Source organism: Helianthus annuus, chromosome 1, assembly GCF_002127325.2.
Source record: "Helianthus annuus cultivar XRQ/B chromosome 1, HanXRQr2.0-SUNRISE, whole genome shotgun sequence".
In the NCBI taxonomy this organism is placed as follows: domain Eukaryota; kingdom Viridiplantae; phylum Streptophyta; class Magnoliopsida; order Asterales; family Asteraceae; genus Helianthus; species Helianthus annuus.
The window spans coordinates 143,352,634-143,424,722 of NC_035433.2; the positions used below are offsets into that span (position 1 = coordinate 143,352,634).

The 72,089-nt window shown below is 38.5% G+C and overlaps 5 protein-coding genes and 2 long non-coding RNA genes across 9 annotated transcripts in view; 2 read left to right on the forward strand and 5 right to left on the reverse strand.

The window, feature by feature from the left end:
• Positions 1-3,573: 3,573 nt before the first annotated feature.
• On the reverse strand, positions 3,574-7,165 carry LOC110886608 (putative disease resistance protein RGA4). 2 transcript variants are annotated; one of them, XM_035975953.1, is made up of 3 exons: positions 6,799-6,939; positions 4,184-6,662; positions 3,574-3,790 (listed from the first exon to the last, which is right to left on the reverse strand). In XM_035975953.1, exons 2-3 carry the CDS (start codon positions 6,640-6,642, stop codon positions 3,766-3,768), a joined length of 2,484 nt encoding a protein of 827 aa, XP_035831846.1. In that variant the 5' UTR covers positions 6,643-6,662; positions 6,799-6,939; the 3' UTR covers positions 3,574-3,765. The 2 variants fall into 2 exon arrangements, with proteins under 2 accessions (XP_035831846.1, XP_021990114.1); XM_022134422.2 differs by having other exon boundaries at positions 3,580-3,790; positions 4,184-7,165.
• A 15,798-nt stretch (positions 7,166-22,963) lies between these two features.
• On the forward strand, positions 22,964-23,748 carry LOC110883535. Its single transcript, XR_002560503.2, has 4 exons — positions 22,964-23,032; positions 23,160-23,204; positions 23,291-23,427; positions 23,492-23,748. It is a non-coding gene; the product is annotated as an uncharacterized LOC110883535 (long non-coding RNA).
• Positions 23,749-24,528: 780 nt separating this feature from the next.
• LOC118480942 lies at positions 24,529-40,758 on the reverse strand. Its single transcript, XM_035975957.1, has 2 exons — positions 40,592-40,758; positions 24,529-25,173 (listed from the first exon to the last, which is right to left on the reverse strand). Exons 1-2 carry the CDS (start codon positions 40,697-40,699, stop codon positions 24,547-24,549), a joined length of 735 nt encoding a protein of 244 aa, XP_035831850.1. The 5' UTR covers positions 40,700-40,758; the 3' UTR covers positions 24,529-24,546.
• A 2,079-nt stretch (positions 40,759-42,837) lies between these two features.
• On the forward strand, positions 42,838-44,339 carry LOC118491661. Its single transcript, XM_035989611.1, has 3 exons — positions 42,838-42,958; positions 43,050-43,132; positions 44,046-44,339. The coding sequence occupies exons 1-3, from the start codon at positions 42,838-42,840 to the stop codon at positions 44,337-44,339; spliced, it is 498 nt and encodes a 165-aa protein (XP_035845504.1).
• A 565-nt stretch (positions 44,340-44,904) lies between these two features.
• LOC118480944 lies at positions 44,905-45,745 on the reverse strand. Its single transcript, XR_004864250.1, has 2 exons — positions 45,362-45,745; positions 44,905-45,080 (listed from the first exon to the last, which is right to left on the reverse strand). It is a non-coding gene; the product is annotated as an uncharacterized LOC118480944 (long non-coding RNA).
• Positions 45,746-58,035: 12,290 nt separating this feature from the next.
• On the reverse strand, positions 58,036-61,095 carry LOC110886603 (putative disease resistance protein RGA3). Its single transcript, XM_022134417.2, has one exon. It carries the CDS (start codon positions 60,159-60,161, stop codon positions 58,056-58,058), a length of 2,106 nt encoding a protein of 701 aa, XP_021990109.1. The 5' UTR covers positions 60,162-61,095; the 3' UTR covers positions 58,036-58,055.
• A 439-nt stretch (positions 61,096-61,534) lies between these two features.
• The window catches only part of LOC110886601 (CAAX prenyl protease 2), an 11,007-nt gene continuing 452 nt past the window's right edge, over positions 61,535-72,089 (reverse strand). Inside the window, exons 2-9 of one of the 2 annotated variants that reach the window (XM_022134414.2) lie at positions 65,884-65,943; positions 65,527-65,739; positions 65,333-65,444; positions 62,586-62,657; positions 62,306-62,368; positions 62,120-62,197; positions 61,855-62,023; positions 61,535-61,767 (exon numbers count right to left, since the gene is read on the reverse strand). In XM_022134414.2, coding sequence (XP_021990106.1) covers positions 61,890-62,023; positions 62,120-62,197; positions 62,306-62,368; positions 62,586-62,657; positions 65,333-65,444; positions 65,527-65,739; positions 65,884-65,943 — 732 coding nt within the window. In that variant the 3' untranslated portion in view covers positions 61,535-61,767; positions 61,855-61,889. Of the gene's footprint in view, positions 61,768-61,854; positions 62,024-62,119; positions 62,198-62,305; positions 62,369-62,585; positions 62,658-65,332; positions 65,445-65,526; positions 65,804-65,883; positions 65,944-72,089 lie in introns of both variants that reach the window. The other variant, XM_022134415.2, reaches the window with a different exon arrangement.

Here is a 72,089-nt window from a genome sequence, read left to right on the forward strand (position 1 = left end):
GTCGACGACTCATGCGGAAACGACGTCGAAAAATCTCGGCTGGGTACACGGGTTCGTCGGCAAAATAATCGGCTACTAGTTTATCGTGGCCGGCTATAAATTTAGAACAAAACAAAAATGAAATTAATTAAAACATACATTTTAAAATCTATATAAAAAAAACATACATTTTAAAATCTATATAAAAAAAACATACATTTTAAAACATACAAAAAAAATTAAAATACCTTCTTGGTCTCGATTATATTTTGCTCGTCTGGTTAGCGGTTGGGACGACCCTTCAGCGGCCGACATGAACACTTGAGCCGCGTTCATAATCATGTTGTGCATAATAACATCCTCTTCCGAAGATGATGAATACCACTCGGACGAAGACGATGAAGACATTGATGAAATTGAGGAAATTGAAGAAACGGGTGAAGCCATGATATTTTTTTAGCGAGAAATGGTGTGGAAGCGGGTAAAAAATGATGCAAAATATGAAGACTTTTTATAAAAAGAGATGAGTGGTTTATAAAATGTGAGAGAGATGGGGTGGTATTGGGTGAAAAGTGGTGAAAAAAGGGGTTAAGGGTGTGAGTATTTATAAAAATGGTATTGAAATGGGTGTTTATTTGAAAAGTAGCCGTTAGTTTTTTTTTTTTTTTTATTAATATTCAAACGGTCATATGGGGGGCCCACATCTTTTTGCTTCGTCGAGAACGTCCGAAAAGGGACGGAGAGGACGGCGACGTATGGGGGCGGCACGGTGTTTGGACCGTCGCCGACCCGCGACGGGCCGGGGCCGACCCCCATACCGTATAGCCTGATCATCGTCCTCTTCAATGGAAGAATCATTCATCTTATCATCCACCTGATTAAATTCCTTTACGACACTACCAATCGATCTCCTAGCCAGTGAAATATCATGTATCTTCTCTGAAATCAACTCAGATCTCATGTGTTCTTCTTTCGGTTGAGTAACCGATTCAGATATAATCACTGGTTGCGTAACAGATTCCGATTTAATCTCCGGCTGATGATACCTGTGCGCACAGGGAACAGAGATCCGGTGAGCCAGAGATCTCCCATCGTGTACGGTCGTCGGAGCAACCAGATCTAAAACCTGCAGAAACCCTTTTGCCACTAGTAACACCTGCTCAAAATCTCCTCGTTTGGCTTCCAGGTGCTCTGTAAATGTTGTTCAGTCTAGGGCATAGGTCGGGTTGAAGGATAAGGGGGTTTTGTTCACTCTAGGGCATGGGTCGGGTTGAAGGATAGAGGGGTTTTGTACTGTGATAATTTCTGCTGCTACTTTTTGTGTTTGTGTAAATAGAGGGGTTTTGTACTGATAAGGGGGTTTCAGTTTCTGCTATGAGTTCTCAATCTAATAGTGATGGTGTTGATGAGAAACCTGTGAAGTTGAGCAGGAGAAACAGGGGTTCTGTGGGTAGTGGTCAAAGGTGATGGCGTTGATGATGGGGGTTTATGATTGTGGCGGTTGGTGGTGGCGTTGATGGTACGGGTGGTGGCTGATATTGGTGATGGCGGCGGTTGTGGTGGCTAGTGCGGTGGTGGTGGTGGTAGTGTTGTGTGGTTAAGGCGAAGAGAAAGAAACAGAGGTTTATTGCCACTATTCGATTATCAAGAATTCGAATTCGATTCAATTCAAATTTGAGTCCAGTAAATCAAATACAAATTGAATACGAATTTTAAATTTGATTCAAAATTCAAGTTCGAATTCAAATTTTACATATTTATTTATTATAATCATATATAATACACATATAACTTAAATTTGGGCTATAGTATAAACTAATCTATAAATTTAATATTTTAAATGAATTTGAATCAAAAAAGAGTTTATCCGAATTCGATTCGAATTTTTAACTGAAGACGAATTGTTTTCGAATTGAAGTTTTAATCCGAATACGAATTCGAATCAAATTGACCTGCTTTTAATCGAATTTGAATTACAGGAAAAAAAATTATTCGAACAATTCGATTTGAGTAATTTAAAATTCGTTATTCAATTCGATGAATACCCCTATGTGTAACCAAGGGGGCGCCAAACCAGATTTTCTTCAAAAAATTAATTTTCATACAAAATTTGGTATCAGATATAATAATTATATTTTTTGATTATCTAACTCAAATAAAGATGATTTTTGAGGTCTTAGTCTTTAAAAATACATCATTGGCCACTTTTGACCCGTTTAACATGGTAGAGATAAAATAAATAATTACAATTGATCCATTTGTACGTTAATGGGTTGAGTTTGGCATGTCTACTATCTTTTTTGTAACGGATCAAAATGGGTACTTGTGTGTGCACGCGCCAAATATGAATGCATTAACTATATTACTTCAGTAAGAAAAATGTTTACGCGCTGTACGTTATTACTTCTGTTATTTTTTTGTTTGACCCGTTTGACCTACTGTTTGAAAAATGTGAATCTATTGTTTCTCTTTTCGTGTTTATGAAGGAACAAGACAACAAGGAGAATATAAATTTCTCCACCGTGACTTAAATATTGGATTCGGTACATGGGAATTTGATCCAACAGAAATTGAGAACCCGTTTACAGAAAACGAAGGGTCCGTTCATATATGGCAGGGTGATGAAGATATTCTTGTGCCCGTGACACTGCAACGGTATATAGCCAAACAACTTCCATGGATAAAGTATCACGAGCTCACGGGTGCGGGTCACATGTTCCCTTATGCTGAAGGGAAGAGTGATGCAAAAGCACTTCTTGGCCAAAGTTAGTTAAAACATTGTTAAGATAATACAATAGAACTGTTATATTTAGCATTAACCTTTAGGGTTTGAAATTAATAGTTAAAACATATGGTAACGCGTTCATGTTATTTATCGTGTTACTTGTGTTTCATTATTTCTTAACCATGGTTAGTGATTTATGAAACACGTCCTCTCATTCCTGTTATTGAATCACTTATATTTAAGCCTATTAAATGTGTCGTGTAATTCGTGCTATTGAACTCGTCACATTTAATTGTGTTCAATGTTACATGTCATGTGATCCTCTTAGCAAACATGTATGTGTTAGTCTTTAAGAAATTGACATGTTAAACTATATGTGTCTCATTCATGTTCAATACCCGTGTTAACATGGCATGTTTTACCATCTTCGTGGGGATGGGGGTCACATCTTCCCCATGAATTTGCGAAATGAGGGTGGCAAGCAGTGTTCCGCGTGACCCTGCTCCACGTCAGCACTCCGCAATGCCTCACCGCATGTTAATGACATACTGTTATTAAGATCGGAGAATTTTTTTTGGACACTTATATCCCCAGAAAGTAACAAAGAGATCATATTCAAAGACAACTCCAAATTAAAGTCTAAATAACGTTTCATAACACAATTCAACAACATCCAACATTTTAAAAATAAACAACAATATACAAATTAATGTCTAAATACTTTTAGATGATAAAAAATGAGGTAAAATACTAACGTCCGAAATTGCATACAGATACTACGTCTTCAATCCATTGTATTGATCAACAAATCACATCATCCATATTTTTGATCCTGAAATGATAAGTAATAAATTTAAATGAATATGTTGACAAACATAAACAAACACATAAATTGTGTACGCAAATGGACAAACACAACAAAAGTTCACAAACAAACGAGACACATGTTCATGTTGCAAGAAACGTAAACAAAAACATTCGGTACATGCACCAAGGTTGCCTTGTGTATAGAGTGCCAAGTTAAGTCACTAACCATCATTCGTCAATCTCTTCAACCTTCATCACCACCATCGCCAAGTTTTGTAACTAAATTGGAGAAAAAAACACGATTCACGAACTTTGTTTTGCTAAATTCAAACATAATTTAGTTTGCCAACAAATTGCACGCATAATGAAAAAAAAAACGTAGTGAAGTTATGTATGCATGTCAGATGAAACTAAGGTTAATAATATTTCTATAATTTTTATATATCTTTTCAAAATGTTATATGGAACGGAGCAGAGGTCATTGTATTTTTTAACATTTTCTTCCATTGTAACGATATTTCAAAAAAAAAAAAGAAAAGAAAATACTGAAATCAAAAGCAACGTCCAAGCAAAATCAAATACTTTAATTTCTTGTTTGCTAAATAAGAAAACTTCACTATTGTTTTTTTTAAAAGGTTAGAAAATAAAAAGAATAAAGGAGATAAATCTTACAATAGATCTTCATCATCACTTAGATCGGGAACATCATTACTTAGATCAGGAATGTGAGAAATTTTATGCCAATCTTCACCCGTGTTTCTTTTACACCTTTTACCAAGATGTTTACAACCTCTTATCACAAGTTGGTTTAGATCCTTGAAACTCTGAATCTCATCCGGTAGAGAAAGTAATCCATGACAATATTCAATGTTCATCTTTCTGATGCTTGGAAGATTACACGGTAAAGAAATCAATTTGTCACAATTTTCTAATTCTAAATCCTCCAGTTTTGGAAGATTATCTGGTAAAGAAATTAATTCCCTACACCTGTAGATCTCTAATCTTTGTAAACAAATAAACATATCGGTGTTATCTATTGACATGTTTATATCATCATCGTGAAAATACTTCAAAGAACGCATATCCGCCAACTGAATAACCCTAAGACAGGGAAGTCTCCCAAGTGGTGGAATACGCTCACAGTTCTTACACCCAGAGAAAACAATTTCAACCAAATTCCTTAAATTGTCCATCCAACTTGGAGAAATGGTCTTTCCCATGTAATTATTGATTGACAAAAACTCTAAAGATGGATTTGGCTCTAATCCCTCAAGAACCTCTTCTGGAAACATTTCTGGTGTAATTTCTTCCCAGGTATAGGTACCCTTGTCCGACCAGTTTAACACCAAACTCGACAGATTTGTTTTGCATATGAGATTGGCACTCTTGGCCTCACTTAAACCTCCAACATTCTTAAGTCCTTCTATGCACAACTCCCCCTCAAGAAGATTTAAATCCCCCAATTCACTTATTTTGGCCCCTCTCTCCTTACCGACAGGAAATCGTGGAAGCATTCGAAGACTAGTTAGTTTCCCGATTCCAAACGGCAAATGTCGGAGTGAATCACAACCATTGATGTCCAAACGTTGAAGGCTAATCATGTCTTTTAGGCCGTCAGGTAAAACTTCTATTCCCGAGCCTAGTAAGGTCAAGTATTTCAGATATCTGAGCTTGCAAATCGATTCAGGCAATTTACGCAATTCGCTACAATGACATAAAATCAACACTTGCAGGTTTTGGAGATACATAATCGACTCAGGTAAAGCTTCTATCCATGAATTTGATAGATTCAAGTATCTCAGATGTTTGAGTTTATAAATTGATTCAGGTAATGTCCATAAGTTGGTAAGAGCCAAGTGTAATACCCTTACATACATGTGGTTGAAAAGTTGACTAATGCAATCTTCATCCCCCTGCCCGAACATGAATATTGACCTTAATGATGTTAACTTTCCTAAATCCTCAGATGATAAAATTAACTTTTCATCCGGACATGACAAGCTCAAATGAAGCACCTCATCTGGGATTTTAACCTCGTTACAAGCAGGCTCTATAACTAAACAATCATGTTTCATTACATGCCGTGCCATGTCATGCACTAGATCATGCATTTTACATCTGCCATAATCATCCACCTGGAAGAGGGATTTCCAAACCAAACAATTAAAACTTTCTTCTCCAATCACATACAAGTTGTCTGTTTCTTCTCTGGGCGGAATGAAACCGTTTGCTACCCACAACAAGATCAGTTCATCTTTTTTTAGTTCATAGCCTTTAGGAAACAAACAAAAATAAGAAAAACATCTCTTTAAATGTGGAACCAAGTTATCATAACTTAACTTTAAAGCAGGCAAGACATTATTTTCTTGTAAGTTCCATATGTTACTGTCTTTCACACGTTGCCAGTCTTTGCTACTACTTTTTGACCACATTAAGCTGCCCAAAGTCTTCACCGCCAAAGGCAGCCCCTTACATTTCACAACTATTTCCCTTCCAATAGGCTCTAGCTTACGTTCGTCATCCCCCACTCTTCCTTGTGCAAATGCATGCTTCTTGAATAATAACCACGAGTCCTCTTCTGATAAACATCCCAGTTCATGTTGTAACTCACCAACCTTAGCCATCATTCGACAAGTTCTCTCTGACCGTGTTGTCATCACAACAATACTTCCTTCTTCCCCACAACTTAATGTTCCACTTAATGTTTTCCATTTTCCCTCTTCGTTCTCTTCAGCCCAAACATCATCTAGTACAATTAAGAATTTTCTTCCCATTAACTTGTTTTGGAGGGAAGCTTGCAACGTATCGAGCTGTGTAAGCGTACACCCAGATTTATCTACGGACTCGATGATTTTTTTCATTATCTCATTAACTTGGAAGTTTTCAGAGACATACACCCAACATTTTAAGTCGAAATATTGATCAACTCTCTTATGGTTATAGACTAATTGAGCTAGAGTAGTCTTTCCTAGACCTCCCATACCCCAAATACCATACACCCGAATATCACCATTGTCATATTTTCCTATATCTTTGTTGCATACCGTTCTTATAACCATCTCCACCTCGTCATCTCTTCCTAAAATTTTTGAAGAATCAAGTATAAGCGAGCTCGTTTCCCTATTAGGCATCTCACCTTCAACTCCCACATCTTCATGACTTGTGTCACTAGAGATCAAGTTTAACTCAAATCTCCTGGATGCTATGTCATCCAGTTTTGTTCTTATGGCTTTAACTTTGTGAGCAGCCCTGACACGAAACTTAAATTTGGAGAATGAGGCTCGTACCTTGTATTTGATGCCTATTTTGATTCCTCTTTCGATGTCTATCTCTTTGTGTAGACTTCGTAGCAAAGCTTCAGTTGAGATATCGTCCAGCACATTTTCAACCTTGAACGATGCAGATCTAAGACGCTGAAGCCATAACTCTACAGCCTTTTCCTTGATGTGTTTCTCTTCTGCATCTTCAAGAACAGCTTGGATCTGCTCGAAATCTTCCTTGAGACGCATAATATCACCCTTGAACCCCCAAAGCAGAGCAAACTCTTTGATAAGTTCAGAAGTCAGTCTCCCTATCACATCCCTCACAAGAGCTGAAACAGCTGCATCTCCCATGATTACTATCTCAAAATGTTAGAATCAGAGAAAGATCGATGGTGATCCAAGCAGTGAAAGCTTGAAAACCAAAGCAAGAATGTGAAGAAAAAGTAAAGGCAATACAACAACTGTACGTAAAGCATATAATTATTGCAAGGAAAGGATGAGTATCAATCAAACAAAGAATATGCATATTACAGCAAGGAAAGGATGAGTATCAATCAAACAAAGAATATGCATATTACAGCAAGGAACGGATGAGTATCCATCAAACAAAGGATATAATGGATAGCTTTTGAAAAAGAGATGCCGACCCCTATATATAGTTGCAAGACAATTCTTTTTCGAATTTTGCTGCTGCCTATCATATTTTCATCTTTTTCTTATTAATTGAAGTTGTGTATACGCATAAAGAAACTATTATATCAATTTGTGGTTATTAACTAATACCTTTTTAACCTTGTTTTTTTGAGTTAACTTTTACACATTGGTTAGAATCAGTAAATCTACGCGCGCTTCGCTAACATTAGATTTACGTATGATATATACAGTATAGTTCATGTAGGAAATAACATGCATATCAGTCTTGAACACAAGTATAACTCATCCAAACAAATACCTCATTTCGATCTCGAACGCAAGTACAACTCATCCAAACTTCACTATAAAAGACAAATATAAATATGCCAGGGTGATTCGGGTTTTGACTATTCCAGTCTGGCTTAGGGCTATAGTCGATCCTAGCCAAGCCAAGCCAAGCTGGGCTCGAGCCATCTCGGCTATAGTCGGTCCCGAGCTTGAACATAAACGACGTGCCATCTCGGCTCGACTCATTTATTTTATCAAAAAGAAAAGTCGAGCTCGAGGTCGGCTCGTAAAATGTTCAAGCCACTCAAGCCCAAATGAGCTGGCTCGTTAATTTTTTTTATTCTTTTACAAGTATTGATAACATAAAAAAACAAAAAAAATAAATAAATACAAAATTAACATAGATATATCATTACATGGTGTAAAGAGTGGCCTTCAAACCTCATCAACTTGATACTGTCAGCTGTCTGTTTTGTGAATGTATATTGTGGTCAGTTTATAATTTAAGTTTTATCTATAAAATTCTGTTTTGGAAGTTCAATGGTTTATTACGTAAATTTATTATGAAAAAAGTATTTGTCACTAACAAGATTTGTATCTTTTAATCCACTATCGTTACTTGTATGTGGAGGATTCAAACTGTATACAGTGAGTCCTACATTTTTTTCGGTATTTTAAAAACTCAACTCATGTAATGGATCTTATAATTATAATGTGTTATATAAAAGGTTATTTAGAAAAAAAAAAAAACTTTTTTTTCCTCTTTCAGTTGCGACTTATGAGATAACACTTCCATTTCTCTGATAAGTGATAAACTTTCTATATTTGTTTAGTTATATGTAAATTTTTGTTATTTTTTATTTAACTGTATTTACAGCTCATTGAACCATTTGTTGGAGTACTAGATGCAACAAATGAAGATGATGATATGCAATTGATAATCTACAAGTGTAAGTCAAATGAAGGGGAGATCTCAACGCAGTCCTATGGAAAGTCAAAGGTATAAAAAGTCAATGCTTGACATATAGTCAAAATTGTCAAAAATCAGTCAATTATGCTCAGATGGCTAAAGATTGGGTGCTGGTCAACGGTGGTCAAAATTGATTATAGTCAAAGTTGATTTTAGTAAAAGATGGACAACTGTACAAACTGTTCAGGAGTTAAAAAACGAAAATGTCAGGGGATTTGGCATGGGACGTTAAATGGGTCGGTTATCGGTTATCTTAGAGACTATGCCGCTCCTTATCACCTATCACCAAATGTAAACCTTAAAAGCCTCGAAGTTAATCTTTTATATATGTGTCAAATGTTGTTTTCATTTTCTGATTCAGACATGGTTAATGATCTCAGGTGGCTACAGAGGCTGTATCCTCCAACCGGATTCAAGACAGTTTTCTTCATTAGAGCTAGGGAGATAGAAGTCGAGATCATAACGAAGACTATCATAGTCCCAGCTGGGATTTCGAACTGTGGTCCGAGATGACGGTCCAGGGCTAGAGCTGGGATGGCTAATGGGGTATGCAAGAGTATACAAGGGCTGCCTGGTTCATAAATCTGTACCATATTTACGAACTTGGAAAAATATTTAAATATCTACTTGCTTGAAGCTATTTGTTTTATAACTTTGTTCTTCCATCCACTATGTGGCTCTTTGCAATAATCTTCAATCTTTAATTAGTGACAGTAAAGCTTTTCTTTTTCGGAAAGCCGCCACTAAAACGCTGTTGAAATAGCTCTGTTTTCCAGCCAGATTACCTTTTCCTGTTGAGCGGAAACTGCTGTTGTCCGGTTAACCACCTCCGTTAATCTTCCCTTTTGTTTCCGCCTTTTCGAACTGTTTTCTCATCTGCAAATCTGCTATTCTATTATTCATGGCTATCACAAGTGATGATTCAACAAATTCTACATCGAATTCATCTCCAACGTTTCCTAACTGTTCTCAAGAATTTGAGAATATTGAAGTTTCTTAATCGAAGCTTATCGGTTCCAGTCATTGGATCTGAAGCAACGGTTTGTTAGATTGTATGTTTGTCTAGTTGTTATAGTTTGTAGGTAATAAGTATTTGAGTCAAAGAAGTTAGGAGGCTTTTGATATAAGTACATTGTAAGGTTCAATGTAATTTTTGTACAAATTTATTGAATAGCGGAAAAGGCCGTGACCCTTGTTTTGATCACAAAAATTCCGATCGTGTGAGATGCGAGTGTGGTTGTTCGAATCTGGGCCACCATGATTCAGTATTGCAAATAAATTACGTTGTGTGACATAATAAATTATGCAAAATCCTGCAAAAAAATATGTTCTTGATTCTAGAATTTCTGTTTTGTATGATATCGTTACTTTTATGTGGAGGATTTAAACTGTATACAGTAATACTTCTCTCCCCTGTTCTTTTTAGCCTAGGTGAGTTCCACTTATTTCCAATATTTTAAAAACATAACGCTTGTAAAGGATCTTGTAATATTAATCTTTAATAAAGGTTAAATTTTCTTTTTTTTACTTAACTTTTTTTTTTCTCTTTCAGTTATGAGATAACATTTCTGTTTCTTTGATGAATTTTCTATATTTGTTTAGTTATAAGTAAATTTTCATTATTTGGTAAACTTTATATTTACAGCTCACTTGAACCACTTATTGGAGTTCTACATGCAACAAAATTCCAGCTTGCTGAAAGCCTCCATGGTTGTAGGTATGTTTGACCCATTTGACCCTTTTTAGCTATTTTTTAGTTTTACTCGTTTGACCCGTTAGAGATAGAAACATTACACAGATGGACCCATTCAAACGTAAATGGGTCGAAATTGCCACTGCTTGCTTTTCAGATGCATAATATTAGAAGTTTTAATTATATTGACCATGAAAAGTTGAAAACATCATTCGTTGATTGCTGACTCGTAAAATATATTTTGTAATATTTGTCAGGTTTTCAGCTTGGGTACACGGTGATATTTGGGTCATATGCATCATTTCTCTTTGTTCGAACTGGTTGGTGATTACTTTTTTTATTATCTTATTTTCACCATATAAAACATGTTAATTATGTCTCATGTAAAATTTACATAAATCTACATAAAATTATAACAGGACGGTTTGGTTTACTATATAAAAATGAAACCAAACAGAATTTTTCGGTTATTAAAAAAATAAAATTTGAACAATCGGATAATCAAATGGGTCGGTTATTTTGGTTTCAGCTCATGTGTAATTTTTTTGTTAATCACGGGACATATTGCAGCACCACTCGTGTCAGATATGTTTTGCAACATCATGGGTCTTACCGCCTTCTCTTCATCAAGGACATGTAACAAAACACATACTCATGAACAAAATCATTTATTGGTTTTTATGGTTTAATATTTTATAAAACTGACTAACTTTTTTGAGTGGAAATATCAAGGTTGGTGAGTATGGGATTTGTAGCAGGAGAGATAAGCTTTATATATATCTTGTTTCCCCTCACTTCTCCAGCATTGTACCATCCAGACCCGGCTATTTGGGCCGGCCAACCTGGGCGGCCCAAGGCACAAAGTTTTTAAGGGCCCGACAGATATGTGTAGGTTTAGTATTATAGCATTGTACCTGCGACGTTTCAGTTTCATCATCAACAGGATCATCATTCATTGTTTTAGCTTTTGGGTATGATTTTTCGATTTAGAATTAGTCAATTAGACGAAAACCTTGAATCTTTGATGTTTAGAGTTACTGATTTACAACTTAATGGAACTTTGAAACTTTGATTTTTGAGTGATTGAATCTTTGAGACTTTGATGTTTGTTGGTGCACTTGTGTCTGTACTTTGTCTGTATTCGGTCACGATGTAAACGATGTCCTGATTAGTGTTGTAAGTTGACCAAGTCAACCATCCTCCGGTTTGACTTGGACAACAGTTTGTAAATGTTGAAGGATGTTCTGTGTCGAAGGATAGCTCATCGAAGGATATTGTAGATCCTTCGATGGCATCGAAAGATAGGCTTCGAATGATAGACCTCGAAAGGTGACCTTTCGAGGTCCCTGCTGATCCTTCGAATACTTTGTCTTCGATAGATGATCCTTCGGACCATCTATCGGATCCTTCGGACCAGACATCATGGGCTGGGTATAAATACCCATGCAGTGTGTTGAGTTTCAGACAGACTTGTTAGAGAGAATACACACACATCCGAGAGATAGGCTGAGAGCATTCTGTCCGGAAACTCACACACACACTTTGAGAGTTTACATGTTAGATTTGTAAACATTGTGCTTGTAACCGAAACCTTCATTTGCATTAATACATTGGTGTTAATCGGTGAACCCTTGTGTGTTGTGTTTATACTTGCTTAATCTCGGTTTGCTTGCTAGCTTGGATTCCGCACTCGCTAGTGGGTTAGTATAACAAGGTTTGAGGTTCGTCATCCTCCGACAAAAGGGACCTACAAGTGGTATCAGAGCTTGGCTCTTTACCTTGTTTAAAACCGGGTTATTCAAGTTCTTGGTGTGTGTTTGAACACTTGGTTTAACACCCATTTTTGTTGGTTATTTTTTTCTACACTTTTAAACTGGAAAACGTGTTTTAAACTTACCGGGAGTGTTCATAAGTGGGTTGGGTAACTTAAAACTTGTTTAAGTGATTTGGTGTTTTTCCGGCGAATATTCCGGTTAAAGTTCCGGTGACTGGTTTTAGGATAAGGTTATCCTTTTTGGGCAACCTTTTCAAAGTTGGTGGGAAAGTACAACCTGTACATACCGTCTTGCCGAAAGTTGACTTACCAACCCATCACCTTTTCACCAACCTGTCACATCAGCGTCAGTGTGTCAGAATCTCTCGAAAGATATCTTTCGACATCGAAAGACCATCTTTCGATCAAGGAAGGCTCGAAAGATCATCATCCTTCGACCCATCCTTCGAAGTCTGAAACATATCTTTCGACCAAAGGAATCTATTCGAAAGACAAGTGTCCGAAAGATAAGGATTTAACTCGAAAGATAAGGATCTTTCAAAGGGGAATCCTTCGAGTTCTTGAATCTTTCGAAATCATTGTTCGAGATTCAACAGTAGTCTTTCGAGTACTGTTGATCCTTCGAACAAGAGTTGATCTTTCGATTGTGGTCAGTTTATTGTTAACAAGTTTCTGTGATTTCAGATCTTTCGGAACAGGATCCTTCGGCTGTGTTATCTTTCGGATTATTCACTTAGCATTTATTTTGCTTATCAATCATGAATCCGAGTTGGTGGAATCCTGCCCCAGACAGTGGAAAATATACCAGTTCTGGTGTCACTCCCTCATGGTGGGGTACACCGGCGCCAGACAGTGGAAAATACACGTCTACAAGTCTATCGCCTTCATGGGCCGAGTCTCCGGTATCGACATCTTCTCAGGGAAATCAGTGGGCGTTAGTCTCGAATCAAACTCCTAGTATCCAAAGTATCTTACTGAGCGAAAGTGAAACAGGAAGTTTGAATCGACCTCCGAAGCTGATGCATTTAAATGAGTATCCGGGTTGGGCTGACAGATTCCGTACATATGTTCTGGGCCAGAATACAGAGCTGTGGATACGTTTCACCACAGATTTTGATCAAGCTATCGAAGTCGCCGCTTCAACAACTGCTAGTTTTGCCGATCTTCCAGAAGATCAAAAGAAAATATATGATCTGGAAAAGAAAGCCTACGCCATTCTCACTCAGGCGTTAAGCAAAGACATCTATCATCAGTTTGTCAGCTTCAAGACTACAAAGAAGCTGTGGGACGGTTTGAAAACCAGAGGAGTAGGGAATGAAGCAACACGTCAATTGCGTCATGATCTGCTCAAGAAAGAATTCGACTGTTTCACATGTTTAGATAAGGAGTCTTTGGGAGACATGACAAGTCGGTTTTATCATTTGCTTACTGAGCTGAATAATTTTGGTGTGACGACAACTCAAGCAGAAGTGGTGAAAAAGTTTGCTGATGCCTTGCCTCCCCAATGGAGTAGTTTCTTGGAAATCCTGAAGTATAACGGAGTGTTGAAAACTACAAATATCAACGACTTCGTGCAGCTTCTGGAAAACAAGGATCAGGAGGAAACATTAAAGGCGAAGAGAGTTCCATTGCCACAAAATCCTGAAATGTATTGTGGAACTTCCAATACTTCGTCTGCAAGAACAGGTCCACATGCTCCTTTACAAACGGCATTTGTCACAAGCACGGATATGTATGGTAATCCGGTGCAAGTTCCTGTAAAGCCACCTCCTACCACAGACATGTATGGAAATCCAATACAGTCACCTCCTCCTCCTCCTCCTGCTCAAACACAACGTGCATGTTATGGAGGAACATCATCTGCAGGTCAACAATCAAAGCCAAGTACTGTACAGCTCGACACTTCAAGCTTTTCTAAAGTCAGTGTAGAAATAGCTAAGGAACACATGGAGCTACTCAACACTGTAGTGAGCGCGTACTGTGGGTTGATAGAAGGTCAGATTGGCAATATTAATCTGACACAAGAAGACTACAGGCAGATTGATAAAGAAGAGATGGACTTGATGGATATCAAGTGGGCCTTTGCGAGTGCTGTGAGAAGGGCAAAGGATTGGATGGAGAGTACTGGAAGAACCAGCTTGGAAAGTAAGAGAGACACCAAGTACGGGTTCGATAAACAAGCTGTTAAGTGCTTCAACTGTGGTGAACGGGGTCACTTTAAAAGGGAGTGCACAAAGCCAGCTCAACACGGGAATCAAAACCCCTTCAGAAACCAAGGCAACCAGCAGAACAGAAACAATGAGCGTACATTGGTGCCTGTCAACAACCAAACCAATCGGGCACTTGCAGTTCAGGTGGATGAAGGTTGTGACTGGTCAATCCAGTTGGGTGGTGATGCTCCCGATGGAACAGCATGTTTTGCTCAGATTGTGAAGAAGCTAGTTCACACCAGTGGTGGAGAATCTTCTGCCAGTGGTGGTGAATCGTCTGAAGATGAAGACTCTTCTGGGTACAGCAGGAGTGTCGATGAAGAATCATCCAATTCTGGTGATGATCATGTGGGTGAGACATCTAATGTTTCGGATGATGCTGACTTTGATGAACTTTTGGAGGAAGCTGCAGCAGAAACTCAAAGAAGATCTATTCTGGTGGATCAAGCTGCTTATACTTCGTCTTCTCTCCATTCAGCCTTTATGGCTAATGTCGACGGTTCATCAAGCCAGGTATGTGTCGATGAACCCACTGCTATTAACTGTGATGAATGTGATAGTTTGCGTGCCAGGTGTGCCGACTTAGAAGGAAACATGTCTGAGTTGCAAGCCAAACATGATGCTTTACAAGCTAGTTTGTTTGACTTGCAAGACAAACATAGTTCCTTGAGTGCTGAGTGGTGTGACTTGCAAAGCAAGCATGAGGCTTTGCAAGAGAAATATGATGTGACATTCATCCACAATCAGAAGTTGACTGTGGATCTCTCAAAATGCACAGAAGCCAACATGTTTTATGAAAACCATGAAAAAGAATTTAAGTCAGTAATTGAGACCTTAAAGAAAGATAAAACTGAACTGACAAAAATGGTTTCAAGAAAACAAACTGATATTAATTTGTATATATCTCGCCTGGAGATTATGCAAAAAGAAATGGCTTGTGTGAAAACAGAAAGCGATGCGATCCAGCTTAAGCTAGACAGTTATTTGAGCTCTAGCTATGTGTTGGATCACATCATTGATGTTCAGAAGGAAAAGAGGGATGTCACATGCATTGGCTACAAGAAATGTCCACCACCAGTTAGACACAATTATGATGCCATGCCTGATGAAGAGGACAGGGTGTTTTTTGAACCTTCTGTGCCTCTAGATGTTAAGGAGTTTGCTGCAGGACTCGGATACCAGAAGGAAGTATCCTCAGATTCAGATGTGTCAGCAGATACATTTGTAAGTGCTGAACAGAATCAAGATCCTCCAGTTGTGATTGAGGATGCCGATTCTTCTGATGATGAATCTGATGATACTGTCCCAGCAAAGTCTGATGCGGTAGTAAAAAATGAGGACATACCTCTCGAGAATCACATTCTATGTGATCCCCCTGTACAACCTGCTAAGACTGTTGCAACTGAGTCCTCATCTGCAGAAGAGCCGGAGAGTGTGAATTTGTTGTACACTCTAGTTGGTGATGATAAAATTTACTCAGACAAAGATTTTCCCATTAAGAATGTTAATCAATCCTTAATCTGTAAAGTCTTTGAAAATTCGACAAGTAAGTTTTTGGAAAAGACAGGACCACGTGTTACAGTTACACAGTGTCCTCCTATTCCAAAAGCTGAAATTCGAAAACAATTTGGCGACAAGAAATTACCAACAGTGCCAAAACAGCAAAATCATCCCAAGCCCAAAGGAAAATCACCGGCTCAAGTCCAAAAGAAGCCGAATCAAAAGAAGAAGAATGTAAACTTTGTGAAATCGACGGGAACGGACAAAATTGAAACGTTTGAAAATAAATCTAACTTAGATTTTGTCAAGAAAGCTACTGTTTTGAAAAGAAATGAACAAAACAGTTCACAGCCTAGTACCTCGGGTTCACAAGGTTCAACATCATCGGCTAAGCGATCACATGATACTTCGGGGTTTGTAGAACGAAGATCATGTTTTGAATGTGGAACCATTGGACATATTATTCGTAATTGTCCATATCTTCATAAGCAAAAAGAAAAGGTTGATGATCCCCGTGGCAAGACTGACCGTAAGCCATCTGTTTCCACAAAACAAGATCCCCGACTTGTAAAAGAAAGGGAAAAGAAACAGAAACGGCAACAGGTCAAGAAGATTGAAAAAGCAATTAAAATCGATGTGGTTCAAAAACAATCTGTTGCTGTAAAACCAGAAAATTCCAAAACTTCAAACAATCAAGAAGTTAAAGTTTTAAAGAAAGACACTGGTAAAACAAAACAGACCTGGAAACCAAAATCGGTTACTGAATCAGGGGGACCATCACAATTCACCAACCATCAAAGACAAGAAGTTATTGTCATTGATGAAAATGGAAGACCCAAGACCACAATGGCTTGGGTCCCCATCTCCAACTAATTCATTTGAGTTCATGTGCAGGGTGCTTCAGGAGGAACTGTCAGTAGTCATTGGATTGTTGATAGTGGAGCATCCAGGCACATGACAAGCGACATGAAGCTTCTCTACGACGTTAAATCTATTAGAGGAGGTTATGTTGCTTTTGCTGGAGATAAAGGTGGATATATAACGGGTGAAGGAATGATATCCAACGGGATTGTCAGCTTTGACAAGATCAACTTTGTGCAACAACTTGATCACAATCTTCTTAGTGTTTCTCAAATCTGTGACAAGCAGTTCTCAGTACACTTTGATGCTAATGGATGTTATGTGCTGAAACCCGGCTTCAAAATTCCAAAAGAATGGATTCTCTTGTCGGCTCCAAGGATAAATGATTTGTACGTCCTTGACATGAGCCAAGCTATTACTACGTCTGCACAAGCAACTTGTTTCGTTTCAAAAGCCACAGAAAAAGACACTATCTCTTGGCACAGACGAATGGGTCACATTCACTTACGGAAAATGAATCATTTGGTTTCAAATGAATTGGTGAATGGTGTTCCCCTCAAAAATTTCCATCTTCAAGACGTCTGTGTTTCGTGCCAGAAAGGGAAGCAAACAAAGAAGAAGCACCCTACAAAGAAGATCAACACGGTGGCAGTTCCTCTTGAACGTTTGCACATGGATTTGTTCGGTCCTGTCAAGCACAAGAGTATTCGGGGTGATCAATACTGCCTCGTGATTACAGATGATTATTCTAGATTTTCTTGGGTTGCGTTCATGGCACACAAGAGTGAAACTTTTGGCATCATCAAAAACTTGATCATTCAGATTGAGAATTTGTATAAGTTGAAGGTTAGGCGGATACGTAGCGACAATGGTACTGAATTTAAAAATCATTCCATGACGGAGTTTTGCACTTCAAAGGGTATTCTTCATGAGTTTAGTGCAGCTTATACTCCTCAACAGAATGGTGTCGCTGAACGTAAGAACCGCACATTGATCGAGACTGCTAGGACAATGTTGGTAGAGTCACAGCTACCCATTCCATTCTGGACTGAAGCTGTGGCCTCTTCATGTTATACATTGAACAGAGTCCTTACAGTCAAAAGGCACAACAAGACCTGCTTTGAGCTTCTTCAAAAACGGAAACCAGATTTGTCTTATCTAGAACCGTTTGGAGCTCCATGCACAATCATCGATCCTAATGGAAAGTTTGGGGCAAAAGCAATTGATGGATACTTTCTTGGGTATGCCACCCCTAACTTACGAGTCTGGAATCTAGAGACTAAAAGGGTCGAGGAATGGTCTGAGGTCAGAGTACAGAGGCACACCTTGCTAGTCAAAAATCCGGGTCAACCTTGGATGTTTGAGTACGATGACTTCTTCAATTCGATCAATGTTGAAGCCATTGAAGAAAATGCTGCGGCTAGGATGTTTTTCGAGAGTGACAATGCAACAGTCTCACCGGTAGTTCGTCCAATTCTTGTTAATCAAGAACCATCTTCTTCGGTGAACAATAATACTCTCAACAATGAGGATTTTCATGATGCAAACGAATTGAATGAATCTTCAGAGGATGATGAATTTGTAGATGCAGATCAAGAAGCCCCAACAACAGCAGTTCATGGTACTTCAGAGGGTACTCCTCCAGTAGATGCCCATAGAACTGCTGAGGCTACTGCATCATCCTCTTCGTCAATTCCGGGCCTTGATTTGGTTGTTGATCTTAATCTCAACAACCTGGGTATAAATGTTCCAGTTCCAGATAATCCAGAAACAAGGATTCATAATACCCATCCTCAACAAAACATCATTGGAAATGTGCAAAGTGGCGTTCAAACAAGAAACATGTTGCGAAACAACAACAATGCAGGCTTGTATGCAGCTATTAGAGAATCCGGGCAACAAAACGATTGGTCCTTCGCGTGTTATGTCTCACAAGAAGAACCAAGAACATGGAAAGAAGCCTTGAAAGATAATGCTTGGGTTGAAGCAATGCAGGAAGAGCAGCAACAATTCCAGAAGCTGGGTGTCTGGAAACTCGTAGAGAAACCTGCTGGATACAAGAAGATTGGTACCCGTTGGGTTTTCAAATGCAAAAAGGATGACCGCGGAGTTGTTATTCGAAACAAAGCACGTTTAGTCGTTCAAGGTTTTCGTCAGATTGAAGGGATCGACTACAACGAAGTCTATGCACCAGTGGCACGTCTCGAAGCAATTCGAATCTTTCTAGCCTATGCGTCTTTTAAAGGATTCAAGGTTTATCAGATGGACGTGAAAAGTGCATTTTTACATGGTGTGGTTGAAGAAGAGGTGTACGTCGAACAGCCTCCAGGTTTTGAAGATCCTATCCATCCCGATCGGGTTTGGTTGCTCAACAAAGCTCTTTATGGTCTTCATCAAGCACCGCGAGCTTGGTATGCAACCTTATCTCACTATCTGCTGGAGAACGGTTTTCGAAGAGGTCTTATCGACTGTACTCTTTTCATCAAAGAACAAGATGGAGATCTTCTTCTGGTACAGGTATACGTTGATGATATTATTTTTGGTTCTACTAATGATGTCTTGTGTAGGGAATTCGAGCGCATCATGCAGGATAAATTCGAGATGAGTGCTATGGGGGAAATGACTTTCTTCTTGGGCCTACAAGTACAACAAACAGAGTCTGGGATATTCATCCATCAGACTAAATATGTTGGTGACATCTTGAGCCGGTTCCAGATGTCTGATGCAACGCCCATTGGTACCCCATTGCCAACTAATCACGGAATTACTCCAGATTTGAAGGGAGAAGCTGTTAGTCCTTCAAACTACCGCGCTATGATTGGATCTCTTATGTACCTCACAGCATCAAGGCCAGACATAATGTACCCAATGTGCCTGCTTGCCAGATATCAAGTTAACCCGAAGGCCTCACATCTTGCTGCTGTTAAAAGGATTTTTCGTTATTTGAAGGCGTACCCTGACACCGGTCTGTGGTACCCTAGGGATAATAACTTTGAATTGGTAGCTTTCAGTGATTCTGATTTTGGCGGATGCAAAATCGACGGCAAATCCACAACGGCTGGATGTCAGTTTTTGGGAAATCGCCTAGTCACATGGCAATGCAAGAAGCAGACGTGTGTCGCTACATCAACATGCGAAGCTGAATACATTGCTGCCTCAAGTTGTTGCTCCCAAGTTCTTTGGATCCAACAACAAATGCGGGACTACGGTTTTGAATTCCTAACTACTCCTATTTACGTTGATAATTCTGCTGCTTTAGATATCACTAGAAATCCTGTGCAGCACTCAAAGACCAAACACATCGAAATCAAATATCACTTCATACGTGATTGCTTTGAGAAAAGGCTAATCGATGTTGTTAAGGTCCACACCGATGACCAACGTGCCGACTTATTTACCAAAGCATTTGACAAATCAAGATTTGACTTTTTATTATTGGTAAACGGCATTAAGGTCAAGCAAGAGTAAAACCAACATCGGAAAATCATTTTTGTAAATACCTTTGTGTTTTTAAATTTGTCTTCGTTTATTGATTTTAGGGGGAGTAAATCCAAAAATCTGAAAATCCAAAAACATTGAAAAATTTCAAAAACACAAAAACAATAGAAACACAAAAATGAGTTTCCTGGCGAGCAAAAGAGAAAATGATAGTACATCAGTGGTCTATACAAGCCTCTTTTAAACCTTAAATGAAAGACGATAAGCAGCTCTATATAAGATGTATCGGTAGGCTCACAATCATTTTAAAGTGTGCAGGGTGATATAAATCTTAATCGACCGAAGACCAGGTGGGAACCACTCATTGGCATATGGTCTTAGTACCGAAATTTCGTTTGATAGATTGCCGAGGTTCTGAGATATTCGGTCTTTATGCTGCTTATCATCTGGGTATCATGGTTGTATCTTTTACCGAAAAATAACGGGGACGCAAGTCTAGATCTTCCATGATACTATACATACGTGTACATATTACATACTGCATTCGACCTCAATAAGTGATAAACAATCACATGTCCAAATCAAATAAGTGATAAAATATCACACTTATCCGGGTGTCAAGTTCGTCTCTCTGCTGTACGGAAGTACTGACCTGTTCACGGACTTGCACCTGTGCCCTCATGCATATGAAAATCAAGTTCCTCATCAATAAGTGATTATATCACATAGGGCTTGTTTTCAAATCAAAATAAGTGAGTATCTCACAGCTTATACGGTCAAACAGATGATAATCGGTATACTCACCGGTAAGATGAACCCTCGTGCATACCTTGATACGGGAATGTGTCGTGATGTGGATGAACACCGGTCGGTAAGTATAAATCATACCTTAACGTATCCCCTCGCCATGATTACATCTGATAAGTTGAGCTTAAGTGGATAACAATACCGATAATTGTTATAGGATGCTTATCTTAATGGTAACTAACTGAACAACAAGAGTGTTTTGGCATGACCGTACACTGATATGATTCTCTTACCCTCGAAACTCACAAAAAGAATGTCTGTAAATATTTATTTACTGCTTAACTTTTATTGTTTTCTTTTAAACAGTTTCGTCGTTTGGTGCATATCAGCACGACATTAGCGGTGATGTCGTTTGATAACACTCAAAAGATTTTAAATTGTTGTCTTTTAATTTCAAAAATACCAAAAAGATTTTAGGTGTGTTTTAATATAAACTTTGTAAAAGCCAAAAAGATTTTCTTTCTACTTTATTTTCGATCGTACGATGTTGGAACTCGAGTCTTCGTTACCTGAAACCTGACTGAAAACCGAACTGACTAAATCTTCATAAACGGTCAAAATTTGCAAGTTTTGAAAGTTAAAACTAAAATTGACAAATTTATTAAACTTTCAAACTGTCGGACGGTGTTTGATTATGACATGGTCATTCGTGTGTCATTTGTTTATGTTAACTATATTCCAAGCAGTTGTTCTCATTACGCGTTTAGATTTCTTGCATGTGCAGATTCTAAAGGCTAGGAGAACATGGTCGATGACCAGCTTTGGAATGAAGACACGACGAGAAGGCGCTCAAAAGATGAAGATGATCGAGTTGCCGCTGGCCACCATCAACACCATAAGGATCTCACTTCATAAAGATAAAGTATTTCACGAGCTTATGTTAAGGGGGAGTTTGTCAACACACTTCCTACATGATACAGGTAGTTTGTTGATACACTCTCTGCTTTCAAGACATGAAGACTTTGAAGATCCTCCGACATTGAAGACTTGAAAGGACATCAGAGTTTTGAGAACTCGAAGACCAAAGACCATCGAAGTTCGAGACGAGTCTACAACTATAGAAGATAAAGACAAAGCTACAGCCAAGGGGGAGTTTGTTGGTGCACTTGTGTCTGTACTTTGTCTGTATTCGGTCACGATGTAAACGATGTCCTGATTAGTGTTGTAAGTTGACCAAGTCAACCATCCTCCGGTTTGACTTGGACAACAGTTTGTAAATGTTGAAGGATGTTCTGTGTCGAAGGATAGCTCATCGAAGGATATTGTAGATCCTTCGATGGCATCGAAAGATAGGCTTCGAATGATAGACCTCGAAAGGTGACCTTTCGAGGTCCCTGCTGATCCTTCGAATACTTTGTCTTCGATAGATGATCCTTCGGACCATCTATCGGATCCTTCGGACCAGACATCATGGGCTGGGTATAAATACCCATGCAGTGTGTTGAGTTTCAGACAGACTTGTTAGAGAGAATACACACACATCCGAGAGATAGGCTGAGAGCATTCTGTCCGGAAACTCACACACACACTTTGAGAGTTTACATGTTAGATTTGTAAACATTGTGCTTGTAACCGAAACCTTCATTTGCATTAATACATTGGTGTTAATCGGTGAACCCTTGTGTGTTGTGTTTATACTTGCTTAATCTCGGTTTGCTTGCTAGCTTGGATTCCGCACTCGCTAGTGGGTTAGTATAACAAGGTTTGAGGTTCGTCATCCTCCGACAAAAGGGACCTACAATGTTTAGTTAAAATTTTGATGAAACTTTGAATCTTTGATGTTTAGACTTAGAATTTGATGAAACTTACATGTTTTAAACTTTTTTTTTTTTTTTGTCTAGAAAGTATGCCTCCCGTTCCTAAATGCAAATACCTATAAATTTAATATTATATATATTATAAATTTGCAACTAAAAGATTGAATCTTGACTGTTATTGGTTGAAGAATATAAATGAAAAACGATGTTTGATTCTTGAAATTGATTCAGATGATTTTATTCAAGGGGGCTGTAGTGGGGTTAGGTGTGCGATGATGCCATCACAATTTGGTGAGAATGGGAATCCATTCCAAAAGGGCTTTAGATGTAAGTTTTCCTTTCTAATCGTTGATTATTTGGTTCTGAGATATGCAGACATCATAGATTGTGTTGTTCTTCGGGGAAGTTATTTTGAATCGTTTAATTTAAGAAAGTTATAGTTTTGGTTGATCAGGTTTGAATCAGAATGTTTGGAAGACATCTGCAAATCACTTTTCTGGTAATATCAAATTTAGTATATTATTACATGGTCTTTAAGCCTTCATTATCAATTTATCATAGAGTTGTAATATTTTCTTTGAACAGTTTGCCAGGCTTGGCTGTTTGCTGTGCTTAGGATGCATAAAAGACACATTCACATCGGATGAGAGATAGAATAAAGATCTGAGGAGGCTTTATGCACCCGGTTGCCTTTATCACATCGTAGAGAGAAAACCTTTCGGGTATAAGATTGCTACTTATAACTAGCCAAAATTATTCCATGTGTGATGTTAATTGTGGTTGCAGATGTGGTAGGTTCCACTAGTTGTAAGGAGAGTAGTCCCTCTAAATGGGTGATTTGATTTGAGCACATAATTCTTTTTTGCAATGCTACTCCTGACCACGCCATCAATTGGATAGATAGGGAAGTCAAAAGGGCTTTAGATGTAAGTTTTCCTTTCTAATCCTATTAGTTAAATGTAAATGATCATGCTCTATGAAAATCATTAATCGTTACGCTTGACTTACCAGAGTCCATACATATAGTTTAATAGAAAGTCATTTTTACTATGTATTCAATATTCCCTCTAACCTAATATTAAATTTGTAACACATTCTTTGGAAAGTTTGTCACTAAATCATTTATTTTTAGAGTAAATTACTTTTTGAATCCATGTGTTTTAGTGGTTTTAACCACTTGAGTCCAAAATCAAAAAGTTTAACGCCCTGAGTCCCTAGTCATTTATTTTATAACATTTTGAGTCCAATTTTGTACATTTTATAACGACTTGAGTCCAAAAAATTGGACTCAAAAGGTTAAAATTTGGACTGAAAAGGACTCAAATGGTTAAAGAAAATGCTTATAGGGACTCAGGTCGTTAAACTTTTTGCTTTTGGACTCAACTAGTTAAAACCACTAAAACACAGGGACTCAAAAAGTAATTTACCCTTATTTTTATTACAAAGAATCAGTGTTGTATTACTGGATTGAGATTATCAAAGAATCAGTCAGATATATTACAAATTTAGTCATTTTACAAGATAGTCAGCTATTTTATCTTTTTAACACATACTTTTTCAAAAGATCCTTTTGTAAAATACTTAATAAAAAGATACTTTTTATGATAGGATGATAGAAACTGGAAAACTTGATTAATAAAAATAGGGAAAACAAGGGATAGTTAGCCTGATTCGAGATAGGCAAATCTCCAAACACAAGACACGATAATTAATAAAAAACTGGACAAAGAAAATAGATGACTAAAGGCCTATTTATTCTTGAGGATTGCTGGAAGTTTCCCCTTATTTTAGCCTTTGAAACAGTTGCTGAATCATGACTGCTGAAATCATGGGATAATATCTTAATTATGCAGGGAGATGATTGTGCATTTGATTGAGAGGATCAGTTTGGATCTTATCATTACTTCCCGCCTGGTAAAACGACTTGTCCTCAAGTCGATTATCCAATAGTTGTGCCAAGCGATGAGCCATTCAATTATAGGTTGACACGCTTCATAAACCAATAGATTAGCCCAACCGGATTGTGGTTGTAGGTCGAGCCTGGCCACAACATTCGGTGGACCATGGTGGTTGTCTTTCACGTCTCTGCTACCATCTTTCCGATTTGCAGCTTCTTTGGGAAGCTTGGGAACCGTCTTCTTCCCTACCACTTGTGGGTCCTTCCTTACATGATCTAGATCCAAAACTTCAGCACCTTTGGTTGAGTGATGAAGAGTAATTTGGATAGGACCATTGTCTTTAGGCGAATTAACATTTGGAATGAAATTATCATCTTCATCGCCTTCGATTTCTTGATCTTTTGGCGATTGACTTCGGTAATCAACCCGCTCAAACTTCTGGTGATTCTCAATGACTTTGGGATCTAGATCATCTGGGTTGAAACTTGTGTGCATGATCATCTGATTCTTGATTTCTTCACAGTAACTGCCATCCCTAATCATTTGAGTCTTGATTGCTGCAACATCATCCTTGTTGGTGCACTTTTTGTGTCTGTCGCTAGTCTTGTACGTAGTGTTGCATTTTGTACGGTCTTTAGTCTATTATCGAGTCTGTATTCGTAGTCGACCAAGTCGGATATCCTCCTATCCGCTTGGGTCCGACATATTTTTGTCTCTCTTGTTTGTAATGTATGTTAAACTATGCATGTCGCATGAAAGGTCTTTTATGTGATTTGGTTTCTGTTCCTTGCTGTTTCTGCAAACTGTTGTGCAGAAACAGTTAACAATATGCAGCCCTTGACGAAACAGGGCTGTTTCGTCAAAAGTGATGTCGACGAATCAGCTCAGTCAATTTCGTTTATGATTCGTCAAGGTGGTCAACGAATCAGACCTGATTCGTTGACTGTTGGGCTTTCACTTGGGCTTTCATCAGTTTCGTCGGCCCACTTTCTTTTTCGTCAAAGCTGTAAGCCCAGCTGCTATATATAGGAACAGAATGTTATCTGTTAAGGCAGAGATGCTAGTTTACCATTGTCAAGTGTAAGAACTGTGTTTGTATCAGTTGTTGGCATTTCTCAGTTTAATCAAACGAGTGTGTGTCTTTGGTTAACCGTGTGTTCATATTGTTCTATGTTTGTTTGGCTTGGTTAAGTGGTTTCCGCACACTTAACTTTGTTTGCTATAAACAAGGATTCCATAGTGAAAATCGATCCTCCGATTTAGGGACCTACAAGTGGTATCAGAGCATTGGCTCGTATCCTTGTTTAAAATCAAACATAGTTCGATTTTTCTAGCTTGTGGTTGTGTTTGTTCTTGTTCAAAAAGGTTTTAGAAACTTTAAACTTTCTGGAAATATATTCTCTAAAAGGGTGTGTTTATTGCTTGTTTGTTGAAAGTTTTGCCAAAAACCTTTCTAGTTTAAAGTTACACTTGTAACCGGTTGGTTTTGGTTAAAAGTTTTACACAAAAATCTGTTTTCAGAAGGTTTAGAAGTCTTGAAGTTCTGAAAGTGTTCCTCATTTTGTTTATCATATTCAAGTTGTTCTTGATAAAAGTGTGTGTTTGATCTAAAGGACAAGATTTGTATTTTGAAAGAGTGTTTGACCCTTGCTATTACCCACCATACTTCTGAGTTGGTGGATAGAAGGTGTGGGAGAGCGTGTGAGTAGACAGGTTGAGTATAAACTTTTCACCAACTTTCACCAAACTCTGACAATCCTTTTTGACGAATCAGAATTCCATCAACGAATCTGAAAGTCAACGAAACAGGAGTATCTCGCCAAAGGTATCGTTGACGAAACTGAGAGGTGTTTCGCCAAAGATCCCTTCGACGAATCACGTCTATCTCGCCAAAAGTCCCTTCGACGAATCAAGTCTGTTTCGCCAAAGGTCCTTTTGACGAATCACAAGTCTGTTTCCTCAAACTTCTTTGAAGAAACAGGTTCAGTCTCGTCAAACTTCTGTTTCGTCAAACTTCTATTTCGTCAACAGAATTTTCTATTTCGTCAAGGCAGTGTCAAATTTTTAACAGAAGGTTTACAAATTAATCATAACTGTTTGTTTTCAAGTGTTTGTTCAAGTTCTCAGGTAATTGTGATCAAATATGAGTTGTACAAGTCCTTGGGACTGGAGCATTGACTCCCAATCTAGTCAAGAGCTAACTTCTGCTGCAGCTTGGGCGAAAAGCATGTTTCCACATCCATCAATCAGTCCAAGTCAATGGGCATTGGTTTCCAATCAGAGTCAAAGCATTCAAAATCTTTTGATTAGTGAAAGCGAAACGGGCAGCAACAACCGTCCACCAAAGTTGAACCATATGAACGATTTTCCATCATGGAAAAACCGTTTTCACACGTATGTTCAAGGGCAAAGCACAGATCTTTGGACGTGTTTCATCAATCCATTCAATGATAATCTCGAGGTTGCAGCGTCCACTTCAGAAGGTTATGCCAACATGCTCGAAAATGACAAGAAGGCTTATGAATTGGAGAAAAAGGCCTTTGCCACACTTACACAAGCTCTCAACAAAGATATCTATCATCAGTTCTCCATGTGCAAGAACACGAAATCATTGTGGGATGCCTTAGTTGCTAGAGGAGAAGGCAATGCAGCCACTCGAAAGTCTCGTCATGATTTATTGAAGAAAGAGTTTGATTCATTTCAGTTTTTGGAAAACGAAACTCTAAACGACATGACAACACGTTTCTATCATCTGATTAGTGAAATGGTTGCTTATGGGGTTGTATCTACTCAACAAGACTTGGTGAATAAGTTTGCTGACGCTTTACCTCCTAAGTGGAGTTCTTTTATTGAGCTGCTGAAGCACACTGGAACTCTAGACACGGTTAACATCTATGAGTTCATTCAGAAACTGGAACATAAAAACGATGAAGAAATTAGGAAAGCAAAGCGAGCTCCCGTTCCTCAGAATACAGAAATGTACCTTCCAGGCCTCGACGCCTTGGCCAGATCCAATGCAGCACAGCAACCGAAACTGCAAACTGCATTTGTGTCCAATACAAGCTCCTTTCCGTTTCCTCAATCAACTGCTGCTCCTGTTTTTGATCCAAGACCATATATGCCAACACCTCAAGTTAACCCGGCACAACCCTAATTTGATCCAAGATCTTACATCCCAGTTCCATCTCAGCCACAAGTCCAACCTCCACAACAACAACAGCAGGCTCACTATACAAGCAATCCTCAACCTCAAAACCCTAACACAATCCGAGTTGATAATTCAAATCTTTCACACCTCAGCATTGAAGTTGCTAAGGAGCATATGGAAATTATTAATACGATGGTCAGTGCTTACTGTGGTTTGGTAGCAGGTCAGCTTGGTAACATCAACATGACCAATGAAGATTATAAACAGATCGACAAGGAAGAAATGGAGTTGATGGATATTAAGTGGGCTTTTGCAAGTGCAGTTAGAAGGGCCAAAGACTTCATGGCTCGTACTGGTAGAACTTCGTTGGAAGGAAAGAAAGACACGAAGTATGGGTTTGATATTAATGCTGTCACATGCTTTAATTGTGGCGAGAAAGGGCACTTCAAACGTGAGTGCACTCGACCAACAAAACAAGGCAATCATAACCCCTTTAGAAACCAGACGAGAACTTCAAATGTGAATGCCCAGCAAGAAAATCAAGACAGGAGGATTGTGGCAGTCAACAACAATCAGAACCAGTCTGGACCATCAAATCCCAATCGGGCTTTGACAGTTCAAGCTGATGAAGGATGTGACTGGTCTGTGCAATTTGGAGAAGGTGATCAGAATGGTGGAACAGCTTGTTATGCAAAGATTATCAATCACATCAAGCATGTTCATAAGGAAGAGTCTTCTGAGAGTGATGACAGCTCTGGTTATTCGGGTAGTTCTGATGAAGAAGGCTCTATTTCTGGAGATAATCAGTCTGAGCCTGATGTGAAGGAGGAAGGAGGTGCTGATATTCAAGAGTTACTGAATGAAGCTGATGAAGTTAAGAGTCAGAAATCAATTCTGATTAGGAAGGCTGCTACTGCATCAAAGGAAATGGAGAAGTTCTTTTCTGAAGATGGAGCTTTTTCTTTTCAAACTGCCTTTATGGCAAATGTCTCAGCCTCTTCAAGCCAGGTAAATGCTAAAACTCCTGCTGTTATAGATTGTAAATCATGTGAGTTTATGAGGAGTGAATGCGAAAGGGTGAAACTTGAATGTGACACAATTCATAGTCACAATCAAAGTTTGGTTGTTGAAATGTCAAAATGCAAAGAGGCAAATATGGCGTTAACAAGAAACGAAAAAGAGTTTAAAGCTCAACTTGAAAACTTAAAGAAAAATGTTTCAGAAGTTAACAAAGTGGTTTACCATAAACAAGTAAGTATAAATGAGTACATAAATCTTGTTGAGGAAACCAAGAAACAGTTAGCCATTGCCAAATGTGAGCATGATGCGATCAAACAGAAATTGGATAGTTATTCTAACTCCCGATTTGTGCTTGATCACATCATCGATGTTCAACAACTAAAGGGAGATCAAAAGGGCATAGGATATAAGAAGTGCCCACCCCCTTTGAGACAAAACTATGCTCCACCACCTGATGAAGAAGATATGCCACGGTATGAACCCAGTGTGCCTCTTGATTATGAGGAATTTTCTGCTGGCCTAGGGTTCAAACCGGACAATTCTTCAAACACATCCACAAAGCAGCAAGAAACATCAACTTCCATGAATCAAAGTCCACCAATTATCGAGGACTGTGAATCATCGGATGATGAATCTGAAATGGATGTAAGTGATCAGGATAAATCACTTGACAAGATGAAGGGAGTAGTCATTCCGAGAATCACATCCTTTGTGATCCTGATACTCCTGTGGTCTCACCTGTCAAGAAACAAGTGATAGATCCTATTAAGGTTGAGAAAAGGGATGTGTCTACTGTTAAAAGCAGGAATTTGTTTTACAAATTGGTTGGTGGTGATAAAATTTACTCAGATCATGATTTTCCAATTGAAAACGTTAATCAATCCTTGATTGATAAAGTTTTTGAAGATAATACAAACAAATTTTTGGGAAAAACTCTTCCTGGAATTGTAGTAACACAATGTGACCCAATTCCTAAGAATGAGATCAGAAAACAGTTTGGAAATCAAAAATCATCAACCACTCAACAACCCAGTGCTTCTAAGAGTAGACAACCAATCAAGCGAACTCAAAAGCCTAATGTCTCTCAAGTTAAATCTGAAACAAAAGGAGCTCGATCTCAAAAGAAGGCAAAAGATGTCAAGTTTGTGTCATCCAAGGGTACTGATAAGATTGACACTTTTGAGAACAAATCTAACACAGATTTTGTAAAACAAGTCACAATCTTAAAACGTAATAGTGATAACAATTACACTCAACATACAAATGGGTGTGATGAAAAGGCAAGTACCTCTGGTTCCACAAACTCGACATCACATGGTCAATCAAGTTCTCCCAAATTTGTTGAAAGGAGAACATGCTTTAAATGCGGGGAATTTGGGCATATCATTAAAAATTGCCCAAACGCTCCAAAAGAGAAATTTGTTGAGAAAACTCCACCTGTAAATGTTCACCCTCAACGTCAGTCTGTTTCACCAAAACGTGATAAACGAACAATTAAAGAACAAGAATTGAAACTACGACGTAAGAATGTGAAAACCGTTGAAAAAGCTTTAAAACCTGAAGTTAAAACAGTTAAAAGGGAACCAAGTGTGTCACAGCCGCTGAAGCCAGAGTCTTCAAAAACAATTTATAACACTCAATCTGGTAGGCAAAAAGAAACTTGGAGACCTAAAACGGGTGATAGTTCAGGGGGAGTTAATGTGTTCGAGAATCATCAACAGATCGAGGTCACGTATCGTGATGCTCAGGGACGACCCAAGGCCACTATGGCTTGGGTCCCCATCCTCAACTGATCTTTGAACAATATGTGCAGGGTGTTCCAGGAGGAACTATTAATAGTCATTGGATTGTTGATAGTGGAGCATCCAGGCACATGACTGGCGACTTACGGCTTCTGTACGATGTGAGAAATATTAGAGGAGGCTATGTCGCATTTGCGGGAGACAAAGGCGGATACATCACTGGAGAAGGAAGTATCTCCAATGGTATTGTGTGTTTCGATAAGATCAACTATGTGAAGCAAATTGATCATAATCTTCTCAGTGTGTCGCAAATCTGCGATAAGAAGTTCACCGTGCATTTTGATGATGCCGGCTGCTATGTGCTAAAACCCGGATTCAAAATTCCACAAGAATGGATTCTCTTATCGGCTCCGAGAGTTAATGATCTGTATATTCTTGATATGAGCCAAGCCATTACAACATCTGCACAAGTCACTTGCTTTGTCTCAAAAGCCACGGAAAAGGAGTCTATATCTTGGCACAGAAGAATGGGACACATTCACTTGAGGAAGATGAACCATTTGGTGAAAAACAATCTTGTGAATGGTGTGCCTGTGAGAAGTTTTCATCTACAAGATATTTGTGTCTCGTGCCAAAAGGGGAAGCAAACAAAGAAGTCTCACCCTTTGAAGAAAATCAACACTGTCAACATGCCTCTCGAACGTCTTCACATGGACCTCTTTGGACCTATGAAGCACAAGACTATGTTCGGTGATGCCTATTGTCTAGTAGTTACTGATGATTATTCTAGATTTTCTTGGGTCTCCTTCATGGCACACAAGAGTGAAACTCCTGGCATCCTCAAGGACCTTCTCACTATGTTGGAAAATCTCTATACGTTGAAAGTGAAAAGGATCCGAAGCGACAATGGAACCGAATTCAAGAATCAAGTTATGGATGAGTTTTGTACTTCTAAAGGCATTCTTCATGAGTACAGTTCTCGTTACACTCCACAACAAAATGGTGTCGCGGAGAGGAAGAATCGAACGATTATTGAAACTGCCAGAACAATGTTAGTAGAGTCGGAACTCCCTGTTCAATTCTGGGGGGAGGCTGTGTCGACTGCGTGCTACACATTAAACAGAGTTCTTACAGTAAAGAGACATGGCAAAACTTGTTTCGAACTCCTTCAGAAAAGGAAACCGGATCTTTCTTACCTAGAACCCTTTGGTGGTCCTTGTACCATGATTGAACCAGATGGCAAATTTGGTGCTAAGGCTATCGAGGGCTACTTCCTTGGATACCAAACTCCAAACTTTCGTGTCTGGAATCTAGCTACCAAAAAGATTGAGCTGTGGAGTGAGGTGAGGGTTCAAAGGTATACGAGTCCTGTCAGAGCTCCGGGTGATCCGTGGATGTTCGACTATGATGGTCTGTTTGACTCCTTCAATCTGCAAACCTTTGACGAAGAATCAGCAGCGGCCAGAATGTTGTTGGAAAGTGACAACGCTGCTGTCTCACCTTTGGTTAGACCTATTGTTGTTGACCCTCAAGGTTCTTCGTCTATCAACAATATGGCTCAAAATGAGGTTTATGAAGATGCTGCTGACTATAATGAGTCTTCTGAAGATGATGAATATCATGATGCAGCTGAAGGATCTTCTGCTCCAGTTGCTCCTGTTCAAGGTGCTTCTGTTGATACACCTCATGTGCAGAATGTGGATACTGCTGAAGGAAATGCATCCACCTCTACACACATTCCTGGTGTGGAATTGGTTGTTGATCTTAATTTTAACAATTTGGGTATCAATGCTCGCGTGCCAGACAATCCTGAAATGAGGATTCATAATACCCATCCCCAGCAGAACATAATAGGAGATGTCCATCGCGGCGTGCAGACGCGTAATCAACTGAGAAACAACCAGAATGCGGGTTTGTATTCGGCCATAAGAGAATCCGGTCAGCAGAATGACTGGTCCTTCGCATGTTATGTGTCACAAGAAGAACCAAAATCGTGGAAAGAAGCTTTGAAAGATAATGCTTGGGTTGAGGCTATGCAGGAGGAACTTCAGCAATTTCAGAAGCTTGGTGTTTGGAAGCTTGTTGAAAGACCAGAGAACTATAAGAAAATTGGCACTCGATGGGTTTTCAAATGCAAGAAGGACGACCGTGGAGTGGTTATCCGTAACAAAGCAAGATTGGTCGTTCAGGGTTTTCGTCAAATAGAGGGGATTGACTACAATGAAGTCTATGCACCAGTTGCCCGTCTAGAGGCTATTCGAATCTTCCTTGCTTATGCATCATTTAAGGGATTCAAGGTCTACCAGATGGATGTGAAAAGTGCTTTTCTTCATGGGATAGTTCAAGAAGAGGTGTATGTGGAACAGCCCCCAGGATTCGAAGATCCAATTCATCCTGATAGGGTCTGGTTGCTAAACAAAGCTCTTTATGGTTTACATCAAGCACCTAGAGCTTGGTACGCAACCCTATCCAACTATCTTCTGGAGAATGGATTTCGGAGAGGCCTTATTGATTGCACCCTCTTCGTCAAGGAACAAAATGGAGATCTTCTGCTGGTGCAGGTATATGTGGATGATATTATATTTGGTTCCACTAATGAATCTTTGTGCAGGGAATTCGAGCAAATTATGTAGGAAAAGTTCGAGATGAGCGCGATGGGAGAGATGAACTTCTTTTTGGGCCTACAAGTTCAGCAAACGGAGTCTGGGATATTCATCCATCAGACTAAATATGTTGGTGACATCTTGAGCCGGTTCCAGATGTCAGATGCAACGCCCGCCAATACCCCACTTCCGCAGAATCACGGGATTACTCCGGACTTGAAGGGTGAAAGTGTCAACTCTTCTTATTATCGTGCTATGATCGGATCTCTCATGTATCTTACTGCTTCGAGGCCTGACATCATGTATCCAACCTGCCTGCTAGCAAGATATCAAGCTAATCCGAAGGCCTCCCATTTGACAGCTGCTAAAAGGATCTTTCGCTATTTGAAGGGATGTCCAGACACCGTTCTTTGGTACCCTAGGGATGATAGCTTTGATTTGACCGCATATAGTGATTCTGATTTTGGTGGTTGCAAAATTGACGGCAAATCAACAACAGCGGGATGTCAGTTCTTAGGAAGTCGCCTGGTGACGTGGCAGTGCAAGAAGCAGACGTGCGTTGCTACATCAACCTGTGAAGCAGAATATATTGCTGCCTCAAGTTGTTGCTCCCAAGTCTTGTGGATACAACAACAAATGCGCGACTACGGTTTTGAATTCCTAACTACTCCTATATTTGTTGATAACAATGCTGCCTTACAGATCACTAGAAATCCTGTGCAGCATTCCAAGACCAAACACATCGAAATTAAATATCACTTCATACGTGATTGTTTTGATAAAAGATTAATCGATGTGATTCATATCCCCACCGAACACCAACGTGCCGACCTGTTTACAAAAGCCTTTGATAAATCACGGTTTGATTATCTACTTTTGGTCAACGGCATTAAGGTGCTCCCTGAGTAAACTCTTTGGCTAATCGTTTTTGTAAATATTTTCTTTCAAAATCCGAAAAATACAAAAAGATTTTCCTTTTCTAATCTTTTAGCATTTTAGGGGGAGAAAATTTCAAGAAAATACAAAAACATTAGAAAATCTCAAAAATCCAAAAAGATGTGTTACGTTTCTGTCTTTTATTTCTTAAAATTAAAAAAAAAATCAAAAAAAAAATAGAAAAACCCAAAAATGAGTTTCTTGGAAAAAGGAAAGTGATGATATTCACTGGTGTGGTCGGTCAACATGTTTGAAATCGTTAAACAAATGATAAGTATCTCTTCTAACGATGTATCGATAGGCTCACAATCAAACTAAAATGTGCAGGATGATACAAACCTAACAGACTTCAAGTCAGGTGGGAACCATTCATTGGCATATGGTCTTAGTACCGAAATTTCGTTTGATAGATTGCCGAGGTTCTGAGATATTCGGTCTTTATGCTGCTTATCATCTGGGTATCATGGTTGTATCTTTTACCGAAAAATAACGGGGACGCAAGTCTAGATCTTCCATGATACTATACATACGTGTACATATTGCATTCGACCTCAATAAGTGATCAACAATCACATGTCCAAACAAATAAGTGATAATATATCACATTCATCCGGGAGTCAAGTTCGTCTCTCTGCTGTACGAAAGTACTGACCTGTTCACGGACTTGCTCCTGTGTCCTCATGCATCGAAAATCAAGTTCCTCATCAATAAGTGATTCTATCACATAGGGCTTGGTTTTCAAATCAAAATAAGTGAGTATCTCACATCTTATACGGTCAAACAGATGATAACCAGTATACTCACCGGTAAGATGAATTCTCGCGCATACCTTGATACGGGAATGTGTCGTGAGGTGGATTCACATCGACTTGTAAGTATAATTCTTACCGTAAAGCGTATCTCCTAAGTATGATTACGTTTGATGAGCATGAGTTTATGTGGACAGCAATATCGATAATCGAGGTAGTATACTTGTTAGGAATTTTAATCAGAAATAGAATTATGTTGACTAAGACCGTAAGCTGGTATGATTCCTTATCCTTGAAACTCGGAAAAAGTTGCATCTGTACAGTTGATTATTTTATCATTTCATTTGCATTTAGTTTAGTTTTCAACATCTTAGAAAATGTAGTAGTTATGCTTGTTTTTGATTATGCCAAAGATATTGCTTGGTGTGTGTGACCGGAAGCCTGAAACCTACTTCATAAATCGTTCTTGCTCTTGAAAACTCAAACGAATGTCAAAATGGTTAAATTGCTAAAATTCTGTGCAGTATGCAAAAACTTTCATGCCTTGGTGTTTTTGAGACTAAGTTTGACGAATCAGGAATTGATTGACGAATCAAAATATTGTTGACGAAACAGAACTGGTCAAAGTCAGTTTTAGGTCAACCTGTTTCATGTTGACGAATCAGTTTTGTCTCGTCAAAGGCTTTGACGAAACAGGGAGCCCAAGCCTGTTTCGTCAATGGGCTTATTTCTGAGGCCCAAGATAAGGCCCACTGTCTGTTTCATCAAGGCCCATGTGTGTCTCGTCAAAACCCTGATTCGCCAAAAAGGTGGGTCGGTTACAAAAGTCTTTATGTCAGAGAAATGGTTCATTTTTTCAAAACCACTCAAGTTCACCCCTACATTTTCTCTGCAAACCCCATATCACCATACCGACGGTTACCTCTGTGTTCTCTCCCAAATCTTCAGATTTTATCTCAAAAAACTTACAAGAATCAAGGTGCACAATGTGTTTGATGTTATTGTTCTTGTTTTTGGCTCCGATGGTTTCACCGGAAATCCGACGGAAACCCTCTGTGATCGATATACCTTCCTTTGAATTTGTTTGTTGTGTCACTTGATGTGTTTGGATTGCCTGTTGTTTTTGTTAAATCTATGTACCTATCTGTTTTTCTTGTCTATAATTTGGATGTGGGTTTGTGTTATAAAAACAGGGTTTTAATATTAAAACTGAATGTGTTCTTGAACGGTCACTTTAACCGCAAATAAGACTCTCATTTGTGTTAGGGCTTGTTTTGCATTTGGGTTGGGATAACCAGTTAACATTCAAAAGATTTCAGTAAATTGTTCATTGTTTAAACCCCTGTCGGCGAAACTGAAAAACCCAGATCTTTATTCCGGCGAATTTGAACAGTCGGCGAATTTGAACAGTTGGCGAATCTGAATTTGGGGAAACAGACATGTTGACGAATCTGATGGTCAACGAATCAGATCCGTTGACGAATCTCAAGCTCTTCTGTTCCGTCAAAGGATGTTTTGACGAATCTGAGTAGTCAACGAATCAGAACTGGAATTCTAATTCGTCAAAACCACTTCTGTTTCGTCAAAGGATCTGTTGACGAATCTAAATGGGTCAACATAACAGATCTGGTCAACACTCAGATCTGTTTCGTCAAACTCATTTCTGTTTCGTCAAATATGTTCTGTTTCGTCAAAATGCCTTAGTGAAATTCACAGTAGGCAGTCTGTTCACAGTGGGCATGTATGATAGGCTGTATGTCTAGTGGATTCATGAATTTGTATCCATACATGTCCAAATGTATGCGTATGTGACTATTATTTACTGTGGACGTTTATATTTGCAGATGGCACCCAAGGAAGGTAAGCGTAAACCGGCAACTAAGAAAGAAAACAAAACGGAAGAGGAAATCATGTCGGAGAAGCGGCACAACCAGGTTGCCTATTTGGATCCAGAGGAGAAACTTGTCGAACTAAAAGAAATTACACAATGGATCCGTGAATCACGTATCAATTATGCAATCACATTCTCGACGCCGGTATACAAATCTCTAATCAAGGCATTCTGGGATTCAGCACATGTTGGAGAATTGGATGGCAAAGAAGTTATCAGCGGTCGGGTAGAAAACGTGGACGTGATTGTATCACCGGAGATTCTGAATGAAGTTCTTCAGCTACAGGATATTCCGAACGCGCCAATTACTGTTCCTATCATGTGCATCCGTGGGTGTTTATTACGGATGAAGTGCACAGGTGATATCTTCAGCATGCAGATAAACAAGGGTGACTTCCCACTTCGATACAAGTTTCTTTTGCATGTTCTCATCCAGTGTATTAGCAACAAACGGGCCGGTTATGATATGGCCAGTAACGAGCTCATGGGACTCTTTGTGGCCTTGGTACTAAATAGACCGTTTAGTATTTCAAGGTTCATATTTGAGTATATGAAAGAGAATCTGACGAGGACGGGAAAGAATCGAACCATCGGAAGCAAATATTGGATGTACCCTCGGTTTCTGCAGATGATCATGAACGTTCAGCATCCAAGCCTGCCAAAAGCCGACAATGATCTGCTAAAAATTGAAGCTATGAATCTCCATTCTTTACGTCTCATCAGGAACTTAGCACATAAACGGTACAAGGAGAGTAACCCTCCAAGGAAAGTTTTCGGTGCTCTTCATGATACTACGTATGTTGCTCCTGAAGATAACAAGTGGCGTCATGCAGAAAGTCAATCTGATGACGAAGAACCTGAGTTAACAAGGATGATGAGTGAGAAATTCAGTCCAGATCCTGAAGTATCAGATGAATCTGATAGTGATGATGATGGTGGTGATGGCGGTGATGCTGGTGCAGTTGGTGCATCGAGTGTAGGCACAACTGCTGGTGCTTCAGCTGGTGGCACCTCAGCAGGGGGAGTGTCAGCTGGTGACACCTCAGCTGGTGGTGACGATGAGGCGGAGTCAGATTCTGAGGATGACTTTCTACTTGAACCCGGATACGAAATGTATCGGGATGAACGTGGGGTAAGAAGGTACAGAAGGATCAGACAGGAAGATGATCCTGAATATGTTCCCTCTGATCCTGAAAGAGAACTTGCTAAAAAAAGGAAAGCTGAAAAGGCTGCTGAGCATCATAAGAGAAAGAAAGCACGCAAGTACTTAAGTACCTCCTCCAGAGGATCCGCACCTCAAGTGCCTACTTCTGAACCTCCTGTGATTACAACTCCTCCTGCAGCTCAAACTGTGCCTGCTCAATCCACTCCTCAACGCACTATAGCAGCATCGATAAGAGCAACAACAGCTGGACCAAGTGCCGAACGACAGCAAATCTTTACAGATATGACACAGGAAGAAAAGAATAACTTCCTGTTTCTGCAATTTGAGGCTGCGGCTGATCGGATTAAGAGGCAAACTGACTTCATTCAGATCACAAAACGTGATCAAGTCGGTCAGTTAGTGGAGATTGATAGGTTGAAAGCAGCAGTTGGTGCGCAACAGGCCACTATCCTACGCCAACAGGAAGAGATCAACAGGCTTAAGGCAGAAAATGAACGTTTGAAAGCATCTGAAGCTGAACGAGATAGGCAAAGCTCTGTTCTTCAAAAACTAGCCGAAGACTTGAAGAGTCGGTGTGATTTTATGAAGAACTGGTTTGAATCAAGGAATACAACTATTGCTGAGGGTGTAAGAACAATGACGAAGGGGTATGAGTTCCTAAGAAAGCGCGTGGCGACTTTATGGGAAGATCGGTGCAAGCAGCAGGAAATCTTGCAAAAACGAGATGAAGACCCAGAGGATCAGGGTAATCCAGATACAGCTGCTGCACCTCAGCAACCCCCAGCTGGTACTTCATCTGAAATTATTGTGTATCAGCCGTCGACTCTTGGATCATCTCAGGCTGGCTCTAGTGGAACTGTTGGTGAAGAACAGCTCCTAGAGGCGTTAGCTGGTACATCCTCTGTTCCTAGTACAGCAGATTTTGCTTTGCAGGTTGTACCACCAGTCACCAGTGGACTACTGGAAGAGGGTGAGATAGTTGAAGATCTCACGCCTCAACAGATGATCACTCTCATGGCAATGCGTGATGTGAATGACGAAGAAGTGGAGAAAATGCCAAGTGAACCGGAGACTGGGGAGTCGGTGAATGTGGAAAATGTTGATGAGATAGTATTTGAAGGTGTTGCCAAGAAATCAACTTATGTGAGAGAAGACGGTACCGAATTTGCTCCTTTTGATGAGGACTGGCTTAAGGATAATGTTGAAGACATTGATGAACACTTGAAGAACCGTGACGCTTCTGAAAATGTCACGGATGTGTTTACCGAATGGCGTCAGCGGTTTCTGTCTAAGGTTGCTAAGCCAGCTCCTGAACCTGAACAGGTGGATTTTCTACGGCTAGAAAAGGCCAAGCCAAGTGGGCGTATCTTATGTTGGATGTTTGTGAAAGAAATCCACTGCATAGCCATCAAAAGGGAGTTCGGGATTCAGTATTTCCGATCATTGCTGAGTATTCTATCCCTGCCATTCTACGACGTCGCAGCACTTACAAAACTTGAGCTCATTAATCGCTCAAAGTTTGAAGGTGCTTCTCACTTTGCACGTCTTATCAAGATGAACAAGAAGTCAGGATGGAAAGACAAGTCATACAAGCCGCAGTTCCCAAGGCATGAGCAGATCAGGTTCACGCTCGATCCGGAAACAAATACAGGGAGGTACAAGCTGGTGTATGATCCTCCCAGAGTGGTAGACAAGATTCCTCTTATGCCGATGCAACAGGATTTTCTTGGAGACATGCGTCTGTGGTGTTATGACTCGGATACTCATGAATCCGTGATTGTGTTCAACGATGACAAGAATTTTAGGATTCTGGACCCGATGTGGTTGGTGAATATGTCGGCGTCTGATATCACAAAGTTGTATAGGCATGACATCATCTACGAAGACAAGGATGCTCATCAAGCGTTAAAGTTTCAAAGAATTGCATGCTATTGCTATTACCGGGGAATACATTCTGGTAGTTCCTGGTCAAAGCATCACCTGTGAAGATCAAGATGAAGACCGAAGACGAGCAACAGACAAGGGGGAGTTTCTTGGTGCACTTTTTGTGTCTGTCGCTAGTCTTGTACGTAGTGTTGCATTTTGTACGGTCTTTAGTCTATTATCGAGTCTGTATTCGTAGTCGACCAAGTCGGATATCCTCCTATCCGCTTGGGTCCGACATATTTTTGTCTCTCTTGTTTGTAATGTATGTTAAACTATGCATGTCGCATGAAAGGTCTTTTATGTGATTTGGTTTCTGTTCCTTGCTGTTTCTGCAAACTGTTGTGCAGAAACAGTTAACAATATGCAGCCCTTGACGAAACAGGGTTGTTTCGTCAAAAGTGATGTCGACGAATCAGCTCAGTCAATTTCGTTTATGATTCGTCAAGGTGGTCAACGAATCAGACCTGATTCGTTGACTGTTGGGCTTTCACTTGGGCTTTCATCAGTTTCGTCGGCCCACTTTCTTTTTCGTCAAAGCTGTAAGCCCAGCTGCTATATATAGGAACAGAATGTTATCTGTTAAGGCAGAGATGCTAGTTTACCATTGTCAAGTGTAAGAACTGTGTTTGTATCAGTTGTTGGCATTTCTCAGTTTAATCAAACGAGTGTGTATCTTTGGTTAACCGTGTGTTCATATTGTTCTATGTTTGTTTGGCTTGGTTAAGTGGTTTCCGCACACTTAACTTTGTTTGCTATAAACAAGGATTCCATAGTGAAAATCGATCCTCCGATTTAGGGACCTACAATCCTTCATGGCTGCAATATCATCCTCCATGGTTGCTAAGATGGCGTCTAATCGTGCCGCAATCGCTAATAACTGGGCAGAGATAACCAAATTCCGGGTTGTAGGCGTCATTCAACTTCCCGGCAATGGAACCAAATGATATAAACTGGAAAACTTGATTAATAAAAATAGGGAAAACAAGGGATAGTTAGCCTGATTCGAAATAGGCAAATCTCCAAACACAAGACACGATAATTAATAAAAAATTGGACAAAGAAAGTAGATGACTAAAGGCCTATTTATTCTTGAGGATTGCTGGAAGTTTCCCCTTATTTTAGCCTTTGAAATAGTTGCTGAAATCATGGGATAGTATCTTAAATTATGCAGGGAGATAATTGTGCATTTGATTGAGAGGATCAGTTTGGATCCATCCAATTTGGTTCTTATCATTACTTCCCGCCTGGTAAAACGACTTGTCCAGTTTCTATCAAAGATATTGTCCAGTTTCCCGGCAATGGAACCAAATGATAGAAACTGGAAAACTTGATTAATAAAAATAGGGAAAACAAGGGATAGTTAGCCTGATTCGAGATAGGCAAATCTCCAAACACAAGACACGATAATTAATAAAAAACTGGACAAAGAAAATAGATGACTAAAGGCCTATTTATTCTTGAGGATTGCTGGAAGTTTCCCCTTATTTTAGCCTTTGAAACAGTTGCTGAATCATGGCTGCTGAAATCATGGGATAATATCTTAATTATGCAGGGAGATGATTGTGCATTTGATTGAGAGGATCAGTTTGGATCTTATCATTACTTCCCGCCTGGTAAAACGACTTGTCCTCAAGTCGATTATCCAATAGTTGTGCCAAGCGATGAGCCATTCAATTATAGGTTGACACGCTTCATAAACCAATAGATTAGCCCAACCGGATTGTGGTTGTAGGTCGAGCCTGGCCACAACATTCGGTGGACCATGGTGGTTGTCTTTCACGTCTCTGCTACCATCTCTCCGATTTGCAGCTTCTTTGGGAAGCTTGGGAACCGTCTTCTTCCCTACCACTTGTGGGTCCTTCCTAACATGATCTAGATCCAAAACTTGAGCACCTTTGGTTGAGTGATGAAGAGTAATTTGGATAGGACCATTGTCTTTAGGCGAATTAACATTTGGAATGAAATTATCATCTTCATCGCCTTCGATTTCTTGATCTTTTGGCGATTGACTTCGGTAATCAACCCGCTCAAACTTCTGGTGATTCTCAATGACTTTGGGATCTAGATCATCTGGGTTGAAACTTGTGTGCATGATCATCTGATTCTTGATTTCTTCACAGTAACTGCCATCCCTAATCATTTGAGTCTTGATTGCTGCAACATCATCCTTCATGGCTGCAAGATGATGGCGTCTAATCGTGCCGCAATCGCTGATAACTGGGCAGAGATAACCAAATTCCGGGTAGTAGGCGTCATTCAACTTCCCGGCAATGGAACCAAATGATAGAAACTGGAAAACTTGATTAATAAAAATAGGCAAAACAAGGGATAGTTAGCCTGATTCGAGATAGGCAAATCTCCAAACACATGACACGATAATTAATAAAAAACTGGACAAAGAAAATAGATGACTAAAGGCCTATTTATTCTTGAGGATTGCTGGAAGTTTCCCCTTATTTTAGCCTTTGAAACAGTTGCTGAATCATGGCTGCTGAAATCATGGGATAATATCTTAATTATGCAGGGAGATGATTGTGCATTTGATTGAGAGGATCAGTTTGGATCTTATCATAGGACTTTTTTTATTTTTGATGGTCGAGTATTAATTTTAACGAGAGAGCTAACCTAGCTACCAGGCAACATTCCTCTTGGTAGCTTTAATACTGCATTTAGTTTTACGGGTCTAAAAGATATAGATGTTTTAGCCACTAAGACCCTTTGTATGGATGGTTATTTCATCCCACTTTTTTTAAAATTGAGCTCACAAAATTCTCTTTAGTATTGCAAGTGACATCACAAATTTGGGTAGTTTAGGATAGTTGATGGTAAGTTTGAAGTCATCAAATCTCATTGGTTCAATCTTAGGAGTTAGGACCGTGGAGGGTAGTGAAATGAGTGATTTTCCAACCCTTAGAATTAATTGTCCGGGAGTTGATTTGTTGCTCATTTCAGTCACATGGTACTGTTTTAGATGTTTATGTTTGGTACAAGAGTATATGTGTGTGTTTGATGAGCTTTATTGGTTATATGTGTGATAAATCATGCCTGAAGCCAATGCCAGAGGTTTTTATGTCAACTGTGGAAGATAGAAAGCTTGAAGATATAAAACAAGTGGAATATGGGCTTGAAGGCTACTTCAAATTTGGAGTAGGTTGTTCTTTTATCATGTGGACAAGTATGTCTTTTGCTGTTATGTTAAGTCAGTTTTCTTTTAACTATTTTGATCATGTTTCACAAATTTTTAATGTTGATTTGATCTTAATTAGTTCAAGTTTGGATATCCCAAATTTTGCTTATAGATATGGATACACATAATATGATTTACAAGATGATGATTGTGAAAGGAATTGTTTGACTGAACAAAATATGTAGGAATTGTTTTTGCTTGTATCTTCCTCATAATTTTGGAACTGTTTCGTTAGTGTTTAAGACCCGGTAGTTGAGTCAAACGTAGAACGAAACCATTCAACCTAGCTTGATCATACTTGGCGGAATGTAACAAACAAATTGCTTCTACTTTATGTGAAACCGAACGACGTCACAACAGAATGTCACAAACAATTTGCTTCTACTTTATGTGAAACCGAACGACGTCACAACGCAGCGGCCACTTCTTCTATTGTTCTTGACTTGTAAGCCCCCGGCCGCAACGCGGTGGGGGTTGAACCTAGTTTTAAATGAATTTGAATCAAAAAGAATTTATTCGAATTTATCCGAATTCGAATTTTTAACTGAAGACGAATTGATTTCGAATTGAAGTTTTAATTCGAACAATTCGATTCGAGTAATTCGAAAATTCGTTATTCAATTTGATGAATACCCCTATGTGTAACCATTAACCAAGGGGGCGCCAAACCAGATTTTCTTCAAAAAATTAATTTTCATATAAAAATTTGGTATCAGATATAATAATTATATATTTTGATTAATTAACTCAAATAAATATGAATTTTGAGGTCTTAAGCTTTAAAATACATCATTGGCCACTTTTGACCCGTTTGACATGGTAGAGATAAAATAAATAATTACAGTTGATCCAACTTGTACGTTAATGGGTTGAGTTTGGCATGTCTACTATCATTTTTTGTAATGGATCAAAATGGGTACTTGTGTATGCACACGCCAAATATGAATGCATTAACTATATTACTTTAGTAAGAAAAATGTTTACGCGCTGTACATTATTACTTCTGTTATTTTTTTTGTTTGACCTACTGTTTGAAAAATGTGAATCTATTGTTTCTCTTTTCGTGTTTATGAAGGAACAAGTAAGACAACAAGGAGAATATGAATCTCTCCACCGTGTAAATATTGGATTCGGTACATGGGAATTTGATCCAACAGAAATTGAGAACCCGTTTACAGAAAACGAAGAGTTTGTTCATATCTGGCAGGGTGATGAAGATATTCTTGTGCCTGTGACACTTCAACAGAATATAGCCCAACAACTTCCATGGATAAAGTATCACGAGCTCACAAGTGTGGGTCACATGTTCCCTTATGCTGAAGGGAACAGTGATGCAATCCTAAAAGCACTTCTTCTTGGCCAAAGTTAGTTAAAACATTGTTAACATAATACAATAAAACTGTTATATTTAGCATTATCCTTTAGGGTTTGAAATTAATATTAATAATTAAAACATATGGTAATGCGTTCATGTTATTTTATCGTGTTACTTGTGTTTCATTATTTCTTAACCACGGTTAGCGATTTATGAAACATGTTGTCTCATTCCTGTTATTGAATCATTTATATTTAAGCGTATTAAATGTTACATGTCATGTGATCCTCTTAGTAAACATGTATGTGTTAGTGTTTAAGAAAGTGGCATATCAAACTATATGTGTCTCATTCATGTTCAATACCCGTGTTAACATGGCATGTTTTATGATCTTCGTGGGGATGGGGGTCACATCTTCCCCATGAATTTGCGAAATGAGGGCGGCAAGCGGTGTTCCGTGTGACCCCGCTCCACGTCAGTACTCCGCAATGCCTCACCGCATGTTAATGACATACTTTTATTAAGATCGGAGATTTTTTTTGGACACTTATATCCCCGGAAAGTAACAAAGAGATCATATTCATAAACAACTCCAAATTAAAGTCTAAATAACATTTCATAACACAATTCAATAATATCAAACGTTTTAAAGATAAACAACAATATCCAAATTAATGTCTAAATACTTTTAGATGATAAAAAATGAAGTAAAATACTAACGTCCGAAATTGCTTACGGATACCACGTCTTCAATCCATTGTATTGATCAACAAATCACATCATGCATATTTGATCCTGTAATGATAAGTAATAACTAATAAATAAATTTAAATGAATGAAGACAAACAAAAGCAAACACAAATTGTGAACGCAAAGGGACAAACACAACAAAAGTCCACGAACAAACGAAACATGTGTTCATGTCTTTCTGTTTAACTGAATGAGCAAAAGATTTAAACTTTGTTCATGGAACATGTTGAAAGAAAAAAATATGTAGACTATAATCTAATAGATGATAAGATGATCATGTTGAAAGAAAAGTACAATAAAACATGAAATACACGCATTAAGGTTACCTTGTGTATAGAGTGCCAAGTGCAGCCACCAATCATCATTCGTCAATCTCATCGTCGTCGTCATCATCGCCATCCTCGTCCTCGTCATCGCCATCGTCATCGTCATCGTCATCGCCATCGTCATCGTCAACATCCTCGTCCTCGTCATCGCCATCGTCATCGTCATCGTCATCGCCATCGTCATCGTCAACAGATATCCCAAAAGCTAAATTGAAAAAAATAGATTTCCCGAACTTTTGTTAGCTATATTAATTGAAACAAAATTTAGTTTGCTAGCAAATCGCATGCATAATGAAACAAATAGTGAAGTTTTGTATGTGTAATTTTTATATATCTTTCTAAAATATTATATGGAACATAGCAAAGGTCATTGTATTGTTTAAAATTTTCTTCCATTGTAATGATGTTAAGAAAATAATAAAAAATACTGAAATTTTTTTAAAAAAATTCTTCCACTGTAATTATATTTAAGAAAATAATAAAAAAAATACTCAAATCAAAAGCAACGTCCAAGCAAAATCAAATACTTTAATTATTTGTTTTCTAAATTAAGAAAAGTTCACTATTGTTTTTTTAAAGAACGTGAGACTTATGTAGTAAAAAGGTTAGAAAAAAAAAAGATAATAAAGGAGATAAATCTTACAGTGGATCATCATCATCATCATCAATATTTATATTGGGAATGTGAGAAATTTTATGCCAATCTTCACCCGTGTTTCTTTCACACCTTTTCCTTAGATGTTTACACCTTGTTATCTCAAGTTTGTTTAGATCCTTGAAACTCTGAATCTCATCCGGTAGACAAAGTAATCCATCACAATATTCAATGTTCATCTTTCTGATGCTTGGAAGATTACACGGTAAAGAAATTAATTTCACACAGTTATTTAATTCTAAATCCTCGAGTTTCGGAAGATTATCCGGTAAAGAAATTAGTTCCCTACACCACATGATCTCTAATCTTTGTATACAAATAAACATATCGGTGTTGTCTGCTGACATGTTTGTGTCATCATCATGAAAATACTTCAAAGAATGCATGGACAGCAACCGAATAACCCTAAGACTGGGGAGTCTCCCAAGTGGTGGAATATGCTCACACTTCTTACACCCCCAGAAAACAATTTCAACCAAATTCCTTAAATTGCCCATCCAACTTGGGGAAATGGTCTTTCCCATGTAATTATGCATTTTCAATATCTCTAAAGATGGATTTGGCTCTAATCCCTCAAGAACCTCTTCCATGTATGGAAACATTTCTGGTGTCCTTTGTTTCCAGATGTTGGTACCACTGTCCAACCAGTCTAACAACAAAATCGACAGATTTGTTTTGCATATGAGATTGGCACTCTTAGCCTCACTTAAACCTTCAACATTCTTAAGTCCTTCTATCTCCAACTTCCCCTCAAGAAGATTTAAATCCCCCAATTCACTTATTTTGGCCCCTCTCTCCTTACCCACAGGAAACCTTGGAAGCATTCGAAGATGTTGGTGTACTTGTGTCTGTACTTTGTCTGTATTCGGTCTGTATGTAACGATGTTCTGATTTGTGTTGTAAGTTGACCAAGTCAACCATCCTCCGGTTTGACTTGGACAACAGTTTGTATATTGAAAGATGTTCTGATCGAAGGATAGCTTCTCGAAGGATTCTGTTGATCCTTCGAGGTGCACGAAAGATATAGTTCGACTGTTAGACCTCGAAGGATGATCCTTCGAGGTCAATGCTGATGATTCGAACAACTTATCCTCGATAGATGATCCTTCGGACCATCTATCGGATCCTTCGATCTGGCATCATGGGCTGGGTATATATATACCCATGCAGTGTATGTGTGAAACAAGTTCTGTCATTTGCACATCAGAGAGACACACAGCAGAGAGCATCCTGTCCGAAACACTCACACACTTTGAGAGTTTATAGAACATTTCTGTAAACATTGAGCTTGTAACCGAACCCTCATTGCATTAATACAAGTTGTGTTAATCGGTGAATTTGTGTGTTTGTTTCTCTACTTGCTACTAACTCGGTTTGCTCGCTAGCTTGGATTCCGCACTCGCTAGTGAGTTTGTATAACAAGGTTTAGGTTTGTTCTCGATCCTCCGAGAAAAGGGACCTACAAGTGGTATCAGAGCCTCGCTCTTTACCTTGTTTAAAACCGGGTTTTTACAAGTTTTGGTGTGTTGAAACACTTGGTTTTGCACCTGTTTTTACTTAGTTTCTTGCTTTTTCTTTGAGTAAAAACGTGTCTAAACTAACCGGGAGTGTTTAAAGTGGGGTTGGGTAACTTAGAAACTTGTTTTTGAGTGTTTTGGTGATTTCCGGCATACTCCGGTAACTATTCCGGTCACCGGACTGTGTGGATAAGATTGTCCATATTTGGTAAACTTTCAGGTCATTTCAAAGTTGGTAGAAATCTGTGTCAGACCTTACCTCCTTTTGCCGAAAGTTGACTTACCAACCTGTCACCTTTTCACCAACCCATCACTTTGTGTCTGTGTGTCAGAACCTCTCGAAAGATATCCTTCGACCCCGAAAGACTATCTTTCGATCAAGGAAGGCTCGAAAGATTATTATCCTTCGACCCATCCTTCGAAGTCCGAAGCATATCTTTCGATAAAGGAATCTTTTCGAAAGACAGGTGTCCGAAAGATAAGGATTTAACTCGAAAGATAAGGATCTTTCAAAGGGGAATCCTTCGAGTTCTTGAATCTTTCGAAATCATTGTTCGAGATTCAACAGTGATCTTTCGAGCACTGTTGATCCTTCGAACAAGATTTGATCTTTCGAAGTGTGGTCTGTTTATTTCTAACAAGTTTCTGTTTTCTTTTAAGATCTTTCGAACTAGGGTCCTTCGACTGTGTGTGATCTTTCGGGTGCTCATCATCTTTCGTGACTTGGACATAGAATTTATTTTTCTTGTCAAAGATGAATCCGAGTTGGTGGGGAAATCCGGCTCCAGACAGTGGAAAATACATGAATACCAGTCAATCTCCATCATGGGCCGAATCTCCGGTATCTACATCCTCACAAACAAATGCCACTCCAGCTGGTCAATGGGCGTTTGTTTCAAATCAAACTCCGAGTATTCAAAGTCTTCTACTAAGCGAAAGTGAAACTGGAAGTTTAAACAGGCCTCCAAAGTTGATGCATCTTAATGAATATCCGGGATGGGTTGATCGTTTCCATACATACATTCTTGGTCAAAATACAGAGTTGTGGTTGCGGTTCACTACGGAATTCGATCAATCTATCGAGGTTGCTGCTTCTTCGACAGCTACATTTGCCGATCTTCCTGATGATCAAAAGAAGACGTATGACTTAGAAAAGAAAGCATACGCTATTCTCACTCAAGCACTGAGCAAGGATATTTATCATCAGTTCGTCAGTTTCAAGACTACAAAGAAGCTGTGGGATGCATTGAAGACAAGAGGAGTAGGTAATGAAGCCACACGTCAACTACGACGAGATCTACTGAAGAAAGAATTCGATGGCTTCACATGTATGGATAAGGAGTCCTTGGGAGATATGACAAGCCGTTTCTATCACCTACTTACTGAGCTGACCAACTTTGAAGTCACAACGACTCCAACAGAGGTGGTAAAGAAGTTTGCCGATGCATTGCCTCCTCAATGGAATAACTTCCTGGAAATCTTGAAGTACAACGGAACGTTGAAAACTACAAATATCAACGATTTCGTGCAGCTGCTGGAGAACAAGGATCAGGAAGAAACGTTGAAGGCAAAGAGAGTTGCAGTGCCACAGAATCCAGAAATGTATTATGGCACCTCCACTTCTTCATCTGCAAAAGCCGGTTCACATGCTCCACTTCAAACGGCGTTTGTCACAAGCACGGATATGTATGGCAATCCAGTGCAAGTTCCTGTAAAGCCGCCTCCAACCACAGATCTGTATGGAAATCCAATACAACCACCTCCTCCTCCTCCTGCTCAACAACCACAATATGCGTGTTATGGAGGAACATCATCTGCTGCAGGTCAACAATCAAAGCCAAATACAGTACAGCTTGACACTTCAAGCTTCTCTAAAGTCAGTGTAGAAGTAGCTAAGGAACACATGGAGCTACTTAACACTGTAGTGAGCGCGTACTGTGGGTTGATAGAAGGTCAGATTGGAAACATTAATCTGACACAAGAAGATTACAGGCAGATTGATAAGGAAGAGATGGACTTGATGGATATCAAGTGGGCCTTTGCGAGTGCTGTGAGAAGAGCAAAGGATTGGATGGAAAGTACTGGCAGAACCAGCTTGGAAAGTAAGCGAGACACCAAGTATGGGTTCGATAAGCAGGCTGTTAAGTGCTTCAACTGTGGTGAACGGGGCCACTTTAAAAGGGAATGTACAAAGCCAGCACAGCACGGGAATCAAAATCCCTTCAGAAACCGAGGCAACCAGCAGAATCAGAACAGAAACACTGAGCGTTCATTGGTGCCTGCAAATAATCAAACCAACCGAGCACTTGCAGTTCAGGTGGATGAAGATTGTGACTGGTCAATCCAGTTGGGTGCTGATGCTCCTGATGAAACAGCATGTTTTGCTCAAATTGTGAAAGAGTTGGTTCACACCAGTGGTAGGGAATCTTCTGCCAGTGGTGGTGAATCGTCTGAAGATGAAGACTCTTCTGGTTATAGCAGGAGTGCTGATGAAGAATCATCCAATTCTGGTGATGATTATGTGGGTGAGACATCGAATGCAGCAATCGATGCAGATATTGATGAACTCTTGGAGGAAGCTGCAGCAGAAACTCAAAGAAGATCTATTTTGGTGGATCAAGCTGCTTATACTTCGTCTTCTCTCCATTCAGCCTTTATGGCTAATGTCGACGGTTCATCAAGTCAGGTATGTGTCGATGAACCCACTGCTGTTAATTGTGATGAATGTGCTAGGTTGCATGCTAGATGTGCTGAAATGGAGAAAAGTATGTCTGAGTTGCAAGGCAAACATGATGCTTTACAAGCTAGTTTTTTTGACTTGCAAGACAAACATACTACTGTGAATGAGAATTTGAGTGACTTGCAAAGTAAGCATGACGCTTTGCAAGAAAAATATGATGTGACCTTTCTCCACAATCAGAAATTGACTGTGGATCTCTCAAAATGCACAGAAGCCAACATGTTTCATGAAAACCATGAAAAAGAATTTAAGTCAATGATTGAAACATTAAAGAAAGATAAAACTGAATTGACAAAAATGGTTTCAAGAAAACAGACGGACATTAATTTGTATATCTCTCGTCTTAAAACAATGCAAAAAGAGATGGCTTGTGTGAAAACCGAAAGTGATGCGATCCAACTCAAGCTAGACAGTTATTTGAGCTCTAGCTATGTGTTAGATCACATCATTGATGTTCAGAAGGAAAAGAGAGATGTCACATGCATAGGCTACAAGAAGTGTCCACCACCAGTGAGACATAATTATGATGCCATGCCTGATGAAGAGGACAGGGTTTTCTTTGAACCTTCTGTGCCTCTAGATGTTAAGGAGTTTGCTACAGGACTCGGATACCAAAAGGAAGTATCCTCAGATTCAGATGTGTCAGCAGATACATTTGTGAGTGCTGAACAGAATCAAGATCCTCCAGTTGTGATTGAGGATGCTGATTCGTCTGATGATGAATCTGACGATACTGTCCCAGCAAAGTCTGATGCGGTAGCCAAAAATGAGGACATACCTCTTGAGAATCACATTCTATGTGATCCCCCTGTTCAACCCGCTAAGACTGTTGCAACTGAGTCCTCATCTGCGGAAGAGCCGGAGAGTGTGAATTTGCTGTACACTCTAGTTGGTGATGATAAAATTTACTCAGACAAAGATTTTCCCATTAAGAATGTCAATCAATCCTTAATCTGTAAAGTCTTTGAGAATTCAACGAGTAAGTTCTTGGGAAAGGCAGGACCTAAAGTTACAGTTACACAGTGTCCTCCTATTCCAAAAGCTGAAATCCGAAAGCAATTTGGCAACAAGAAATTGCCAACAGTGCCAACACAGCAAAATCACACCAAACCCAAAGGTAAAGCACTGGCTCAAACTAACAAGAAGCCGAACCAAAAGAAGAAGAAAAAGGTTAACTTTGTGAAATCAACGGGAACGGACAAAATTGAAAAGTTTGAAAATCAATCTAACTTAGATTTTGTCAAGAAAGCTATTGTCGAGAAAAGAAATGAACCAAGCAGTTCAAAACCTAGTACCTCGGGTTCACAAAGTTCAACATCATCGGCTAGACGATCACATGATTCTTCGGGGTTTGTAGAACGAAGATCATGTTTTGAATGTGGAACCATTGGACATATTATTCGTAATTGTCCATATCTTCATAAACAAAAAGGAAAGGTTGATGATCCCCGTGGCAAAACTGACCATAAGCCAACTGTTTCAACAAAACAAGATCCCCGACTTGTAAAAGAAAGGGAAAAGAAACAGAAAAGGCAACAGGTCAAGAAAATTGAAAAAGCAATTAAAACTGATGTGGTTCAAAAACAATCTGTTGCTGTAAAACCAGAAACTTCTACAATTTCAAACAATCAAGGAGTTAAAATTTTAAAGAAAGATACTGGTAAAACAAAACAGACATGGAAACCTAAATCGGTTACTGAATCAGGGGGACCATCACAATTCACCAACCATCAAAGACAAGAAGTTATTGTCATTGATGAAAATGGAAGACCCAAGACCACAATGGCTTGGGTCCCCATCTCCAACTAATTCATTTGAGTTCATGTGCAGGGTGCTTCAGGAGGAACTATCAGTAGTCATTGGATTGTTGATAGTGGGGCATCCAGGCACATGACAGGCGACATGAAGCTTCTCTACGACGTAAAATCTATTAGAGGAGGTTATGTTGCTTTTGCTGGAGATAAAGGTGGATACATTACAGGTGAAGGAATGATATCTAACGGGATTGTCAGCTTTGACAAGATCAATTTTGTGCAACAACTTGATCACAATCTTCTTAGTGTTTCTCAAATCTGTGACAAGCAGTTCTCAGTACACTTTGATGCTAATGGATGTTATGTGCTGAAACCCGGCTTCAAAATTCCAAAAGAATGGATTCTCTTGTCGGCTCCAAGGATAAATGATTTGTACGTCCTTGACATGAGCCAAGCTATTACTACGTCTGCACAAGCAACTTGTTTCGTTTCTAAAGCCACAGAAAAAGACACTATCTCTTGGCACAGACGAATGGGTCACATTCACTTACGAAAAATGAATCATTTGGTTTCAAATGAATTGGTGAATGGTGTTCCCCTCAAAAATTTTCATCTTCAAGACGTCTGTGTTTCGTGCCAGAAAGGAAAGCAAACAAAGAAGAAGCACCCTACAAAGAAGATCAACACAGTGGCAGTTCCTCTTGAGCGTTTGCACATGGATTTGTTCGGTCCTGTCAAGCACAAAAGTATTCGGGGTGATCAATACTGCCTCGTGGTTACTGATGATTATTCAAGATTTTCTTGGGTTGCGTTCATGGCACACAAGAGTGAAACCTTTGGCATTATCAAAAACTTGATCATTCAGATTGAGAATTTGTATAAGTTAAAGGTTAGACGGATACGTAGCGACAATGGTACTGAATTTAAAAATCATTTCATGACGGAGTTCTGCACTTCTAAGGGTATTCTTCATGAGTTTAGTGCAGCTTATACTCCTCAACAGAATGGTGTCGCTGAACGTAAGAACCGCACATTGATCGAGACTGCTAGGACAATGTTAGTGGAGTCACAGTTACCCATTCCATTCTGGACTGAAGCTGTGGCCTCTGCATGTTACACATTGAACAGAGTCCTTACAGTCAAAAGACACAACAAGACCTGCTTTGAGCTTCTTCAAAAACGGAAACCAGATTTGTCTTATCTAGAACCGTTTGGAGCTCCATGCACAATCATCGATCCTAATGGAAAGTTTGGGGCAAGAGCAATTGATGGATACTTTCTTGGGTATGCCACCCCTAACTTACGAGTCTGGAATCTAGAGACTAAAAGGGTCGAGGAATGGTCTGAGGTCAGAGTACAAAGGCACACCTTGCCAGTCAAAAATCCGGGTCAACCTTGGATGTTTGAGTATGATGACTTTTTCAATTCGATCAATGTTGAAGCCGTTGAAGAAAATGCTGCGGCTAGGATGTTTTTCGAGAGTGACAATGCAACAGTTTCACCGGTGGTTCGTCCAATTCTTGTTAATCAAGAACCATCTTCTTCGGTGAACAATAATACTCTCAACAATGAGGATTTTCATGATGCAAACGAATTGAACGAATCTTCAGAGGATGATGAATTTCTAGATGCAGATCAAGAAGCTCCTACAACAGCAGTTCATGGTACTTCAGAGGGTACTCCTCCAGTGGATACACATAGAACAGCTGAGACTACTGCATCATCCTCTTCGTCAATTCCGGGTCTTGAATTGGTTGTTGATCTTAATCTTAACAACCTGGGTATAAATGTTCCAGTTCCAGATAATCCAGAAACAAGGATTCATAATACCCATCCTCAACAAAACATCATTGGAAATGTGCAAAGTGGCGTACAAACAAGAAACATGTTGCGAAACAACAACAATGCAGGCTTGTATGCAGCTATTCGAGAATCCGGGCAACAAAACGACTGGTCCTTCGCGTGTTATGTCTCACAAGAAGAACCAAGAACGTGGAAAGAAGCCTTGAAAGATAACGCTTGGGTTGAAGCAATGCAGGAAGAACTGCAACAATTCCAGAAGCTGGGTGTCTGGAAGCTCGTAGAGAAACCTGCTGGATACAAGAAGATTGGTACCCGTTGGGTTTTCAAATGCAAAAAGGATGACCGCGGAGTTGTTATCCGAAACAAAGCACGTTTAGTCGTTCAGGGTTTTCGTCAGATTGAAGGGATCGACTACAACGAAGTCTATGCACCTGTTGCACGTCTCGAAGCAATTCGAATCTTTCTAGCCTATGCGTCCTTCAAAGGATTCAAGGTCTATCAGATGGACGTGAAAAGTGCATTCTTACATGGTGTGGTTGAAGAAGAGGTGTACGTCGAACAGCCTCCAGGTTTTGAAGATCCTATCCATCCCGATCGGGTTTGGTTGCTCAACAAAGCTCTCTATGGTCTTCATCAAGCACCGCGAGCTTGGTATGCAACCTTATCACACTATCTGCTGGAGAACGGTTTTCGTAGAGGTCTTATCGACTGTACTCTTTTCATCAAAGAACAAGATGGAGATCTTCTTCTGGTACAGGTATACGTTGATGATATTATTTTTGGTTCTACTAATGATGTCTTGTGTAGGGAATTCGAGCGCATCATGCAGGATAAATTCGAGATGAGTGCTATGGGGGAAATGACTTTCTTCTTGGGCCTACAAGTACAACAAACGGAGTCTGGGATATTCATCCATCAGACTAAATATGTTGGTGACATCTTGAGTCGGTTCCAGATGTCTGATGCAACGCCCATTGGTACCCCATTGCCAACCAATCACGGAATTACTCCTGACTTGAAGGGAGAAGCTGTTAGCCCTTCAAACTACCGCGCTATGATTGGATCTCTTATGTACCTCACAGCATCAAGGCCAGACATAATGTACCCAACGTGCCTGCTTGCCAGATATCAAGTTAACCCGAAGGCCTCACATCTTGTTGCTGTTAAAAGGATCTTTCGTTATTTGAAGGCGTACCCTGACACCGGTCTGTGGTACCCTAGGGATAATAACTTTGAATTGGTAGCTTTCAGTGATTCTGATTTTGGCGGATGCAAAATCGACGGTAAATCCACAACGGCTGGATGTCAGTTCTTAGGAAATCGCCTAGTTACATGGCAGTGCAAGAAGCAGACGTGTGTCGCTACATCAACATGCGAAGCTGAATACATTGCTGCCTCAAGTTGTTGCTCCCAAGTTCTTTGGATCCAACAACAAATGCGGGACTACGGTTTTGAATTCCTAACTACTCCTATTTACGTTGATAATTCTGCTGCTTTAGATATCACTAGAAATCCTGTGCAGCATTCAAAGACCAAACACATCGAAATCAAATATCACTTCATACGTGATTGCTTTGAGAAAAGGCTAATCGATGTTGTTAAGGTCCACACCGATGACCAACGTGCCGACTTATTTACCAAAGCTTTTGACAAATCTAGATTTGATTTCTTATTATTGGTAAACGGCATTAAGGTCAAGCAAGAGTAAAACCAACATCGGAAAATCATTTTTGTAAATATCTTTGTGTGTTTTTAAATTTATCTTAGTTTGTTGATTTTAGGGGGAGTAATTCCAAAAATCGGAAAATCCAAAAACATCGAAAAATTTCAAAAACACAAAAACAATAGAAAATCAAAAATGAGTTTTCCTGGCGAGCAAAAGAGAAAATGATAGTACATCAGTGGTCTATCCTAACCTCTTTAAACCTTAAATGCAAAACGATAAGCAGCTCTATATAAGATGTATCGGTAGGCTCACAATCATTTTAAAGTGTGCAGGGTGATATAAATCTTAATCGACTGAAGACCAGGTGGGAACCATTCATTGGCATATGGTCTTAGTACCGAAATTTCGTTTGATAGATTGCCGAGGTTCTGAGATATTCGGTCTTTATGCTGTTTATCATCTGGGTATCATGGTTGTATCTTTTACCGAAAAATAACGGGGACGCAAGTCTAGATCTTCCATGATACTATACATACGCGTACATATTACATACTGCATTCGACCTCAATAAGTGATAAACAATCACATGTCCAACTCAAATAAGTGATGATATATCACATCTATCCGGGTGTCAAATTCGTCTCTCTGCTGTACGGAAGTACTGACCTGTTCACGGACTTGCACCTGTGCCCTCATGCATACGAAAATCAAGTTCCTCATCAATAAGTGATTATATCACATAGGACTTGTTTTCAAATCAAAATAAGTGAGTATCTCACAATTTATACGGTCAAACAGATGATAATCGGTATACTCACCGGTAAGATGAACTCTCGTGCATACCTTGATACGGGAATGTGTCGTGATGTGGATGAACACCGGTCGGTAAGTATAAATCATACCTTAACGTATCCCCTCGCCATGATTACATCTGATAAGTTGAGCTTAAGTGGACAACAATACCGATAATTGTTATAGGATGCTTATCTTAATGTTAACTAACTGAACAACAAGAGTGTTTTGGCATGACCGTACACTGATATGATTCTCTTACCCTTGAAACTCACAAAAAGAATGTCTGTATATATTTATGTACTGCTTAACTTTTATTATTTCTTTTAAACAGTTTCGTCGTTTGGTGCATATCAGCACGACATTAGCGGTGATGTCGTTTGATAACACTCAAAGGATTTTAAATTGTTGTCTTTTACTTTCAAAAATACCAAAAAGATTTTAGGAGTGTTTTAATATAAACTTTATAAAAGCCAAAAAGATTTTATTTCTGCTTTATTTTCGATCGTACGATGTTGGAGCTCAAGTCTTCGTTACCTGAAACCTGACTGAAAACCGAATTGACTAAATCTTCATAAACGGTCAAAAATTTGCATGTTTGAAAGTTAAAAACTAAAATTGACAAATTTAAACTTTCAAACTGTCGGACGGTGTTTGATTATGACATGGTCATTCGTGTGTCATGTGTGTATGTTAACTATATTCCAAGCAGTTGTTCTCATTATGCGTTTAGATTTCTTGCATGTGCAGATTCTAAAGGCTGGGAGAACATAGTCGATGACAAGCTCTGGAATGAAGACACGACGAGAAGGCGCTCAAGTGATGAAAATGATCGAGTTGCCGTTGGCCATCATCAACAGCACAAGGATCTCACTTCATAAAGATAAAGTCTTTTCACGAGCATAACTCAAGGGGGAGCTTATGTTAAGGGGGAGTTTGTCAACACACATCCTACATGATACGGGTAGTTTGTTGATACACTCTCTGCTTTCAAGACGTGAAGACTTTGAAGATCCTCCGACATTGAAGACTTGAAAGGACATCAGAGTTTTGATAACTCGAAGACCAAAGACCGTCGAAGTTCAAGACGGGTCTACAACCATAGAAGATAAAGACAAAGCTACAGCCAAGGGGGAGTTTGTTGGTGTACTTGTGTCTGTACTTTGTCTGTATTCGGTCTGTATGTAACGATGTTCTGATTTGTGTTGTAAGTTGACCAAGTCAACCATCCTCCGGTTTGACTTGGACAACAGTTTGTATATTGAAAGATGTTCTGATCGAAGGATAGCTTCTCGAAGGATTCTGTTGATCCTTCGAGGTGCACGAAAGATATAGTTCGACTGTTAGACCTCGAAGGATGATCCTTCGAGGTCAATGCTGATGATTCGAACAACTTATCCTCGATAGATGATCCTTCGGACCATCTATCGGATCCTTCGATCTGGCATCATGGGCTGGGTATATATATACCCATGCAGTGTATGTGTGAAACAAGTTCTGTCATTTGCACATCAGAGAGACACACAGCAGAGAGCATCCTGTCCGAAACACTCACACACTTTGAGAGTTTATAGAACATTTCTGTAAACATTGAGCTTGTAACCGAACCCTCATTGCATTAATACAAGTTGTGTTAATCGGTGAATTTGTGTGTTTGTTTCTCTACTTGCTACTAACTCGGTTTGCTCGCTAGCTTGGATTCCGCACTCGCTAGTGAGTTTGTATAACAAGGTTTAGGTTTGTTCTCGATCCTCCGAGAAAAGGGACCTACAGAAGACTAGTTAGTTTCTCAATTCCACACGGCAAATGTCGGAGTGAATAACAATGATTGATGTCCAAACGTTGAAGGCTAATCATGTCTTTTAGGCCGTCAGGTAAAACTTCTATTCCTGAGCCTAGTAAGGTCAAGTATTTCAGATATCTGAGCTTGCAGATCGATTCAGGCAACTTACGCAATTCGCTACAATAACATAAAATCAACACTTGCAACTTTTGGAGATACATAATCGACTCAGGTAAAGCTTCTATACTTGACTTTGATAAATTCAAGTATCTCAGATGTTTGAGTTTACAAATTGACTCAGGTAACGTCCTTAACTTAGTAAGAGCCAGGTGTAATACCCTTACATACACGTGGTTGAAAAGTTGAGTAATGCAGCCTTCATCCCCCTCCCCGAACATGAATATTGACCTTAATGATGTTAACTTTCCTAAATCCTCAGATGATAAAATTAACTTTTCATCCGGACATGACGAGCTCAAATGAAGCACCTCATCTGGGATTTTAACCTCGTTACAAGCAGGCTCTATAACTAAACAATCATGTTTCATTACATGCCGTGCCATGTCATGCACTAGATCATGCATTTTACATCTATCAATACCATCCACATATCTGTTCTCAACCTGGAAGAGGGATTTCCAAATCAAACAATTAAAAATTTCTTCCCCTATCACATACAAGTTGTCTGTTTCTTCTTTGGTCGGAATGAAACCGTTTGCTACCCACAACAAGATCAGTTCATATTTTCTTATTTTATAGCCTTTAGGAAACAAACAAAAATAAGAAAAACATCTCTTTAAATGTGGAACCAAGTTATCATAACTTAACTTTAAAGCAGGCAAGACATTATTTTCTTGTAAGTTCCATATGTTACTGTCTTTCACACGTTGCCAGTCATTGCTACTACTTTTTGACCACATTAAGCTGCCCAAAGTCTTCACCGCCAAAGGCAGCCCCTTACATTTCACAACTATTTCCCTTCCAATAGGCTCTAGCTTACGTTCGTCATCCCCCTCTCTTCCTTGTGCAAATGCATGCTTCTTGAATAATAACCATGACTTCTCTTCTGATAAACATCCCAGTTCATGTTGTAACTCGCCAACCTTAGCCATCATTCGACAAGTTTTCTCTGACCGTGTTGTCATCACAACAATACTTCCTTCTACCCCACAACTTAATGTTCCACTTAATCTTTCCCACTTTTCCTTTTCGTTCTCTTCAGCCCAAACATCATCTAGTACAATTAAAAATTTCTTTTCCATTAATTTGCTTTGAAGGGACTCTTGCAACACATCTAGATGTGTAAGTGTACACTCACATTTATCTATGGATGTGATGATTCCTTTTATTATCTCTTTAACTTGGAAGTTTTCAGAGACATACGCCCAACATTTTAAGTCGAAATATTGATCAACCCTCTCATGGTTATAGACTAACTGAGCTAGAGTAGTCTTTCCTAGACCTCCCATACCCCATATACCATACACCCGAATCTCACCATTGACATATTTTCCTATATCTTTGTTGCATATCGTTCTTGTAACCATCTCCACCTCTTCATCTCTTCCTAAAATCTTTGAAGAATCAAGTATAAGCGAGCTCGTTTCCCTATTCGGCATCTCACCTTCAACTCCCACATCTACATGACTTGTGTCACTAGAGGTCAAGTTTAACTCAAATCTCCTGGATGCTATGTCATCCAGTATTGTTCTTATGGCTTTAACTTTGTGAGCAGCCCTAACACGAAACTTAAATTTCGAGAATGAGGCTCTTACCTTGTATTTGATGCCTCTTTCGATGTCTATCTCTTTGTGTAGACTTCGTAGCAAAGTTTCAGTTGAGATATCATCCAGCACATTTTCTACCTTGAACGATGCAGATCTGAGACGTCGAAGCCATAACTCTACAGCCTTTTCCTTGACTTGTTTCTCTTCTGCATCTTCAAGAACAGCCTGGATCTCCTCAAAATCTTTCTTCAGGCGCAAAATATCGCCCTTGAACCCCCGAATTAGAGCAAACTCTTTGATGAGTTCAGAAGTCAGTCTCCCTATCACATCCTTGACAAGAGCCGAAACAGCTGCATCTCCCATGATTAATACTTCAGAATATTAAGAGAAAGATCGATGGTGATCCAAGAAGTGTAAAAGCTTGAAAACCAAAGCAAGAAAGTGAAGAAAAAGTGAAGGCAATTAACAACTGCAGTCCATATAATTGATAGCTTTTCTATAAAGACATGCCAACCCACAATTATATTATAAAAGGAGAGAATCTTTTTCCCACTAGCCAATTCTACAATTGTTAAATCCATTTGCATAATACCGTTAACTATTTGTTATTATTTTCCTTTGTTTTATGCTGCAATTATAGGTGACAGAAAGAATATTATATCACAAATCAGATCTTGGTCCACTTTGCATACCTACCACACCCTTAGAAAAAACCATACGTATCTTAATAGCTATGATTGCTCTTTACAGAACGTATTTTATAGTAATGTAGATAAATAAAAATAAATGAAATTTATGGTATGTTGTGTGTTCAATTAACAGTTTGGAAGAAACAAAACTTATGGTTATCAGTATTTCATTTGTAACCAAATAACTGAATCAAACTAGAGCTGAACTTTGAAATCTGCATTCAATTTTCAGTTCGGGTTTGACCCAACCTTGGTCATCTTCTATTTCACAAAATCTAATTATGTGGTGTTCATGGTTCGGGTTTGGGTCAAACTGCTAACTGTGATTTCAGGGAACACCAAACCAAAAATTCCCAGCCCAGCTGAATTGGCAGTTTAACGGTTCTACATATACGTAACTCCATCATCGTTATCATCATCATCATACTCGGTAAATCCTACCAATAGCAAAGCTAAGGTAGGGTCTGAGGAGGGTAAGATGTAGACATCCTTACCTCTACCCGTTAGGAATAGAGAGGTTGCTTCTAGGGAGACCCCCGGCTCGATAGTAGTTTTGCATCAAGCCTTGGACACAAGGCACATAACACTCAGCAATCAAGACAAAGGCCGATTAGTGCATGTACTCCCTTGTCTTTCGGCTATCAACGCCACCACATGATGCATGATTAACCATCCCCCTCTTTTAATGTTATTTTCACAAAATTAGTAAAATAACGTTAAAATTAGTGCACTTTAACTTTTGCCCCCCGAGCGCCCACACATACATACATTATATGCGCATACCGCCAGCGGGGCGTTTATATACTTAACGTAACTACGTATTTCAAAAACTAATAAAATACAAATAATAAAGGTTAAACTGCCAGTGGTTGCATGCCCCGTTCCAAATTCCAAATCCGGACCAAATCGTTAAACCACCATGGCCGATTCGGTTTCATGGCTGCTCGGACCGGATCGTTAAACCGCCAAACCGTCAAAACCGAACTGTGAACTACACCTTTCGGATCTCAAACCAGCCAAACTAGTTGACTTGTTTTGGGTTGGGAATGACAGCCGGTTTAAACGCCACACATTGTACTGATGTAGCCTAAGATGACTTGTACTTTGTACAATATAAGTTGTTCATTTTGAAATCGTTGAATTCAGACTAAAATGTCGATACACGCAGATAAACAAATAACTGATCTGCATGGCAAGCAAGAAGATCCTTTCTGGACAAAAAACTCTAATGACTGAAAACTATCTTGAATCCAGTTGAAGGATATATCCTCTGTAGCCACCTGAGATCATTGACCATGTTAAAACCAGCTGACGAAAACAACATATAAAAAGTATCAAAAATTGGTTTTGACGTTTATAAGGTTTACATTTGGTGATCCGGGATGAGTAAATTCATAGTCTCTTAAGTCCAATAGCAGTAAGTGTGCCAGCATTCGCAATTGTCGGTTCTATCATTGTACAAAGCTGGAGAAGTAAGTGGAAACAAAAGATATACAAAGCTTATAGCCCCTGCTACAAATCCCACGCTCACCAACCCTGAAATTTCCACTCAAAAAGTTGTCAATTTTATAAAATATTTAGCCATAAATAAACCAATAAAATAACTGTGTATATGAGTATGTGTTTTGTTACATGTTCTTCGTGAAAAGAAGGCAGGAAGCCCCATGGTGTTGCAGAACATATGTGACACGAGCGGCGCTGCTATATGTCCTGTAATTAACAAGAAAACTACACGTGAGCTGAAACCGAAATAACCGACCCATTTGATTAACCGATTGTTCAATTTTGATTTTTTTTTAATAACCGATTATCACCAACCAGTTCGAACAAAGAGAAATGATGCATATGACCCAAATATCACTGTGTACCCAAGCTGGAAACCTGAGAAATATTACAAAAATATTTTACGAGTCAACAATCGACGCATGATGTTTTCAACTTTGCATGGCCAATATTATTAAAACCCTAAAAAGCAAGAAGTGGCAATTTCGACCCACTTACGTTTGAATGGGTCAATTTGTGTAATGTTTTTATCTCTAACGGGTCAAACTAGTAAAACTATAAAATAGCTAAAAGGGGTCAAACGGGTCGAACATACCTACAACCATGGAAGCTTTCAGCAAGCTGGTATTTTGTTGCATGTAGTACTCCAATAAATGGTTCAAGTGAGCTGTAAATATAAAGTTTACCAAATAATGAAAATTTACTTATAACTAAACAAATATAGAAAATATTTTATCAAAGAAACAGAAATGTTATCTCATAACTGAAAGAAGAAGAAAAAATGTTTAAAAAATAGGAATATTGGATTTTAATAATCCCAACTATTCGTCGTTGGCCGCCAACAGTCACAACTTCAAAAATAACCACTGGCAGTCCCAACTATTGACATATTGGCCACCAATGAACCCTGACTAACAGAACCCTAATGCCATTAGTCTACGGTCGCCGGAAAACCGTTTTTATCCAGAAAAAGGTTTCTAAAGGTCTGATCTAAGGTTACAAAGAGGTTTGGGACGAAAATGTTGAGTTTTCCAGCCAAAAAGTTGAGTTGAGTTTTCTGGCCAAAAAGTTGAGTTTTCCGGCGACTTTAATAATTAGGGCTTTTACTAGAAAAAGGTTCTCAAAGGTTCATAATAAGCTTACAAAGAGGTTCGGGATGAAAATGTTGAGTTTTCCGGCCAAAAAAGAGTTTTCCGGCCAAAAAACGTTTTTCCGACGACCGGAGGCTAATGGCGTTAGGGTTCTGTTAGTCAGGGTCCGTTAGAGGCCAATATGTTAAAAGTTAGGACTGCCAATAGTTATTTTTAAAGTTGTGACTGTTGACACCCAACGGCGAATAGTTGGGATTATTAAAATCTAATATTCCTAAAAAATAACTTTATTAAACACTATAAATACTAATTACTAGATCCTTCACATAGTTGTTAATGGCGAATAGCGACAAATAGCGATAAGGTACCTATATGCTACATAGCGAATATCGATAAATAGCGGGCGGCTATTTTATAGATAGCGATACACTAGAATTTTTTTTAAATTTATATGTATATTATATCAAAATACCCTGGTATATATATGCTATTTTACATGTATACTAAACAAAAACCTAAAATCCAGCTATTTAATAGCTATATTTAATTTCTATTTATATTAAAAAAACAAAAAAAATCGCTATTATTGCTATCTATCACTACAACCCTAATAGCGAGCCTAGACCTATACGTAGCGTAGCGCGCTATAGCGATCGTTACGCTCGCTATTGACAACTACGGTAGCCAAGTATCCACATCCAAAGCTGTGTCCAGAATAGAGTACTAAGAAACTAACTTCCCGATTTTCATATCCTAAATAGTGGTAGTTTATAAAATACAAACTATCTTGTAAGATTTAATATTGACAGTTGAAACTATCCCATGTTACATTGTTAGTTTGTTACCAAACTAAAAAACACATATTTCTAAGCATCAAGCAAATAACTATTACAAGCAAAACTTCAAACAACGTTAAGCTTGATCTATTAAGTTAGGTTGTGTAATCAGTCTACAGGGAATGCTATCAAGGGAGTGGGAATAACATTCTCCAGAGTCCAGACTCCACATTTGTGAAATCTTTGATGAACGGAATCTTAATTAAGCAAACAGTTTCAGTTACGGAGAAAAGGGCTGCCGGCTGCAGCGATGGCTGCTGATGTGGCAGCGGCTGACGGTTGTTGGCGGCTTGGTTTTAAAACGCACGCATAATGCGTGATGCGAATGATGCGCTGCGATTACATGATACGAGGCCGAGGCTGATGCACTCTAAATCGCGTAATGCGCTCCTGATGCGCTCGCATGATGCGCCCTGGTGCGCGCTTTTTTCTGAAATCGACCACTATTGAGTAAAATTGTACAATGAGCTTGTAGAATGTGCTTAACAAGCTTGTACAATGAGCTGATGAAGTTGTTAAATGAGCTCCTACATAGATTACTTGTACCTTTTGCATAGACTAGTTGTACACTTAAGAGTTCAAGGCTTACTTTGCTTATATTGAACTTCTTTCATGGTACTAGAGCTATTTTGTTGTATTTATTTATTTTAATCTCTTAAACTTTTATTGTTTAAAGTTAACAAGTTAAAATATTATCTATAAAAATTCTTTTTAAATAACAAACGCCTCACATACGTGATGCGCGGGCATCACGCATTGCCCATCGCCTTTTGGGATCAAAACGCATCGGAGCGCATCGCGCATTTTAAAACCAAGGTTGGCGGTTGTTGACAGAACTCGGTGCTAGGATTGGGTATCACAGATGAAACAAAACACAGCAGCATCGGGCTGTCTGTTGCAGCTCTGAGATGTTTCCACTGAAATACAGTCACACGCAAACACAAACACGATGCAGAACAAACAGAAACATAGAGAACACCAAATTTTACGTGGTTCGTCTATTGCACCGCCTAACAGAAAGTCAAAGCCTATTGCACTTATATTTAAGCCACATTTATGGGGTGTTTGGATGTGTGTTATCAAAGTTGTTAATGGCGAATAGCGACAAGTAGCGATAAGGTACCTATATGCTACATAGCGAATAGCGATAAAATACTCTGGTATATGTGCTATTTTACACATATATTTAACAAAAACCTAAAATCCAGCTATTTCATAGCTATATTTAATTGCTATTTATATTTAAAAGAATAAAATAAAAATAAGGTGTCGCTATCCATCGCTACAACCCTAATAGCGACACTATACCTATACGCTACATAGCGCGCTATAGCGATCGCTACGATCGCTATTGACAACTATGATCCTTCACATGAATTCTGTTTTTTAAAATGCTAGAAAAATGTAGGACTTACCTAGGCTAAAAAGAACAGGAGAGAGAAGTATTACTGTATATGCTTTAAATCCTCCACATAGAAGTAAAGATATCATACAAGCTCTGAAAACTAACTCTTCCGTCAGAGGAGCCTGTGAATTATATAATACGAGAAAATCACTTGGATGATAAAAATAATTACAACTTTAAAAATAACTGAAATAGCAAACTGACCACAATATACATTCTCCAAACTGAAATATCGTAAACAGCTGAAACCATCCAGTTAATGAGGTTTTGAAGACCACTCTTTAAGCCATGAAATGATATATCTATCTGTCGGTCCCCATGTTCGGCCCACGAGCTCCAAATTGATAAAATTTTGAGGATAAACGAGCCGATATACGTTAACGAAGTCAGGCAAAGAGGAAAAACCACGGCTTCCCACTGTTTCATACATAAAATTCCATTTTCAGCAGAAAATTTTAGCAACTCACTAACCCTTTTTAATCTGCAAATTATGACAAATGAATAAGTTGATGAAAACCATCAACCGCGCGCGTTATCTATACAAACAAATTGAATACTCACCGTGTGGTGTAGACGGATACCATAAGCACTAAGCAAGTAGGACATGTTCCACCTCTTTATCTGAATGGATCAAGAAATATGGTGACATGTCAGCTTCTCAAAAAGGAAAATATAGAATTAAGAACATATTTTATTGCAGGATTTTGCTTGGCATGAACCACAGTTCTAGACTCACACACACTGCTTGGTAAGGTATTTCAACTCTAGAGTTCAGGTCAAACGTCTTGTAATGACTTCTTGACAATGAGTTACTTTCTGACAGGTTAATGGGTCTGGTGGGTTGAGTCGAGTAACGCTACAAATGAAAATCCTATTTAATATTGTTCAAGTGTTTTACATTAATAACCTATATATTGAAACCAATTTTTTTCCCATTCGTGAGACAATGATGGTTTATTTGAAACAAAAAGTTAAGTAAAGTGGTTCAAAAGGTCACTTACTTATTATAACATAAGGTTCGTAGACACTAATAGTGCACGTGGATGAAGTAACTCGAGGTGAGATTATTTTCAAATCATTGGAATTCTATGTTTTTCTTATGTTTTTATTTCATTTTTGAAGGTGCATGGCCTCTTTATTAGTAAGAAACGGCTTTTTTAGGGGTTTTATAATCCAAGGAAACGGTTGTTAACTTGTTATCAACAAAGATGTGTAAACAATACATTGGAAGCCTGTTTTTAAGCATGGTCAAACAAGTTCAAGATAAAACTTAACTAAAACAAGTGTTAGATGGTAACGGGTCAAACAAATAAAGTACTAAGAGATCAATTTAGGTATTTTTATGCTATGTAGTTAAAGCGGTCCGAGTGAATTTCAAGGATTGTGCTTTATCTTTATACCCATTTTCAACGGATGTCCTTTATGTTCAAAGTTGACGAGTTTTGTCCTTTATGTTTTCATATCTTACACGTTTTGTCCTTTAGGCCTAACCCAGTTAGTTTTTTCAGTTAAATTTGGTCATGTGCTTTGCACATGAGGGCATTTTTGTCAATTCAAAGGTTGCAGAAGCTTTAAGCTATAAATCTACCGCTGAACTTACCTTTGAATTGACAAAAATGCCCTCATGTACAAAGCACATGACCAAATTTAACTAAAAAACTAACTGGGTTAGGCCTAAAGGACAAAACGTGTAAGATATGAAAACATAAAGGACAAAACTCGTCCACTTTGAACATAAAGGATAGCGCCTGAAAATGGGTATAAAGATAAAGGACAATCCTTGAAATTCACTCAAACGGTCCAAAATCAAATAGCGGTCAAAGTCCGCTATATGATATATAGGTTATAGCGGTGGTATAGCGGTAATTTTTATACCATGCATAATTTATGTATATATATATATATATATATATAGAGAGAGAGAGAGAGGAAGGTTAACGTACATTACGACTTAACGTACATCACGTACAACAGGTAATTACGCACGTTCATTTTAAAATCACGCACGTTATAGCTCAAAAATCCAAAATCACGCATGTTGAAACACAATAATCACTCATATTGAAAACATTAATCACGCATGTTATAGAGCAAATCACGTTGTTGTACGTGAAGTACGTTAAGCCGTAATGTACGATATACTTTTTCTATATATATATATATATATATATATATGGGTGAGGTTTCTCTACAAAGTGTGTTTTTCCTACAAAGTGTAGGAAGTGATCTTGACCATTGGATGAGTGTGTTTGATGGTTGAGATCATCTTGGTGGCATTTTGGTAATATTTGTGTCTTAAAAATAGGATAATTTAATTAATTAGGGCTAAAGGTGTCATTTAGCTTGTTTTAAATATGGAAATGACTGTCATACCATAAACCACCCCACATTTCTCGCAAGTCTCTCTCTCTCTCTTTCTTCCTTTTCTCCTTCGCGAAGAAACACAACGTCAAGAAAACACATCGTGAATAATACAAGAAAACATATCGTGAAGAAACCCAAGAAAACATATCATGAAGCATACAATATAACACAACGTCATTTAACTTGTATGGTGTGTTAGACAATATAACACATCGTGAAGAAACCCAAAAATTATAAAACACAACGTCAAGAAACCACAAAAGACATGTCATTTGTCAATCATAACGGGTATAACACATCGTGAAGAAACCTCACCCTATATAGGGAAGGAGTTGGCTACAAAGCCTATTTTTCCTACAAAGTGTAGGAAGTGATCTTGGCCATTGGATGGGTTTGTTTAATGGTTGAGATCATCTTGATAGCATTTTGGCAATATATGTGAGTTTAAAATAGGTTGACTTAATTGATTGAGGGTAAATGTGTCATTTAATTAGTTTTAAATATAGAAATTACATTCAATCATGTAACCTCCCCTTATTACTCGTGAATTTCCCTTTCTCTACACTCTCTCATCTGATACATCAGATCTAACCAAATCAGATGCAAATTATGGAGTTTTGTTTTAGGGGTTTTTTTATGTAGGAACAAGAAAGTAGAAACAATGCAACCACAAAAACACGACTGGGTGCCAAACAGGAGGATCAAAACGGAAAATCGAAGAGTTAGGTATGTTTTTTTGCCGTATTTCAACTATAGGGTTTACGTAATTGTTGTTTTTTAGCGAATATAGTTGATTTCGGATGTATGGCATGTCTTATGAGTTGTATTTTATTACAAAAGTGATTTTTTTTATCATCTTATGGATCTAAGGTTTGATGTGTTGTAGCTTGCTTTTGGTTAAATCATGCGATTGAAGTATTCAGTGGGTTGTATTGAAGACGAAGACACTGGGTTGTGCTGAAAACGAAGACATTGATTGGTGTGGTTGTTATTATTATTATTTTTTTCTTCAGGATGTTGTGTTCAAAGTAGTGTGTTTTATAGTTGTAAGGGCAAATTAAGTATGTGTTTTAATATAATGGAACTAAATTGCTAGTTTGAAATGGATACAAATATGTTTGATACTAGATGTACTATGAATGTGTTCAAAGATAACCAATTATGATGTGTTTTATATCTGGTGTGTTATATACACTATAAAACATAGTGAAGAACCCAATACTTATAAAACACAATTTCAAGAAAAAAAACATGTCATTCGTGAATCATAAACTGGTATAACACATCATGATAAAACCAATAACCGGTAAAACACAACATCATGTATTACAAAAAGATGTCCTTCATAAAACATTGTTTTATCTATTATAATATATTGTTAATAAACTATGACTAATAAAACACAACGTGAAGAAAATTATTCATAAACGATCCAACAATAAAACACAACGTGAAGAAATTGTTCATGAATCAATCTTCGTAATTTAAAGTAAATGTGGATTTTAAATTGATATGAGATATTTTGTTTCCTTAAAAATCTCATTTTTGTTATTTTTGTTTATGATATAAATCTTCTATAAATAAGATAATTAATCAATTACCTTTATGCCCTTTAGTAAAAAAACACTATATGCCACATGTCACAATGAGATCACTTCCTACACTTTGTAGGAAAAACACAATTTGTAGAGGAACTCCACCCTATATATATATATATATATATAGGATAAGGATCATGTGAGAAGTGATAGGCTGGTTGAGAAACTTGAGAAGCATTCTGGACCACACATTTTTCTAAGCCTTTCGAAATATACACATATGTATAGTTTAAAATTGACTATATACATATATGTATATTGAGTTATACACATATGTATATAGTCAATTTTAAACTATACATATGTGTATGTTACGAAAGGCTTAGAAAAATGTGTGGTCCAGAATGCTTCTCAAGTTTCTCATATAGGGTGGACTTCTCTTAGGATCCCTACCCTATATATATATATATATATAGGGGAGGGTTATCTTGAGAACGCTAAATATTGCGAGAACCGTGAGAACGAATAAAAAAACCAATCAAAACCAATTTTTTTTTTATACAAACCTCATTGTAATTAAGATACAACATCAAAACAAGAATTTATAACATCAAATAATTCATTTCTCATTTCAAAATCATTCTTTTTAGATTTTTTACACATGTGTAAATATAGCAGATTTACACATGTGTAAATGGCAAACTTACACATGTGTAAATTTTCTTTATTTATGAATTCACGTAAATTTAAACGTGTAAATTGAATTTCTAACATTGTATACGAATAATAATGATTAGTGTAGAAATTTTTTTTGAATTTGAACTGTTTTTGACCAAGTTCTCATGGTTTTTTCATTTGTTCTCACGGTTCTCACAAATATTTAGCGTTCTCATTTAAACCCTCCCCTATATATATATATATATATAGCGGTGATATGTAATTTAAGGGTACATGCACTAATTGGTCTTTGTCCCAATTGAGTGTTATTTGCCTTATGTCCAAGGCTTGATGCAAAGCTACTATCGAGCCGGGGGTCTCACTAGAAGCAGCCTCTCTATTCCTACGGGGTAGAGGTAAGGCTGTCTACATCTTACCCTCCTCAGACCCTACCTTTGCTTTGCCGTTGGTGGGATTTACTGAGTATGATGATGATGATGATAATGATATATAAATATATCTTTGAAAAATATTAAAAGTGATATCAAAATTCATAGTAATATCATTCCAATATTCCATTATCAAAAACCTGTCGCAAATCAAATACTAATAGTAACTTTGAAGAATTTAATTTAAGAATTAACACAATTAAACACCGTTACTGCTATAACCGCTATAGGCCACCGCTATAGCACCACTATAGTACCGCTATAGCGGTATTTAGCGCCGCTAATAGCGGAACCGCTATAGGCCACCGCTATTTGGACCGCTACACACCCTGAGGTCCGCTAACCGCTATAGCACCGCTATTGACTGCTTAGTTTTTATGGTAACGGGTCAAACAAATAAAGTACTAAGAGTTCAGCTAAAATAAACAGGTCAGACACGTTAGATGAATGATCAATCAGAATTCCACCATTATGCTAACTTCCTAAAACTTTCAAAATCAGGATTAACTTTTAAACAAATCATTCTATTTTGAGGATCACTTATCTACCATTTAATATAAGTGAACTATTATGGACTACATCGCTAGAACAATCCTCAATATTACAGAAACAAATCAACTAACTGGTCATGAATGTAGGTTACCTAAAATACCAAATTATATCATAGTTGTCAATAGCGGTTGCTTTACCGAATAGCGTATAGGTCGAAGGTCGCTGCAGGGTATCTAGCCATAACAGCGGGATTTCAGTTTTTTTTTTTCGTATAAATATCGATTAAATATTGCTATAAAGTAGCTGGATTTTAGGTTTTTGTTAAATATTCATGTCAAATAGTGTATATACCAAGGTATTTTGATATAATATACATATAATAAGACTTTAAATTTTTTTATCTAGTGTATCGCTATTTATCTCTATTCGCTATGTAGCAAGTTGTCGCTATTCGCCATTAACAACTATGAAGTATACATAAAAAAACCCAAGTTATTGATTTTGCTTAATTGAAGAATTAACTTATACGTATTTTGTTTAGCCTCTTGCCCGTTTGGGCCGGGGGTTGGTTCTACTGAAGTTTTCTTGTCAAAAAAAAAACTTATCTCAAAACATTTTTCACAATTCCCGAATCTTCATTACTAACTATTTAACACTTCCTTTATTCAACCCTTACACGTGCTTTCCAGCTTAGTTATAGAATGAAGATATAAACTTTTTAAAGATCACCTTCCTACTATGTAGTTAATATCCCGATATATCACCAATATATTAGTGATATATAGGTTATCAGTCCCCTGCCGATATGTCGGTGCAAAATATCGGTACCGATAATATCGACGATATTGACCGCTATTTGACCAATATTTGACCGATATATCACCGATTTTCCTGATATCAGTACCTTTCTTCTTAGTTCTACCATTCGTCTTTTCTTCTTATTGTTGCTATTAGTGTTTTAAGTCTTAATTTTTAGTTGTTAGTGTTTTAAGTCTTAGTCAGTTTCTACTTGCTATAATTGTTAGTGTTTTACAAGTTGTAAAAGGTTAATTTGTTAATGGTAGGAGAGTATACTGCATTGTTAGTGTTAAGTTGCTATATATATAAATTTAGCATGATATTAAAATTACAGATATCCCACCGCGATAACCAATATCTCAAATATCGGTTCTTGACCGATATCCGGTATTTTACCGCATTAACTACTTAGCTTCCCCTACAACACTCTGAATATGACATTATTACATGAACAAATTTAACTAACTGG

Excerpts from the sequence above, each read along its gene's own strand:
- LOC110886608 (XM_022134422.2), bottom strand. The coding sequence starts at position 7,125 with ATGGGAGATGCAGCTGTTTCAGCTCTTGTGAGGGATGTGATAGGGAGA. Across the intron at positions 3,791-4,183 it reads AGTGATGATGAAGATCTATT|TTACAAAACTTGGCGATGGT; the intron begins GTAAGATTTATC and ends TCTCCAATTTAG.
- LOC118480942 (XM_035975957.1), bottom strand. The coding sequence starts at position 40,699 with ATGACGCCTACAACCCGGAATTTGGTTATCTCTGCCCAGTTATTAGCG. Across the intron at positions 25,174-40,591 it reads ATGATATTGCAGCCATGAAG|GATGATGTTGCAGCAATCAA; the intron begins GATTGTAGGTCC and ends TGCACCAACAAG.
- LOC118491661 (XM_035989611.1), top strand. The coding sequence starts at position 42,838 with ATGCCAGAGGTTTTTATGTCAACTGTGGAAGATAGAAAGCTTGAAGAT. Across the intron at positions 42,959-43,049 it reads TTCTTTTATCATGTGGACAA|TTCAAGTTTGGATATCCCAA; the intron begins GTATGTCTTTTG and ends GATCTTAATTAG. Across the intron at positions 43,133-44,045 it reads TGATGATTGTGAAAGGAATT|GAACAAGTAAGACAACAAGG; the intron begins GTTTGACTGAAC and ends GTGTTTATGAAG.
- LOC110886603 (XM_022134417.2), bottom strand. The coding sequence starts at position 60,161 with ATGGGAGATGCAGCTGTTTCGGCTCTTGTCAAGGATGTGATAGGGAGA.